This window comes from Phyllobates terribilis, unplaced genomic scaffold (genome assembly GCF_046119375.1).
Source record: "Phyllobates terribilis strain yellow unplaced genomic scaffold, ASM4611937v1 Scaffold_715__1_contigs__length_759695, whole genome shotgun sequence".
Lineage (NCBI taxonomy): Eukaryota > Metazoa > Chordata > Amphibia > Anura > Dendrobatidae > Phyllobates > Phyllobates terribilis.
Genome location: NW_027363475.1, coordinates 9046 through 81134, shown reverse-complemented (window position 1 = coordinate 81134; position 72089 = coordinate 9046). Strand labels below are relative to the sequence as shown.

General features: G+C 47.4%; 1 protein-coding gene across 2 annotated transcripts; it reads right to left on the bottom strand.

The window, feature by feature from the left end:
- Nucleotides 1-18896: 18896 nt before the first annotated feature.
- Nucleotides 18897-68755, bottom strand: LOC141236821 (uncharacterized). Of its 2 annotated transcripts, none has more exons than XM_073668285.1 (7): nucleotides 68516-68755; nucleotides 32020-32169; nucleotides 31715-31894; nucleotides 31503-31626; nucleotides 31322-31419; nucleotides 23246-23336; nucleotides 18897-21197 (listed from the first exon to the last, which is right to left on the bottom strand). In XM_073668285.1, exons 1-7 carry the CDS (start codon nucleotides 68543-68545, stop codon nucleotides 19420-19422), a joined length of 2451 nt encoding a protein of 816 aa, XP_073524386.1. In that variant the 5' UTR covers nucleotides 68546-68755; the 3' UTR covers nucleotides 18897-19419. The 2 variants fall into 2 exon arrangements, with proteins under 2 accessions (XP_073524386.1, XP_073524387.1); XM_073668286.1 differs by lacking the exon at nucleotides 68516-68755 and adding an exon at nucleotides 61958-62011.
- Nucleotides 68756-72089: the final 3334 nt, after the last annotated feature.

Here is a 72089-nt window from a genome sequence, read left to right as displayed (position 1 = left end):
CAAGAGGTCACTGAAATTGTAAGCCATGTAAACCAACGATATAAAAAGAATGCTGAATTTTTACTAAACCGACTACTGCAGAATAAAAATGTTACATTCTGGAATGATAAAAGCAAATTTATTTTCAAAGGAACTGTAATACCAGGATCTAACTTGCTGGATTTGGTACGTAGTACAACACAGAGTCATGCCCTGACCAGCAGGAATCTGCCTCGGGGTTGGGATTCATTTATGCAGGCAATGGCCGAGCTAAATATTCCATCTACAGTTGTGGCCAATCCCGCTACTAGACCGCTTTTAGATGGATTAAAAAATCTCCATCAGTGAAGGTAGCGATGTATCTACACCCCGGACGCTATCCACACCAACCCGCACAATTCAATCTTTACACTCTCCATCATTAGGTATCACACAAGGAACTTCGCTGCCTAAAAAAAGGTCTCTACCAATACTACAATCCATGTGGCTCACGATGTAAGTGATGTATTGGATAAATGATCTGACTGAATTGTAACACTCTATATTAATCTGCAAGAAATGTAATGCTGTATATTATTATTATTACATGCAATTTGGTACATGTGAATGTAACACTTTTTATATTATGTTGTAAGAATTGTAATGATGTATATTAATTGTACTTGTGATACTTTTTATATTATTCTGTAAGGATTTTTATATTATTGAAATGTCTTGGAGATGTATTTATTTTTAGAATAATAAAATCGTTTAATACTTTTACTGTGTCTTTGCTTTTACATCCGTATAAAACACACACTTTATATACTTGGGGATCGTTGTAACTTGGCCATATAGATAATATGCCCAAGCAATAAGATCCACACTATCAAATAAACAGTATGGGGATATAAAACTCATATAAAATGATAATTGTAACTTGGCCATATACATAATATGCCCAAGCAATAATAATCAGCCTATCAAATAAGAACAAACTCTTGGGGCTATAAACTCATATAAAATGAGAATCTTCATCAGTGAAATGTGATCAGTGCTTGGTGATTAGCAGTGTTGGTTTTTACAAACGTATAAAATATATGATCTAAGAATCACACTATCAAATTAGAGTAAATACTCTGATAGCAACATCAAAGTCATATAAAATTCATATGAAATACTAAACAAGATACAATACAGGGGAGGGGGAGGAGGGGTGCGGCTACACACTGATACACTTTGATAGGGGCGTGACACCTGTCAAATTGAGTTTGAAGATACATAGGACTGCTACACTACTGACCAGGAAGGGGCACATTATCCAAAGAACGGGACAAGGATGAGTTACTGTATACCAGGAAGGAGACCAGGATGGAGCACATTACACCAGGAAGGGTACCAGGATGGGGCACATTATCCAAGGGACGGAACCAGGATGGGGCACATTATCCAAAGAACGGGACAAGGATGAGTTACAGTATACCAGGAAGGAGACCAGGATGGTGCACATTACACCAGGAAGGGTACCAGGATGGGGCACATTATCCAAGGGACAGAACTAGGATGGGGTACATTATCCAAGGAACAGGACCAGGATGGGGTACATTATCCAAGGAACAGGACCAGGATGGGGTACATTATCCAAGGAACGGGAACAGGATGGAGCACATTATACCAGGAGGGGGACCAGGATGGGGCCACATTATACCAGGCAGGGGACCAGGATGGAGCACATTATACCAGGAGGGGGACCAGCATGGGGCGCATTATCCAAGGAACAGGACCAGGATGGAGCACATTACACCAGGAAGGGGACCAGGATGGTGCACATTATACCAGGAAGGGGACCAGGATGGGACGCATTATCCAAGGAACAGGACCAGGATGGGGCCACATTATACCAGGAAGGGGACCAGGATGGTGCACATTATACCAGGAAGGGGACCAGGATGGGGCGCATTATACCAGGAAGGGGACCAGGATGGTGCACATTATACCAGGAAGGGGACCAGGATGGGGCCACATTATACCAGGAAGGGGACCAGGATGGAGCACATTATACCAGGATGGGGCCACATTATACCAGGAAGGGGACCAGGATGGGGCGCATTATACCAGGAAGGGGACCAGGATGGGACGCATTATCCAAGGAACAGGACCAGGATGGAGCACATTATACCAGGAAGGGGACCAGGATGGTGCACATTATACCAGGAAGGGGACCAGAATGGGGCGCATTATACCAGGAAGGGTACGCTAGATGTGATATCGTGGAATGTCCGGTTGATGGGGAAGCCACTAAGAGATGTGCGGTTTTTACGTATTTAAAACAGTTCCATCCAGCTATACTATGTATTTCTGAAACGCATATGGTAAAAGATAGGGTCCACTTAATGCATAAGCGAGAAATTGCCTATGAATGTCTTTTCAGTGTCATGTTCCTCGTAAATACCTGAAGATGTAAAAACAGATCAAAGTCTTTGGGTTTGTTTGTGGCACAAAAAGAAAGTCCTTTTGATAATATTAATTTATCATCATTTTATAAAAGGTAGTCTGACAGATTAAAAATATTTGTGAGCATTATTGTTTGGGGCTTGGGGTAGGTTTATTTTCCCTCTTTTCTTTTTTTTGCATTCCTCTAGTAGTTTTTTTCTTTTCCCTGGTTTGGGGGAGAAGTGTTGGTTAATTGCCCTTTCTTAGGAGATACAGCCCGAGGTAAAAAAGCAACCAGACCTTTAGTACCAGTTGTGGTATTGTCCACTATGATAATATTGCTTGTTTTTTTTGTAGAGGAAACAATGTCTGATGTAGTATCATATATTGAGAGGTCCAGTAGTGGAGTAGAAATGGGATCTGAGAATTCGATTAGAGCAAGAGATTCAATTTCATTAGGTGGAATTAGACTTTAATTTATTGCCTCTAGTTGTCTCTGTGTCACCCTGGCCTGGATGCCACAAGTGTAATAAAGCTATGTCTGAGAGCAAGGGGGAGGTTCTCTAGTCAGGGGAACATTAGCATGCAGTACCTCCTGTCTCAGGCCAGTAGGGGGAGCTGGCTGCCCCTATAAAAGCTGGTGCTGGGGGCAGGGTTAGGGAGAACTGGACGACCTGTCTCAGGACTGAGACTTGTCCCAGAGCAGAGCAGGGACAGAAAGTTGTATTGCACCTAAGAGGAAGTGTGGCAGGAGGAGAGCAACAAGCCAGAGACAAGAGGCAAAGTGAGCCTGTCTTGGCAAATAAAGGACTTAATTTACCAGACTTTGGTGTCTGAGGCTGGGAGGATTCCACATCCTACAGCAGATAACCAGTCCGTAGGGACTGTATATTCCTTGGTCTAAGAAGCCTGGAGGCTCTGCCACAACAGAAGGGACCAGCAAAGTCGTACCAGGCTGGGAGCAGAAAGGAACCCACGTCGCAGGCCATACAGGCGAGAATACACGGAGAGCTCGGAAACATGGGCTGTTACCCTATAAGGAGGAGATAGCCAGAAGGAGCGCAGAAAGCACGGTAGGCCTACACCCTCACCCTGACCAGGGCCAATTTCCCATTGCTCTCAGACATCCAGGTCCCCTCCTAGCCGGGACTGTTTGTGGGCCAGTTTACCTGTTCTAGTAAAGACCCTGGACTGCAACCTGTTGTCTGTGTGCTCCTTGCTCCTCCAGCACTAACGGCACTGGGACTCTCACCACCATCACTCCCACCATCCATTATACTGCCCTGGGGCCGCACTCTGAAAGTAGTGTGTTTGAATTTTGTATAGGAGGAGCGTTTGTCAAAATTGTTCTCCTGCTCACAGTGCTTTTTGTAGATTCAACTGTTGAAATTGATAAAGGTTCAATTCTATTTGGTAGGACAATTATTTTGTTATTTGTTATCTTCGGTTCGATCTTATTATTTTCAATATTTTTTTATTTGTATCAGTACATTCATTAGCCTTGTCCTTTAATTGCATAAGTAGAGAATTTTTAGATTTTTGTTTGTTTGTTTTTGTGATTCTTTCTTTTTATATGATAATCATCCCTGTCTCGTTGCATTTTTTTCAATTTATTCATTATTGGCTCATGTTCCAATTGTAATATGGATGTGATAGTGTTAGAATTTATTTTTTTATATTTTGGATAAGATTCAAACCTTAATAGGTCCTTGTGACAAAACAGCTTTTTATCTTAATCAGCCAGAAGTCTACATTTGTTAAGGCAAGAGAAATCCAGTATTGTGTTTGTGAATGTATGTGTATTTCTGTGGCTGGTCAAGAAGGACATACGATTATTTGTATAAAGCTGAATGTTGACGTCTCTTGGTTTTTAAACAATGATGTTTGTTACTATGCTAATTGCATATTGTACTAAAGCCATCTAGATGTTGATTTACAAGAACCCCTGCTATATCAACTATATATATTGATTAAATGCTCAAACAATGAGACATGAGCCCTGTGGAATAATACCCTCCCTAATCCTTGACCTGTGGATGCGTACGTGAAAGGACAACTGTAACTATTTAAGGGACATATGCCTCTGTAGCAGTGAGAATTGAAAGAGAGAATCAAAAATCAGTCAGAGTCTTCAGGGCATCAGCTTGGTAGCATAGCTCAATCCAGAGAGACACAGATTTGGATTCTACATGATTCCGCCTAAAGATGTACGGCCCTGACTGGAAGGATATGGATCTGCTCCATTGACCATCAGAGAACCCATAGATACATTTGGGGAGACCAGGTTGGGAGGATGAAGTCACCTGGCCCCATGGATATGTTTGGGGTCGCCAGGTCGCCTGGAACCCATAGAAACTCTCGGCGAGGCCAGAGTTGGACCCTTGGGTCTTTTAGCCTTGTACCTCGATGTACTGTCAGCTTCCAAAGCTTGCTGCTACCTCCTCTCTGTGGGCATCCGCCAAAAGCGGGGGCCACTGGTTGAGTTAGTTGGCCCTGGAAGTCCCAAAGTTGCAGTTCTATCGCTGGCGGGTCAGCGGAAGGACGAGACTGTGTAATGTTGTACCATCTTGGGTATTTACTGGGACTGTTCTGTTTAATGTCCGTTTTTGGTTCAATAAAATATTGCCACACTGCTTTACCCTCACACTGTGTTGTCTGAGTAGTATTATTCCAATGGAAGACCCCAGGTCTTCACAGTCCTTAGCTAAAGATAGAACTTTTTCAGTTGTAGTTTCACACAATTGTGTTCTCTTTTTATGTAAACATGTTAACTGTAGCATCGGCGTCTCTGCCCCCTGCCAGGCAGAGACGCCCTCCCCCTTACCGCCGCGGTCCTGGTCCGGCGTCTTCTGGCCTCCCTGCTGGTGCACGCGGCTTCCCGGGCTTAGGGCGCGCTCCCTCTCTCTTAAAGGGGCCACGCGCGCCGTCCTGAAGAGTCCCTGGCCGGAGGACTTCCCATATATAAGGCACCTCCTCCAAAATGGAGGTGCCTGTGCAATGGTTGTTGTTCCGTGTGCTAATACTTGCTTCAGCCCTCAGGTCCCGCTGCCTGTCAGTCCTGCTCGCCAGCCTGCCTGTCTGCCCGTCAGTCCTGCTCGCCTGTCTGCTTGTCAGTCCTGCTCGCCAGTCTGCCCGCCAGTTACCTGTTGTGCCTGCCTGCCTACCTGGAAGCACCTGCCAGTTACCTGTCGTGCCCACCAGCCTGCTTACCTGGAATCACCTGCCTGTTACCTGTTGTGCCCGCCTGCCTGCCTACCTGGAGCAGCTGCCTGTTACCTGTCGTGCCTGCTAGGTTGTCTACCCGGACCACCCATCAGTCTTCCTGCCGTGCTCATCCGCTGTATCGGTCAGTTCCTGCCATCTGACCCGTGGGAGTCACCTGCTCTCATACAAGGTCGGTCCCAGAGTGGCACCTGGTCCCCCTGCTCAGTCCCTCCTTGGTTCACGGAGTCGATTGAGCCGCCGTGCGACCTTGGTCAGGCCGAGTAGGTTCTTAGTCATGCCCCTCTGGTCCCTCCTTGCACCGCAGCACAGAGGTTCCACCACCCGGACCTGCAACAGTTTGCACAGCCCATGGAACCCGGTAGCCCCCAGGCTCCTTTGCTCTCTGACCTGTACCAGGAGATTTCACGTCAGAGATCCCAACAGGAAACTATCCTGACCTACCTGCGGTCTGTCAACTCCGGCCTGGACACGCTGTCCACCCCATCTGTGTCTGTCTCTAGCAGAGCGGCACCCGCTCCGGCGGCGCCTCAACCTACTAGCACTATGGCATCCGGCTCTGGCCCCCGGCTCTCTGCGCCTCCACGTTTTGGTGGTGACCCAGTCTTATGTCAGGGTATTCTAAATCAGTGCTCGCTGCACTTTGAACTCCTGGCACATCAGTTCCCCTCCGACCGGGCCAAGGTGGCGTTCATCATGTCTCACCTCACCGGGGAGGCATTGGCATGGCTAAACCATCTGTGGGAAAGAGGGGATCCCCTGGTATCCGATCTTCCGGCTTTCCTCACTGCCTTCCGGAAAGTCTTCGATTAGCCCGGACGAAAAACTTCTTCTGCCTCCTCAGTTCTTCGTCTCCACCAAGGGAGTCTCACCGTGGGCCAGTATGCCATACATTTCCGTACCCTCGCATCAGAGCTTGCCTGGAACAATGAGGCCCTAGTGTCCACCTTCTGGGAGGGTCTTTCTGGACGGATCAAGGATAAGCTAGCCGGTCGTGACATCCCTTCCACCCTGGACGACCCCTTGTTATTAGCTACCCGGATTGACATCCATTTTTTGGAACTAGCTAAGGAGACTACCCAGGAGAGAAGATTTCCGTGTCTCGCTCCTGTATTCCAAAAGCCTGCCTCCCAACCAGCAATTCCCCGGGCATGCTCACCTGAACCCATGCAAATTGACCAAACCAAGATGGTCAAGTCGTGCCAGGAGACGCGCAGAGCCGAGGGGAGTTGCTTCTACTGTGGCAGTAAGGAGCATCTGATCCGTTCCTGTCCGGTGAAGCCGGGAAACTCCAGTGTCTAGGACCGCTTGGAGAGGTCGTCCTAGACAAGAGTAAATCCTCTCCGTCCTTGACTCTATCTGTTTCTGTTTCCTGTGGTGAGACCCGCTTCTTTGAGACCGCTCACCTGGATTCCGGAGCCGCTGGGAATCTCATTTCTCAGGCCCTTGTGGAGCGGTATCAAATTCCTACCATACGTCTGGCTGAACCGTTGGCGGTCGCTTCCATTGATGAGAGACTTCTTCCGGAGACCATCTTGCTCATCACAGAGCCTGTAACCCTTCAGGTGGGAATGCTGCACTCGGAGAAGATCTCCTTTCATGTGCTGTCCGGTCTCTCTCACTCCCTCTTGCTTGGTCTTCCCTGGTTTCGGAGACATGAACCCGTCCTGAATTGGAGTTCAGGTGAACTGCTCTGTTGGGGGCAGGAATGCCATGAGTCCTGCCTGGTTCCGGTTCGTCCAGTTCGACCCCCGTCTACCCCGGCTAATCTACCTGGTCTGCCGGCACCTTACTGGTCCTATGTGGACGTCTTCAACAAGAAGGAAGCAGAGACTCTACCACCTCATAGGCCATATGATTGCCCCATCGACCAGGTACCTGGTGCTTCTCCTCCCCGTTGGCGAATCTACCCCTTGTCGCTGGCTGAGACCCGGGCCATGTCTGAGTACATAGAGGAGAATCTTGCTAGGGGATTCATCCAGAAATCTACCTCCCCGGCTGGAGCAGGATTCTTCTTTGTTAAGAAGAAAGATGGCTCACTACGTCCCTGTATCGATTACAGGGGTCTTAATCAGATTACTATCAAGAAAAAGTACCCCCTGCCTCTCATCTCGGAGCTGTTCGACCACCTTAAAGGCGCGAAGATCTTCACCAAGCTCGATCTTCGTGGGGCGTACAATTTGGTCCGGATCCGCCAGGGAGACGAGTGGAAGACGGCATTCAACACCTGGGACGGTCACTATGAATACCGCGTGATGCCCTTTGGTCTCTGTAATACCCCAGCCGTCTTCCAGGAGCTGGTTAACGACATCTTCCGTGATCTCCTGTAATCTTGCGTGGGGGTTTACCTGGTCTTCTCTCCGGACCTGCCCACACACCGGAGGGATGTTTGTCAGGTTCTGCTAAGGCTCCGGCAGAATCGCCTATATGAAAAATTTGAGAAATACCTCTTCGAGCAGACCTCCTTTCTTTTCCTGGTCTATATTATCTCCGAGACTGGTTTGCGGATGGATCCCGAGAAGGTTTCTGCCGTCTTAAAGTGGCCCTTACCGGAGGGGTTGAAGGCGATTCCTGGGCTTCGCAAATTATTACCGCCTCTTCATCCCACATTTCTCCTCCCGGACCGCTCCCATCTCCACACTCACCCATAAGGGAGCAAACCCCAGGGAGTGGACTTCCGAAGCGGAGGAGGCCTTCGTCTCCCTGTTTCTGCCGGTTGTACTGTCATTTGGGTGGTCGCTGACCACTTTTCTAAAATGGCCCACTTCATCCCTCTGCCTGATCTCCCATCTGCATCTGTGCTCGCTAAGGACTTCATCCATCATATCTTTCGTCTCCACGGCCTACTCCTCCACATTGTGTCTGATCACGGGGTCCAGTTCACTTCGCACTTCTGGAGAGCTACGTGCAAGCTTCTGGATGTCTCCTTGGATTTTTCCTCTGCTTATCACCCTCAATCCAATGGTCAAGTGGAACGTATCAACCAGGTCCTTACCAGCTTTCTTCGGCACTTCGTCAACGCTCACCATAACGATTGGGTTGAGCTCCTACCCTGGGCCGAGTTCTCCTATAACAATCATGAGAGCGAGTCTACTTCCAAATCCCCGTTCTTTGTGGTCTACGGTCAACACCCCCGGATTCCGTTTCCCGTCTCTTCTTCAGTGGACAATCATGCTGCAGAGTCTCTTGTCAGTGAATTTTCTATTTGGGAGGACACTAGATCTGCACTTCTTCAGTCCTCCGAGCGGATGAAGAGACATGCTGATAACAGACGTCTGGATCCACCTCAATTCCGTCCAGGAGACAAGGTCTGGCTCTCCTCTAAATATGTTCGTATCAAAATACCATAGTATAAGTTGGGTCCGCGGTTCATCGGCCCATTCGAGGTTTTGAACCAAATCAATCCCATGGCTTACAAGCTAAAACTCCCGGCCACCCTACGGATTCCCAACTCCTTCCACGTATCTCTCCTCAAACCAGTTGTCCTTAATTCTTTCTCTGACGATCCAGGTACCACCCCAGCTCCGGTCTCCGCTGAGGACGTCTGTGAGGTAGAGAACATTTTGGCCACCAAAAGGGTAAGAGGAAAAACCTTTTTTCTGGTGGATTGGAAGGGGTTTGGCCCAGAAGAGAGGTCTTGGAAACCCAGGGAGAACATCCATGCCCCTCATCTTCTTAAAGAATTTCTTGCAGGCCTAAAGAAGAGGGGGCGTAAAGGTGGGGGGTACTGTAGCAGGGGGCAGAGACGCCGTCCTCCTTACCGCCACGGTCCTGGTCCGGCGTCTTCTGGTCCCCCTGCTGCTGCGGCACGCAGCTTCCTGGGCACGGTGCATTAGCCGGGGACTCTTTAGGATAGCGCGTGTGGCCCCTTTAAGAGGGAGTGACCCTCTTAAAGGGGCCATGTGCGCCGTCCTAAAGAGTCCCCAACCAATGGCCGGAGGACTTCCCATATATAAGGCACCTCCTCCAAAATGGAGGTGCATGTGCAATGGTTGTTGTTCTGTATGCTAACACTTGCTTCAGCCCTCAGGTCCCGCTGCCTGTTAGTCCTGCTCGCCAGCCTGCCTGTCAGTCCTGCTAGCCTGTCTGCCTATCAGTCCTGCTCGCCAGTTACCTGTTGTGCCCGCCTGCCTGCCTACCTGGAAGCACCTGCCAGTTACCTGTCGTGCCCACCAGCCTGCTTACCTGGAAGCACTTGCCTGTTACCTGTCGTGCCCGCTAGGTTGTCTACCCGGACCACCCATCAGCCTTCCTGCCGTGCTCATCCGCTGTACCGGTCAGTTCCTGCCATCTGACCCATGGGAGTCACCTGCTCTTATACAAGGTCAGTCCCAGAGTGGCACCTGGTCCCCCAGCTCGGTCCCTCCCTGGTTCACGGAGTCGATTGAGCCGCCGTGCGACCTTGAGTAGGTACTTAGTCATGCCCCTCTGGTCCCTCCTTGCACCGCAGCACAGAGGTTCCACCACCCGAACCCGCAACATTAACATAATGTGCATACAATTATTTAAATTAGAGTCCCATTCAAGTGTAAACGTATTTTCATTAGGAAATGTTTGTAGAACTGTCCATGTCCATAATGGATCCTTCTGTTTGTCTAATAGTTTGTAACATGAGCCGTTACCTTGATGATAGTCGATTGTAAAAGTATTCCATGATGTAGATATATAGATAATTCCCTCTGCAGCCGGGCTCTCCTTTGACAATTGCCAGACCGGGAGCCGATTCCAATGTACTGCTGCTGTATCCAAGATAAAACACTAGGGAGAAAGTAGTGCAAATAGGGTCTTACCCAACAAACATTTAAGAGTATTTGAATCATATTGTGCTAACCTGATCGGTATTCTTTTCTTTGGCGTTTTAAGTTTGATGTTCAGCTGCTGCAGATTCATGGGTTTGTCAAAACCGATGAATATCAGGATGTGGAGAAATTTGTGGATAATTCCCGTGCTGCTGGTTTATTGAAGACGTCAATTCAGAAACGTTTATTAAATATAATAATTGAATATGGAACGTGCAGATCTCTCAGATGTTTTTTTATATCAATTAATCTGTCTCTTTGTTTCTGCACTTCTATAGAATAATCTGGAAAGATCTAGATTTTGGACCCATTGATTGTTACATCTGGGTGATCCCTTGCCTGTCGCAGGATAATATCTCTGTCCAGGTAGCGTAAAACTTTAGCCAGCACAGGTCTTTGTGGAAGCCCAGGAGGAAGATGAGCACCCTATGAGCTCGTTCTACAGCTTATAGGAGGGTTAAGGTTTCAAGCCTGATTATTAATTTCAGCCAGTTTTCAAAGAATTCAGTAGGAAAGGAGCCTTCTATTTTTTCAGGTACACCAATAAGTGGTATATCATTGAGCCTTGACCTATTTTCAAGTTCATCTGCTTTGAGCAGGGGGTTGGACCAGATGACCCAGGAGGTCCCTTCCAACTCTACCATTCTATGATTCTATGTTTCTGCCAGCTGTGCTGATATTTGCTGTTCTGCAAGCCTGTTCTCCTTGCTTTTATTGGCTATCTGGTCCTCAATGGCGCTAACTCTGCCTTCCACTGCCCCTCCTCTATTTTCTGCAGTTTGTGTCTGTGACGGATCAACCCCGTACTCCAAGATTTTGCCACATGGGGGTTGTCGTAGCGCCTATGCATCTAATGGGACATAATGTTATAAAGTGGGGTGAATATTGTGGATCACATATTGTTGGACATTCTGTGATGTGACCGAAGCACTCCTGGCCCCCACCTTCCTGTGCTCACTTAGCAGTGGCAAACAGACAATGTGCTGATTAATGGGTTGTTGCATAACTGCTGTCTGGGAGCCTACTCTGGGTATTATTTGGTGAGAACAATGGGTGCTAAAAATAGCTTGTGTGATTCTCTATAAAACCTGCTTGTGAGAATAAAAGTTAGTCCATCTTGGAGACACTGTGCGATAGTCATCTTTTATATATCCCAATGTAAGAAAAGCCTTTCCATGTCAGGGGTCTGCAGAAGAAGATTGGACATCTGCAGATGGGGTAACTAGCTCCCGTCACACTGGTGGCAGCGGTGCGATGCGGTCCATCTTCTTCAGGAACCAAGGACTGAATGGAAGACATCTACCGGAAGCTAAAGAGGAATACGCTGAAGAACCTTGTGGAAGCTAGAGGGTTAACCGCCAGCAACAAAACAAAAGCGGATTTGATAGCAGCCATTATGGAGCTCGACAACGCAACAACCTCCAACGGGAACGTGGAAGAGACTGAATTCCAGAGGGAGGTAAAGAGCAGACTGGCACTTTATGCTCCCAACCCGGCAGTAAAGATCATAGATAAGGTGATGGCTGATACGTACTGATCTGGATGAAAAGATGGAGATGGAGAGGGCAGAGCGGATGGAGCTAGCCAGGATGGAGATGGCAGAGCGGACCAAGATAGAGCTAGCCAAGATGGAGATGGCGGAGCGGAGAGAGAAGATACAGCGAGCAGGGGGAGCCCTGGCTTCCTCCCCGGTACCAGCAGGAGTAAGCCACAAAAAGATCCAATACAATGCCTTCCGACAGTTGGGGGAGGCAGAGGAAGACATTGATGGCTTTCTGCAGGACTTTGAGCGGCAGTGTACCCTTCATAAAGTGGAGCCGGAGGATTGGGTCCAGATTCTGGCCAGAAAACTGACAGGCCGGGCAGCGGATGCCTATCGCACTGTATCGGATAAGGACTGTATGGACTATAAGCGAGTCAAAGAAGTGATCTTGGCCCGGTATGCACTAACACCACAGGCATACCGTCAAAAGTTCCGCAAAACCACAAAACGGGAAACGAATACCCACGCAGAATGGGCCTGTAAACTATGGTGGTCACTGCTACAGTGGGTACAAGGTAGCAAAGCAGACACGAAGGAGGATGTCCTACAGCTCATCGCGTTAGAACGATTCTTTACTGGGTTAACTCCCGAGACGCAAGAATGGCTTCGGGACCGACGACTCTTGAGGAGGCCGCACGGCTGACCGATGAACATTATGATGCCAGGAGGGCCCAATTGTCAGGGTCCAAAACTGTCTCAAGGGGCCCTCCCATGGGTCTGGAGGCCCCTAAACAGAAGCTTGGCGGGGGACCCACCAATACCCCGGCCTACCAGAGTCCTCCTGGGGTGTGATGCCACACCTGCCATCAGCTGGGTCACCTGCAGAGACACTGTCCCAACCGGACCCAGCGCACCCAGTGGCCAAAACCGGAAATGGCTACCTTCAACCAGGCCGCTGTACACTGCTACCAAGGCGAAGCCAACCCGGCATCGGTGGCTATGGCTAATTATGGGATGGAAGAGATAGAGGGAGTGCTGCATGAAGTGGACCCTGTGCAGGCAGCCCAGGCAGATAATCGACAACAACATCGACAGTCGGTGTGGATTAATGGGAAACGGCTGCAGGGATTAAGAGATTCTGGAGCTACTCTGACCCTTGTGAAGTCACATCTCGCCCAAGGCCAAAAGACGGGTCGGACAGTGGCGGTCCGAGTAGCTGGGGGAGCCATACATCGACTGCCCACGGCCAAGATTCACCTGAACTGGAGGGGTCGGGGATGGCCTTGTCGAGACCGGCATGAAGAAGGATTTGCCTGCAGATGTCCTGCTGGGAAATGACTTGGGGCCCATGTTGTCTTCCTTCTCGGTCGCCCCCCTGGCTGAGACATATCCTGTGACTACCCAGAGACAAGCTCGAGCTGCGGAGGCGGAATCACACTCGGAGGAGGCCCAGGTAAGACACTACAGCCCTTCGCGTATTCCCATAGCCAGACACATTTCATGGGACACCCCAGCAGAATTTAGGAGGGAGGTACTAGAGGATCCCTCATTGCAGGGTTATCGCGGGAAGGCACAGGAGGGGAGAGGGGTACTGGAAGGTGAACAGTTTATATGGCATCAGGGACTCCTCTACAGGGGTTACAGAGCAAACTCACTCAGGGACGAGCCCCACTATAAAACGACAGCTGGTAGTTCCCAAAAAGTATAGGCAGGAGTTGCTGCGAATTTCTCATGACATACCCTTGGCGGGGCACCTCGGAGTTAGCCACACCAGGCATCGTCTGACACAAAACTTCTTTTGGCCAGGGTTATCCCATGATGTTCGTCAGTACTGCCAGACCTGTGACAGTTGCCAGCGCATTGGCAAGAGGGGAGATCGCTGCAAGGCCAAATTACATCCCCTTCCCATTGTGGAGGAGCCATTTAGCCGAGTAGCGGTCGATCTGATAGGGCCGTTAGCCAAACCCAGTCCATCAGGGAAAAGGTATATATTGACAGTGATAGATTACGCCACGCGGTATCCAGAGGCGGTTGCCTTACCTAACATACTGGCAGAGACGGTGGCGGCTGCTCTGCTCCAGGTTTTCTCACGGGTTGGATTTCCCCGGGAGATTATCTCGGATGAGGGCACCCAATTTACGGCAGAGGTGACCAACCAACTGTGGAGACTGTGTGGTGTAAAGTCCATTAGAAGCGCCCCATACCATCCGCAGACCAATGGGTTGTGTGAGTGCTTTAACGGAACGTTAAAACAACTCATTGGGACGTTCACCAGGACCTACAGGGACTGGGAGAAATTCTTGCCGCACCTCCTGTTCGCCAATCGGGAGGTGCCCCAAGAATCTACGGGGTTCTCCCCAATTGAACTGTTATATGGGAGGCGGGTGAGGGGGCCTCTAGACTTAGTGCGGGAACTCTGGGAAGGGGAGGAAACCATAGCAGGAACCCCTATCGTGCCCTTCGTGCTGGAACTCCGGGACCGCCTGCAGGAGTTGACTCAGGCTGTGCGCGTGAACATGCAGGCAGCCCAATGGCGCCAGCTCGTATGGTAAGATCAGAGGGCTAGAGAACGCACCTTCGAGATAGGACAGAAGGTCCTGGTATTAGAACCGGTTAGGCAGAACAAATTCCAGGCCGCATGGCAGGGGCCTTACCGGGTAGTGGGGAAAATAGCCGACACCACTTACAATGTCGCCGATTGTGACGACCCCAGGGTTATCCGCATGTTCCACGTGAATATGCTGAAGCCCTACCGGGAGCGCCCTGAAAAGGTAGCTGCCATCTGCGCACCCGAAACAGAGGATTTAGCCGAACTCCCCTTGCCTGATGTCTTAGGTGAGAGGACTCAGTCGAAAACCTGGGACCAGGTACACTTAGGAGAAAACCTAGGGGCCCGGGAGAGCAGGCCGAGGCATTGCTGAGGCAGCGGCAGAGGATGTTCTCAGAGAGACCGGGATTCACCCGACTTGCACAACACAAGGTTGAGACACAAGATCAGACCCCCCTGAGACAACCCCCCCTTCCGCGTCCCGGAGTCTGTACGAGAAGGGATGCGACAAGAGATACAGGAGATGTTGCGTTTAGGGGTCATTGAGGAGTCAGATAGTCCCTGGGCGTCCCCTGTAGTGTTAGTGCCTAAGAAAGATGGGACTACCAGGTTTTGTGTAGACTATCGAAAGCTAAATGAGAAAACTGTGATGGATGCGTATCCCATGCCGCGTGTGGACAAGTTGTTAGACCGGCTGGCTGGGGCAAAGTATTTGACCACCATCGATCTATGCAAAGGCTATTGGCAGATCCCCCTAAGTCCTGATGCTATTCCCAAGTCTGCATTTCTCACCCCGTTTGGCTTATTCCAGTTTCGGTTTATGCCATTTGGGATGAAGAATGTCCCCGCGACCTTCCAGAGGCTGGCTGACCGGCTTCTGGTCTCCAGGACTATGCTTGTGCCTACCTGGATGACATCGCCGTCTACAGCGCGACATGGGATGAGCATCTAAATCACCTAGAGACAGTATTGGATAGGATCCACAAAGCCGGAATCACCCTGAACCCCAACAAGTGTCATGTAGGCAAAGCAGAGGTGCAGTATTTAGGACATTGGGTGGGGGGTGGAAAACAACGACCGGAACCCGCCAAGATTGAGGCCGTAGCCAAGTGGCCCACCCCACGTATTAAAACCCAAGTCATGGCCTTTCTAGGGACAGCAGGGTATTATAGGAAATATGTCCCCAATTACAGCAGCATTGCCAAGCCCCTCACTGATCTGACACTTAAGAACCTCCCCCGCCAGGTAACCTGGACCCCCGAGTGTGAGGAAGCCTTCCGCCAGCTAAAAGACGCTTTCACAAATACCCCGATATTGGCCGCACCCGATCCAACTAAACTTTACCTGTTCACACAGACGCATCTATGTTTGGGTTGGGGGCAGTACTGAGCCAAGTCGGGCCGGACGGCCAAGAACACCCAATAGCTTATCTGAGTCGGAAATTACTGCCTCGAGAAGTCAGCTATGCGGCCGTCGAAAAGGAATGCCTGGCAGTAGTATGGGCTGCCACGCAGCTCCAACCATATTTGTATGGAAGACAGTTTTCCCTCATAACGGACCATAACCCCCTGGTATGGCTTAATCGGGTCTCCAGGGACAATGTCAGACTACTACGGTGGAGTTTGGCGCTACAACCGTTAGACTTCACCATCCACAATAGACCCGGCAAGCAAAATGGTAACGCCGATGGACTAAACCGACAAACTGACCTGCTACCAACCTCATGAATCGTGGACCTCCTCCAGCTGATCCGTCGGGGAGTAGACTGGGCAGGCCGATCCTGTCCGGGAAGGGGGAGCATTGTGACGGATCAACCCCGTACTCCAAGATTTTGCCACATGGGGGTTGTCGTAGAGCCTATGCAGCTAATGGGACATAATGTTATAAAGTGGGGTGAATATTGTGGATCACATATTGTTGGACATTCTGTGATGTGACCGAAGCAATCCTGGCCCCCACCTTCCTGTGCTCTCTTAGCAGTGGCAAACAGACAATGTGCTGATTAATGGGTTGTTGCATAACTGCTGTCTGGGAGCCTACTGTGGGTATTATTTGGTGAGAACAATGGGTGCTAAAAATAGCTTGTGTGATTCTCTATAAAACACTGTGTGATAGTCATATTTTATATATCCCAGTGTAAGAAAAGCCTTTGTCAGGGGCCTGCAGAAGAAGATTGGACATCTGCAGATGGGGTAACTAGCTCCCGTCACAGTGTCGTATACCTGCTATCTCATCTTTAAGACCACCAAAATGTACATTGAAAGCAGATGGAGAGAATTTACAATGTACCACTGCAATGAAAACGTCTTTTAAAGTAGGTTCCTCAGGTACATGTATGTCCCATTGGTGCAGATTAGGCCGTCGGGCAGTGAGTATTGTACCACATGCAATTTTGTGGTCTTTTCATCCCCTTCAATGCGGCTGCCTCTCCCATCTCCTGCACACCCAACTCCTCCACTTGGAACCCATGCACAGGTGTGGGTAGCTGCTATAAGAAGGCCACTGTCACCTGATGAGACCTGCGTTTCTGTTCAAGCAAATTGCTACAGCCTGGCCACCACTTCCCTCCGCCTCGTCTCCCCTGCTCAATCTGTCTCCAGCATGACAACCGTGGTGTCATCTTTGAGCTGAGAGCCTGCTTGTCCCACAGTCTTTGTGTGGCTTTTCCTGGTCATTTTTTTTCCCTGGAGCAAAGTACCTCCACACTCAGAAAGTTAACTGGTAGATGTATGACAATTTTCAGGACGGTCGTCAGGTCTTATATAGGATAAATAGCTAGATGCTCGGCAGGAGCTCTGTGAGGAGCTGCCCACTTTCTAAAGACTATAATACTTTTCCAGCAACGGACCACCATTTTTGTTAATATTATTATTGTGTATTAGTGATTTACTTGTTATGTTTTATATAGTTCTGCTAACTTGTCTGTATGTGCACTAGATTCACTTGTAAAATGTCCAGCATTCCACTAATCTCATCTTTATCTCAGGAGTCCATTGTCTCAACAGCCAATAATCTCATTAGGGGACTGTAGATTGAGACACAGTGGAGCAGTCATCACAGGGGGTCTTACATGCAGTATCAGATGAAGGCTTCTAGACTATTTTTCATTGTTTTTAGCTAACAGTGAATGTTTAAGGGGGGAGCATGTGATCACTTCTGACCTGGGAGGGGACTGAGCCCAGTGGAAGAAAGGACAGACATGTTTGAGGGAGAGTTGTGTGGAAGGATTGAAAGGAAGAGGATGGAGACCGTGGACTTGGAAGGAGGAATGGATAAACATGTTACCATTATGGATTATGTTCTTTGGATTTACACTTTCTTACAAGGACTGCTGCTACGGGATACATGTGCTTTCATCGTTTTATCTGTCGTCTAGAGGATCATGGACTGTGGCTACAGACTATAGTGGCTGGAGATACGAAATCTGTGGGCCAACCTAAAGTTGGGAGACAGTGAGTATGGCCTTATACAAAGCCAGTGGAACTACTGAACCCAGATTGGGAATTTGAGGACTGAGAGAACGGTATTTTGGCCATTTTCTTGGAATTGCTTTGTTACCGTGGCTGTGATCAATAAAATGTTGTTGCATCGTTAACCTGCCTAGGTGATTACTTACAACCTACAACCTCAGATCTTTACAAGCTCCTACATCTGCTTGTTCACATATGTCGTCAGGGTTGTTGCATGAAAGTACTGCTGCTTTCTGTGTGAGTGGGATAGTCATGCAAGAGAATATTGCTACAAAAAAAAGGGACTGGCCTCTCTGACATTTACTTCAGAAAGGGAGTAAACTGTCCTGCATCCAGAAGTTGAGGATCCACCTAGGCAATGGTGGTAACAAAATCTTATCAAGTTGGGCCTAATGAAGAACTTTGCAAAGGCTATGGATAAAAATGTAAAAGCATTCATGCATCTGATTGATAATTTTCCAAGGTTAAGTGAAGCAAATATAAAAATAAAAGAAGGAGTCTTTATTGGACTTCAGATTTTTAAGCTTTTTCAAGATGAGGAGTTTCTTCAGTTGTTGCAGGGCAAGGAAAAGGCTGTATGGTCTAGATTTGCATTTGTGGTAACTAACGTTTTGGGAAACTCAAGGGCAGATACAGTAACTATGAAGAGTTGGTGTCATTTCTCCTCAAAACATATAAGGATCTTGGCTGTAACATGTCCTTAATGATTAATTTCTTACATTCTAGACTTTTCTTACACCAAACTGTGGAGTAGTGAGAGACGAGGGTTGTGAGAGATGTAACCAAGATATTGCAGCTATGGAGAAAAGATATCAAGGAAAAAGGAAATCCATCAACACTTGCAGATTACTGTTGCATAATTTTAATAGATGATCCGATACAGGAGTACAAGAAACAAGCAAAAAACAGTTGTCACTGAATGAGGACTAATTTTGTAGTGCAATTTCTGTAACTGTTTAAAATTCGCAATAGGGTTTAGACAGGTTTTAGTTATTTGAATTGTTCTAAGTTTTCTCTAAATAAATATCAGGAAAGTGGCATAACAAAATATTCTGCATCTGTATATTTACAAGAATAATAATGTTTCAAAGTACTGAAGCTTTTATCATTAATTATATGTAGCAGTAAAAGGAAAACTCAATTGTCCAATTTAAATTCAGGAGGTCAAACTCATTAAGAAATGGCTCAGTTCATAGCAGAACCTGACAACTTTTAAAAATATGTAAAACAGTGTTACATAATCTGAAAGGTCATTGAGCTAGGTTCTTCAGCTGCTCAGTAAGGAAGTGCAGCCTCTGTACAGGTCCCAGTACCTTCCTCTCCTCTGCACCAATCAGCTAAGTGTGGGGCTGGAGGAGAGAGCAGTTCTCTCACTGATCAGGAAGGACACTGTCTCTCATTGTTCTCGGTCAAAGGAAGCTACCTCCAGTCTATAGTATGCACTCATTTATTAGCAAGATTTTTTCTTGCTAAAAGTGTGTCTTTTCAAGTAAAACATTTTCCACATTAAGGATATAAAAAAGGCTTCTCCCCTCTATGACTTCTCTGATGTCTATCAAGATGCGCTTTCCGGTTAAAACATTTCCCACATTCTGAACAGGAAAAAGGCTTTTCCCCTGTGTGAGTTCTCTGGTGACTAAGAAGATTTGATTTCTGGTTAAAACATTTCCCACATTCTGTACATGAAAAAGGCTTCTCCCCTGTGTGAGTTCTCTGATGTGTAACAAGATCTGATTTCTGGGTAAAACATTTCCCACATTCTGAACATGAAAAAGGCATCTTTCCTGTGTGAGTTATCTGGTGTCTATCAAGATGCGTTTTCCGGTTAAAACATTTCCCACATTCTGAACATGAAAAAGGCTTCTCCCCTGTGTGAATTCTCTGATGTGTGATAAGACTTGATTTCACTGTAAAATATTTCCGACATTCTGAGCATGAAAAAGGGTTCTCTCCTGTGTGAGTTCTCTGGTGCTTAACAAGATTTGATTTCCCTGTAAAACATTTCCCACATTCTGAACAGGAAAAAGGCTTTTCCCCTGTGTGAGTTATCTGATGTCTAACAAGAGCTGATTTGTTGTTAAAACATTTTCCACATTCTGAACATAAAAAAGGCTTCTCCCCTGTGTGAGTGCTCTCATGTGTAACAAGATCTGATTTCTGGTTAAAACATTTCCCACATTCTGAACATGAAAAAGGCATCTTTCCTGTGTGAGTTCTCTTATGTCTATCAAGATGCGCTTTACGGTTAAAACATTTTCCACATTCTGAACATGAAAAAGGCTTCTTCCCTGTGTGAATTATCTGATGCTTGGTAAGACTTGATTTCTCTGTAAAATATTTCCCACATGCTAAACATGAAAAAGGCTTCTCTCCTGTGTGAGTTCTCTGGTGCCTAACAAGATTTGATTTCCCTGTAAAACATTTCTCACATTCTGAACATGAAAAAGGCTTTTCCCCTGTGTGAGTTCTCTGATGTCTAACAAGAGCTGATTTGTTGTTAAAACATTTCCCACAGTCTGAACAGGAAAAAGGCTTCTCCCCTGTGTGAGTTCTCTGATGTGTAACAAGATCTGATTTCTGGTTAAAACATTTCCCACATTCTGAACATGAAAAAGGCATCTTTCCTGTGTGAGTTCTCTGATGTATATCAAGATGCGCTTTCCGGAAAAAACATTTCCCACACTCTGAGCAGGAAAAAGGCTTCTCCCCTGTGTGAGTTCTCTGATGTCTATCAAGATGCGCTTTCCGGTTAAAACATTTCCCACATTCTGAACATGAAAAAGGCTTATCCCCTGTGTGAATTATCTGATGTTTGATAAGACTTGATTTCTCTGAAAAATATTTCCCACATTCTGAACATGGAAAAGGCTTCTCCCCTGTGTGAGTTCTCTGGTGACTAAGAAGGCTTGCTTTCCTATTAAAACATTTCATACACTTGAAACAAGGAAATCTATTCTTTGCTGTGTGAATTTTTTGATGTTTAAGAAAAAACTTTTTGAGGGGAAAACTATTTCCATATACTGACCGTGAAAATGGCTTCTTAGCTTTAGGAGCAGTTAGTTTTTTAATGCTTATTGTGTGACTTTGATTTTCCTTAGTAGTCGGTAATGAATCAGAAGATAGGACCTGTTTGAAAGGATAAGATGACAGATCTTTGCTGTGAAGGGATGATGGTAAATTTGGAGTAACAGCATTCCCTTCAATTGTATCCTGTGAGATCTCCAGCTCATCTGATTTGAAAATTGAAGATGTCAGCCGTCCCTCTGATCTCCTAGTACAGTTATCTGCTAAGTAAATAAAAATTATATTTGTATAAAATATTCTTGAAATTTATATTTTTGAACAGTTCTACTTAAACTGTTGGTACAAATGGCAAGTTATGTAAAAATATTGAATTATTCACCAAGACAGTCTGATAGAAAATCTCATAGCATGAACCAGTAGAGCTTGGTGTTCAACTGTTTGTTCATTCTGCCTCCCAAATATGAAATATGCGAAAATAATACCAATAAAAATTTCTACTCATCTCACAAAAAACAAGCCTCCACTCAGGCCCTTCATCTGTCAATGGAAAAACAGAGGTTTCCACATGATTAGTGGCTCAAAAACTCTTGAAAAGAAACATGGCTTCCATAAACCAATACAGCAAAATCCGCTCTTCCAAAGTCAAATATGATCCCTACTTAACTCAAATGGAAAGCACCACACCCTATTAAAGCTCACGCATAATGCCGGAAGCAGCCTGATACAGCCTTGTTCTCCGCTGGTTAGGTCCTCTGTGTTCAGCTCCCGTGTTGTGTATTTTCTTCTTAGTTTCTTCTTGTGATCCCAGCCCGTTTACTGACTACTGTCTTCTGATTTCGCATTTTCTCTGCCCTCCTTGTTCTCATCCGGCAACCTGACTATTCTTCTTGTCATCTCACACCACAGAACAGCAGGCAACATTAAGTCCAATCCTAGGGGTCTTTGTGTAAGTACAGATCAATGTAGAGGGGTTAAAGGGTGATGGGCAAAACTTTGACTATAGACAATAACACATCTAATGGAAAGATAAAAAAAAAAGCAACTAGTGGTGAAACCTCTCTGGGATAATTAAGAGTATGCATCTTGGTAGCTCCTGGCAATTTAAACTATAGTAAGGGCCAATATTTTCTGTCAGATGAGTATCAAGAAGAAATATACATTTAATGCAAACTTTTTATAATAGTGCAGAGCTGAGGTGTCTTAAATGTAAAACTTGGGCATTTGGAAGAGACAATGGAGACCTTTTTTGGAAGACTACCATTGAGTTACAGACTCACATAAGTGAGGCAGGCCAATCCCAACACAATCAAACTATCGTACAGAATGAACCTGTATAAAAAAAGAAGACAGAATAAAAAAAAAACACTTTACATCCCCAGCAAGAATGTATGTTTGGGAGAGGGGGACTCCAACACTAAATCAGAGTTGCACTTATTTATGGTAGACCGTTGGAGCTACTATGAGTCCTGACCAGAAGAGTAGAGAAAGTAGTAATGCTCCCCATTTCAGGATAAATTGTATGTAAATTCTTTAGGATCGATAATATAATTTATGACGTGGAGTGAATCCATGAAACCAGGGCTCGAGTCATGCCAACATATCTCCTGCAAGCATGAATACATTTTTTACAGCCATCAGCCACTCACAGCTTAGAGATATATCATGGCAAAGTTGTGACGTTTTTGTATACTTTATCTATTTGAAGTTATTTGGTTTAAAAATAAATTGAAAAGTCAGGGTAAAGGGAAACTCCGTTGTTATTATACAGAAATTCACACTTGGCCCTCACTGCACGTTTAATGTTGCCTATCATAAAAGCGAGGTTTGGTCATAAAGACTGGACCTGGTCTTGTAGGGACCATATGAGCACATTCAGCAGCACAGAAGGGAGAGAAGGAAGATTCATCTAATAAGATATCAGGGTTCTAAGAAGCCAACAGCGTCATTACCCTCTGCTTTCTCTCACAGGCCCATCATAATATTTTTCTTCAAGTGATTTTCTAACTTGTCAGCACTTTCTACATATGCTGTCATTTGCATTGGTAGTTTACAGATCTGGGCAGGTAACAGTCAGGATCTTCTAATTTCAGTTGGTAGGTGGATCTTCCAGGTTGTAAGTTCTATAGAAAAGGGATTTCAATGCCCAAAGTCATTTGAACTGTTTTTGGTGGAGGACAATGTTTTGGTCTAGAGGCAAAATGGTGATCACACGATCGTGATACAGCTGGACTACATGACCAGTAAACCAGCCACAGCCGGTGACTGAGAAGAATCTGTGACTTCTCAGCGTTTAGTGGTCACTACTCACCTGGGTAGCCATATGTAGGAATCTCCTCTTTACACCGCTCATCACCCCTCACATATGTCTTTGTAGTTTTAATATGGTTCAGATCTTCACCCTGAAACAAATATTGTACAAGTCACAGACAGATGGAAAAGTCACATATATGATCAGTAGTGATGAGCGAGTACCGTAATATCCGTAATCGCTATACTCATAATGAGTACTTTGCAATAATCGCGTATTCATTCCAAATAGCGAGTACAATGTAAGTCAATGGGAAATGCTGGACCCTACAAAGAGGTCTGGGGGCCTGAGGAAAAGGCAGGAATGGATAGGAAAGTGATGAAACAGAATGGGAAGAGCCTGGAGAATATGCCTGCATTTCTGACTCACATATGGTTTCTGGGAATAAGTTTGTCGCAGTATTACGCCACTTTACAGACACATAAGAACAACTACCAAACCTAACCTAAATTGCATTTAACAGGCCAAAAAGATTATGAAACAGTTTTTCCTGCACAATCACTTGTATATAAGGCTATATAAACTAGAGAAACCTAAAAAATATCCTTTTAGCCTTTGTTCACACATAATGTTGTGGCTTTTTTTCGCCTTTTACAATTGGGAGGGCCCTGAGTTATACATTTTGTAGGTCCCTCGGACATAAATCATTTTTCAGTTCGCTATTCCCCAGCACTTTACAAGCACAGCTAGAAAGTACTAGTAGGTATGTAGATCTTTTACTTGAGAGGCCTCAGGTGGCTCTGTAACATGCGACTTGGAGGGACAGCTGTTACTTAGACATTTGGGCGGTCCCTCCATCATTGACACTCAGATAGTGGAATACATATTCAATAGCAGTTTACAATGTGCCCATTGTAGCGTTGGGCTTGACCCTCCTCCTCCTCTTCCACCACCACCACCATGTGATACTGCGGCCCTAAATTCAAATGTTCAGAGGCCTTTTAGTAGGCAGGAAAGCTGAGTTTTGTGAGAGCCCTCGTGTGGCCCTGTAACATACATTTTGAAGTGCCCTACTCTAGAGATTTTGGAGGTCCCTCGTGTACATCTGAGAGTGCCATCACTTACTCATATTGTAGGGCCCTCACTGTATTATTTAACTCATTTAGGGGCAGAGACTACAGAGAAAATATCCAAGAGAAATGGAGTACTAGTAGGTAGCAGTGAGTGCAGCCTGCGATCTTCAGGTATGGCTGAACTTAGTGAACCGGAAAAATAAAGCTGCACTAGTTAACTGGATGACGAGCTCAAATACAGTGCCTACAAGTAGTATTCAACCCCCTGCAGATTTAGCTGGTTGACACATGCGGAATTAACTTGGCATTGTGACATTTGTACTGTAGATCAGCCTGGAAGTGGGAAATGCACTGCAGCAAATTTTTTTTTTTTTTTTTTTTTTTTTAAACGTAAAAAGTTAATTCAGAGTGTCATTTATTATTCAACCCCTCAAACCACAAGAATTCTGTTTGGTCCCCCTAAAGTATTAAGAAGTAGTTCAGGCACCAAGAATAATGAGCTTCACATGTGTGGATTAAAGATCTCTTTTGCCAGCCTTTCCTGACTATTTAAGACCCTCCCCAAACTTGTGAACAGCACTCAGACATGGTCAACATGGGTAAGACAAAGGAGCATTCCAAGGCCATCAGAGACAAGATCGTGGAGGGTCACAAGGCTGGCAAGGGGTACAAAACCCTTTCCAAGGAGTTGGGCCTACCTGTCTCCACTGTTGGGAGCATCATCCGTAAGTGGAAGGCTTATGGAACTACTGTTAGCCTTCCACGGCCAGGACAGCCTTTGAAAGTGTCCTCCCGTGCCGAGGCCAGGCTTGTCCGAAGAGTCAAGGCTAACCCAAGGACAACAAGGAAGGAGCTCCGGGAAGATCTCATGGCAGTGGGGACAGTCAATACCATAAGTAACGTACTCCACCGCAATGGTCTCCGTTCCAGACGAGCCCGTAAGGTACCTTTACTTTCAAAGCGTCATGTCAAGGCTCGTCTACAGTTTGCTCATGATCACTTGGAGGACTCTGAGACAGACTGGTTCAAGGTTCTATGGTCTGATGAGACCAAGATCGAGATCTTTGGTGCCAACCACACACGTGACGTTTGGAGACTGGATGGCACTGCATACGACCCCAAGAATACCATCCCTACAGTCAAGCATGGTGGTGGCAGCATCATGCTGTGGGGCTGTTTCTCTGCCAAGGGGCCTGGCCATCTGGTCCGCATCCATGGGAAGATGGATAGCACGGCCTACCTGGAGATTTTGGCCAAGAACCTCCGCTCCTCCATCAAGGATCTTAAGATGGGTCGTAATTTCATTTTCCAACAAGACAACGACCCAAAGCACACAGCCAAGAAAACCAAGGCCTGGTTCAATAGGGAAAAACTCAAGGTGTTGGAGTGGCCTAGTCAGTCTCCTGACCTTAACCCAATTGAAAACTTGTGGAAGGAGCTCAAGAATAAAGTCCACATGAGACACCCAAAGAACCTAGATAACTTGGAGAAGATCTGCATGGAGGAGTGGGCCAAGATAACTCCACAGACCTGTGCCGGCCTGATCAGGTCTTATAAAAGACGATTATTAGCTGTAATTGCAAACAAGGGTTATTCCACAAAATATTAAACATAGGGGTTGTATAATAATTGACCCACACTTTTATGTTTAAAATTTAATAAAATTCAACTGAGCAACATAACTTTTTGGTTTGTAAGATTTATGCTTCTGTTCATAAAACCTACTCTCGTTTGCAGTTTGAAGGCTCTAACTTATTTGCATCTTATCAAACCAGCTAAATCTGCAGGGGGTTGAATACTACTTGTAGGCACTGTATATCACTTGTGCAAGTCAATGGACAAAGGATATATGGTGCTTCCCTCGAGGATGGATTGGTGAAGCTTCTCCAAATGGCTCAGTTATTTTTGATTGTTAATATTCCCCAGATTATATAGGAGGAGAAGACTTCTTGATATTGTACTACTTGGTCCAGTGCAGAATGTGCATCGTACTTCCAAAAATTACTCCTGGGGGCTGTGTCATAAGTGCAGGGACATTCCTTGACAAGGGCATCCCTTGTCAAACATTATCTACAATGGAGTACTGTAGTAGTTATGGCCCTCAATTCAAATTTTCAGAGGGCCATCAGTCGGTCATCAACAGTCAGTGTAAATTTCTATTGAATATGTATCCTCTATCTCAGTCACAATGTGGCACAAGCCAGGCATGTTTTTTGCCAAATGGGGTGACTGACAGTACATTTCTATTGAATATGTATTCCCTATCTCAGTCACAATGCGGCACAACCTGTGACTAGGGCCTCAAACTTACAATGACAAATATTAGTTTGGTAGGACCACTGTACAATGTGCATAGGGTTTGTAAAAATTAGCCCAATGGGCTGAATCATGGTTGACGCAGGAAGCCACCATCCCAAGGGTCTCCAATCACAAATAGTAGTTAGGCTGGAGTAGGAATACTGTCCTGGTTTGTCCACTGCACAATGTGCATAGTTTGTAAAAATTAGCCCTATGGGCTGAGTCATGGTTGACAAAGGAAGGAATCTGGTTTTTATGAGAAGGGGGTGAGGTTAACAGCAGTAGCATGAATCTGCATGTTTGGTGAATTTAGGTTGGCTTGCTGTCATCTGGAGGGATTACAAACTGTGGAGATATCCAGTCCTTGTTGAATTTAATCAGAGTAAGTCTGTCTGCATTTTCCATGGAGAGGCGTGTGCGCCTATCAGTGATGATTTCCCCAGCGGAACTGAAAACACGCTCAGACACCACACTAGCAGCCGGGAAGGCCAGCACCTCCAAGGCATATAAAGAGAGGTCGGGCCAAGTGTTCAGCTTAGACACCCAATAATTAAAGGGAACTGAAGCGTCAGAAAGGACACACGTATGGTCACTTAAAAGTAATCCTTGACCATGTTCTGCAACTTATCCCTCCTTGGCATTTTTATAGGCACAGATAGCCCTTGCAGTTTTGCTGGTTTATTTAAAATTGGCCAATTTGGGCACATTTTCCCCCCACCTCCGTTGGAGCTTGGGTTCGTGTATCTCCCCATTATCCCTTGGTGTTGAAAAGAGCTGGTACCTATGCCACCATCATTATCTGAAGGTGATATTTTCAGCAACTGATCCACAAAGGCCCCCTTAAACGATTCCATTGTACAACCCCTGGCAAAAATTATGGAATCACCGGGCTCGGAGGATGTTCATTCAGTTGTTTAATGTTGAAAAAAAGCAGATCATAGACATGGCACAAAACTAAATTCATTTCAAATGGCAACTTTAGGCTTTTAAGGAACACTAAAAGAAATCAAGATTAAAAATGTGGTACTCAGTAAGGGTAATTTTTTTCAGACCAAGCAGAGGGAAAAAATTATGGAGTCACTCAATTCTGAGGAAAAAATTATGGAATCACCCTGTAAATGTTCATTTCCAAAACTAACACCTGTATCAAATTAGATCTGCTCGTTAGTCTGCATCTAAAAAGGAGTGATCACACCTTGGAGAGCTGTTGCACCAAGTGGACTGACATGAATCATGGCTCCAACACGAGAAATGTCAATTGAAACAAATGGGTGGATTGGACAACCTTTCAGGGTAGGATCTGGTGTCCGTCAGTGCTGTCCTCTTAGCCCTTTGCTTCACGCCTTTGCAATTGATCCCTTCCTCAGAAGGATCGATTGTGGATCGTTGGCAGGGGTGCGGATGGGCAGGGCGGCGCCGGAGGCTATCTTGAGGGTAGTGGCCTATGCGGACGATATCACCGTATTTGTTTCTTCGCAAGAGGAGGCAATGGTGGTGATGTCAGAAGTGGAGCGCTACTCTGAGGCATCCGGGTCCAAGGTCAACCAGGATAAGTGTGAAAGTCTCTGGCTGGGAGGCGGAGATCCCATGTTTGATCTTCTGGCCACCCTCCCCGAACCCCAAGAACACGCCAAAGTCCTGGGCACTGAATTCGGCAAGGGTGATTACCTCATGAAAAACTGGGAGGCCAGAATCAAAGATGTCGCCCAAAGAGTGGACCAATGGAAGGGTTGGTCTTTGAGCCTGAGGGAAAGGGTTGACCTGTGCAAAGCTTTCCTGCTCCCCTTGCTAATCTACCTGGGCAGCGTCTGTGTCTTGCCAAAGCCTCTCTGGACACGGGTCTACAGTCTGTTCTTCCAGATGTTATGGGGGAATAGACTGAACCTAGTCAAGCGGGAGGTCACTTACCGCACAAGGAGACTAGGGTGGTTGGATATGGTGAACCCCATGGTGTTCCTAGTGAACACCTTCTTGAAAGTTAACGTGGCAAACCTCTGGAAGGAGAGGGCTCCTCCATGGGTATTATCCTGCAAGGGATGGTTTTAGCCATCAATCTTCAGGGGGAAGATTGAAAGATCCTCGCACACTGCATGGGCATCTCCCGGCTTATGTTATCCCGGTTCTCAAAATGATCCACCGGTGGGGTCTGGGAATATGGGGAGTGAGGTCCCTCCCGAGGAAACTCCTTGATAGGAGGGTCTTGCTTTCTCATTTTCAGAGTCCATTGGTCCTCAAGAACTGCCCAAGTCGGGATCTGGAGGTTGGGTTGAGTTTGTTAAATTCTAGCAGGATCCCCAAGAAGTACTGGGACTTGACTTGGTGCTGCTTCCAAGGTAAGCTGTGTGTAAGGGGCAATTTGAAGTACAGGAGCTCCGAGGAATTGCCCCCTGTGAGGCTTGTGCTAACATGCTGGAAAGCATGGAGCACTTCCTGCTTCATTGTCGCTTTAATACAGAGGTGTACAACAGGGCAGGAGATCCATTGGTTGGTCACGGCTGGCTACTCTGTCCTATGCCGGGTGGGCCTATGGAGCGTTCGGAGACCATGGGAGAAGGTACCGAACCACTTTATTCATAATAAGTGTAGTGGTCAAGTATTTCACGTGGAAAGCACGAGTTTTAGTTTTGACGCAGAGTAAAATCCTAAGTGCAGATGAAGTTTGTAGGAACATCCTAGGTGACCTGGTGAAGGTACGTTCTCTGGAGTATGAAAGACTGGCTTCCCAGAGGGCGGCCCGTCTCTGGAGGGGCTTTTCCTTCAGGGTGCCTTAGTCCGGTAGTACTCCTATATCCAGGTGGTGGGCTGATGTCTTTTGTTTTGTATTTATGTCTCCTGAATAGGTTTGCAAGCATCGAACTTGAGCCTTGTGAGAATGTAGGTTGCCTTTGCCCTGGCCTCTGCTCAACTTGGTATGGCAGATGCTACAGCCTACAATGTTTTTCTCTGAAGGACTTTCAGAAAAAAAAATTCCACACAGCAGCTGAACACCCCCTTACCCTGACTTGGCGGACAGCGGGGGTGCTCTTGGGAACAGTTGACCCAGTTCTCACTCTGGGCAAACCATGACCCCTTGGTGCCTGTGTTGGTGCTACATATCCATCTTCCTCTGTGTTGCTGTCATGGCTACGCATGCCAATGGTCCAGGTCGGATCAGTGGACTCATCATCGACTACCTCGTCTTCCATCTCATCCTCCTTCCCAGTTGACATTGTAGGCTGACCTGATAGCAACTGTGTCTCATCATCATCAGCCTCCACCTCTGGAGACAAAAAATAATGTTCCGCCAAGTGTCTTTCTTCTGGCCATAGGTCCTCAAATACATAAGCATCAATGCACGCCACCTCCTCTTGTCCCTCTTCAATGCTGCACAGTGATAGTCCAGAGCCAACCAAAGGATACATACCAAACAGATCCTCGGAGTGGCCAAGCTTGGGGTCATATGTCTCCTGTGACTGATAATGGTTGGAGGAAGGAGAACCAGCTTCAGGATTGGATGGGCCAGTCTTCTGTGTATCCACAGTAGACTGTGTGGTCGTGGAAGATTTGTTGTTGCCTGACAAATGCTTAGAGGCCTTTTCTGCTATCTGCTCTCTTTTCAGAATCTGCTCTCACTCTTGTGGCTTCCACACACGTTTACGTTCCAAACTGGGAAATTTTTCCAGGAACATAGTGGATGCATCAAGCTGCTTCTGACCTGACACAGACTGAGTGCCTTCTCACGCACCATTGACACATCCCTTAACAACAGACTTTTTTGGCATTTTGGGTTTTGTTGACAGATTTTCAGATGTTGATGGCACAAGCCAAGCTAGCTGTCACAGCCAAAATAGTGGTTCAAATGGCCTGGTGCGTGCTTTGTTGCAGGCAGTAGGAAATGTTTGGACTACTGCTTTGTGTAGGGCACAAAACACTTTTTTTAGTGGACTAATATGGACAGAAGGCAGGCTCTGACCCCTAAAACAGCAGGGAAAACAGACTGGTGCTAAAAAAAAAAAAAAAAAAAAAGGCAGCACAAAATGCTACTTCTGTGTGTGCTGGCAAAATATTGCTTTGCCTCTGACAGGAGCTGTTTTAATATGGACACTGGTAGAACGCTACTTAATACACTCCCTACCTAATACACAATCTCTCCCTCCTTGTACTCTGACTTTGTTGTGTGTCTTCAGTTCTGAAAAGAGCTATTTTTTGGTGGTATTATGGAGCTAGTGAGCGGCTACTTTAAACACAGAACTAGCATACACTGCAGGTAGCCCTTAAAAGGGCTTTTGTTTTATCAAGAGGCCTAAACACTCTCCCTAGCAGCTCAGCAATCTCTCCGCATGCTTATAGAATGCAGGCTCCAGATGCAATGTGCACAAAATGGCGACGACAGGGCTTGAATAGACCCTATGAAGCTGGGTGGCCAGCCAATCACAGTAATGCCACAACCAAGATGTCTGAAGAATTACTGTGATTGGTTATGAAGCCCAGAATGTTTAGTGGCTGCAAAGGAGGCGCCAAAACTGCAGAGCAGGACATTCGAATATAGCGAGGCGAACACAAATGCTCGCAATATAACAAGTAACCTGAACACTGTACTATCCGTGCGTATAGCGAATACACTCACTCATCACTAATGATCAGCTCTAATCCAGCCATCTCCACCATTCTCATTATACAAGTACAAACCATACAACTCTGGTGGATAAAACAAGACCGAACACAAGACCTTCACAGCCGTATACACATCACAGGAGAGATCTCATGACACCTTCTCTCCATGTACCTGATAATCCTGAGGAATATTGGGATCTTCTTGTTTACAGTCCTGTGGAAGAAGAGGATGTGGACATCTCTCTGGTGTTGTCCTCTTACTGGATAGATCTAGAGGAAGCACATACAGGGACTGAATTCATTCTTTACATATAGACAATTAAAGGCTGTGTGTATTCAGTCCTGTCTATTACCCGGTGATGTGAGGGGCTGGGGAACCTCCATCTTGACGTCCTTGTACAGATCTTTGTGTCCTTCTAAATACTCCCACTCCTCCATGGAGAAATAGACAGCGACATCCTGACATCTTATAGGAACCTGACACATACAATGATAGTTATCCCTCCAATCCCTTCATAGCTTTACTATAAAATGTCCCAGCATTCCTCATTCCTAGCAGTGTCACCTCTCCAGTCAGCAGCTCAATCATCTTGTAGGTGAGTTCTAGGATCTTCTGGTCATTGATGTCCTCATGTATCAGGTGGTGAGGTGGAAGCTCCGTGATTGGGCTCAGGGGTCTTCTCGATCCCTCAGACACAGGGTCCTGACAGCGTTCACTAGAGGTCTTCTTCACTACTGTGTAATCCTGATTATGGAGAGACACATTCATAAATCTCACTACGAATATTTCCAGAATCCTCACCTCTCCAGTTCTGTCTGTTATTTCCATACATAAGAATGATGTAATGTGACGTCATCAGAATCTCTCACCTCTCCAGTAACCCAGAAGAGGATCTCTAGGGTGAGGTGCATTATTTTCTCAGCCATCTTGTCTGTGTCCATATTCATCTTTGATGCGTAATTCTGGAAAATTCTCTTATATAGAAGATATTCACTGAGAGGATCCGATATTGTAGAGACCTGAATGTGAAGTTGAGCAGATGTAACGGCACAAAAACCCTGTGTAATAATACAATTACTGGAGATAATAAGGGAAACATTTGAGGAGATTTATGTTTTACAGTATCTAGTTTTCTTCTTTACATCTACTAATAAAGCCTATATATTTTAGGCCACAGACAACAAGTAGTTTCTTCCTCAGAATCTGCAAGTGAATACCTTTCCCATAGACTCATCTTCCTTATTGCTAATTCTAATCTCATTTACCAACACTGGAATCGGCATTAGCAATACTGCAGGAGATATTGATTACACGTGATATGAGAAATAACTACTTTATGATTAAGACAAAATCTTCATCTTCCACTACGGCTCTAGATACATATTTGGCCAGAGTCTGTCACTGACTACATCACAACCGGCCGTCTATATGTTTCCCGTCTTCACCGGACTGTCATCTTCTATCACGTTAGATCTCAGGTCTGATTCACACTTCGAAGTTTGAGGCATTTATAAAAGCTTGTTTGTAAGACCACAAAGACAGGAGTTATTTGATACCAAAATTTCCATATACAGTGTTTTATGGGGTTTCAAAACAAAGTGTGAATATCAAATTGAAATCATTGCTGTTGAGATTTTGTGCAAATTTCAACGCCTCCTCCTGTGTGCCTCCCCATATCAGGAGGAGTTCGTCGATAAATCGACCGTACCATATGATTTTTTGGGCTGTAAATATTGCTCTCAAGGTAAATGTGTTGCTCCTCCCATTTGGACATTAATCCAATGACGGTGAAAATTTGCTGCCCATACTTACTCCCCTCCTTTGTAAGAAAAAAAAAAAAATTTGATTGTCAAAGCAGAATAATTATGATCCAGAAGAAATTTAACTGACATGTTAATGAAATCTTTTATTTCTACTGTATACGTGCTATAGGTATCAGAGTATTAGCTCAGGCTAGTTAATGCTACACTGTGTGGTATGGATGAATATAGAGCTACACATGTGGTCAAAATTGTTAGTACCCCTCGTTTAACCCCTTACTGGCCTGGGGTATATGAGTACGCCCCAGGCCATCACCCCCGGTTCAGCACGGGCTTCGGCGTTGAGCCCGCACTGAACCGGGCACATTTCAGCTGATTCTTACAGCTGACATGTGCCCGCAACAGCCTCGGGTGGAATCGCGATCCACCCGCGGCTGTTAACCAGTTAAATGCCGCTGTCAATCTCAGACAGCGGCATTTAAAAGGGCCGCGCCGGAAGTGTGTCACTTACCAAGCCCATTGGTGACCCCGTCATGTAATCGCGGGTCACTGATGGGTGGGCATGGCAACCCAGGGTCTGCAGCAGACACCAGTGGTTGTCATGAAAAGATTGCCATAAGTGCCACCTAGTGGTCGGCGCTAATAGCACAGGAGCATTTCTGCTACATAGAGGTGATCTGCTCATCGCCTCTATGTAGCAGAGACAATCAGACAGTTGCTGCTTCTAGTCTCCTATAGAGACTATAGAAGCAAGCAAGAAGTGTAAAAAAATGTTTTTAAAAATATAAAAAGTTTAAATCACCCCCCTTTTGCCCCATTCAAAATAAAATAATAAAAAATAAACCCCACACACACATATTTGGTATCGCCGCGTTCAGAATCGCCCTATCTATCAATATAAAAAAATAATTAATCCGATCGGTAAACGGCTTAACAAGAAAAAAATTCCAAAAGCCAGAATTACGCTTTTTTGGTCGCAGCAACATTGCAATAAAATGCAATTATGGGCGATCAAAACATCGGATCTACCCCAAAATGGTATCAATAAAAACGTCAGGCAAAAAATAAGCCCTCGCCCGGCCCCAGATCCCGAAAAATGGAGACGCTACGGGTCTCGGAAAATTGCACCTTTTTTTTTTGGAATTTGGAATTTCACTACTTAAATAAAAAAGAACCTATACATGTTTGGTGTCTACTAGTGTTGAGCGAACATGCTCGACACTGCTCGGTACTCGCCCAAGCATCACGCTACTCGGGATGTTCGGCGAGCACCGAGCATTTCCGGGTTACTCGGGCGGGAGCTCGGGTCTCCGCCCAGCATGTTTGGCGCTCTTTACAGAGCCAATGAACATGCAGGGATTGCCAGCCAGTCACTGTAATGCCGCAGCCATGTTGTTTGTGGGCATTACAGTGATTGGCTGGCCGCACAACGTCACCTCGAGTATTTAAAACCGGGCGCTGCCATCTTGGACACAGACGCCCGGGATTAGCTAGTGTAGGGAAAGTGCTGCTGAGCTAGGGAGAGATTTATACTGCAAAATAGTTAGTGTAGGGTCTCTAAAGGCTGCCAGATCAAACAAACAGTCCTTCTCAGGACTAATATCCATCTCAGATATCAGGCAGGCAGGCTGTATAGGAGACGGAGTGGTTATACCAGCTGCATTACAGTCCTGTGTGCTCCTGTTGCTGAAATTTCTGGACTTAGCTCCAGGTCTCGGGGGGCCAGGAAAAATCCTTTTTTCTCATCTAAATCCTCTTTTTTTTCCCTCCTTCACACTGTACAAATACCCGTCTTATTAACCTTTTGGTGTCCCCCCCAAAAAAAAAAAAGTGTGTCTGTGACAGTTCAGACACAAATATATCTGTTTAAAAGAGTCTGGTGTAGGCCAGAGAAACAGAAGTGTGGTTTTGCAGTTCCACAGTTCAAACCTCTGTATTATCCACTTTTGGGCCATTTTTACATAAAAAAAAAACCGTTTGAGTGTGTCGCACACTGTTCAGCCGCAAGTATATATATTTAAAAAAGTCTGGTATACACCAGTAAATTATAACTGTTGTTTTGCCGTTCCATGGTAAAAAATCTCTATTATCCAGCTTTTGGTATTTTTTCCGTTAAGAAAAACAGTAACGGTTCCTCCCTGATTGTTCAGATTGTTTAAAAGAGTCGGGTGTAGGCCAGAGAAATAGAACTGTGGTTTTCCTCTTCCACGGTTGTAATCTACTTTTTATTACCCTTTTTCCATTGATAGGTGAAAATGTGCCACAACCAACAGCCACATCTTCTCACTCCCAGTTCTTGACCGAATTACTAGGGAAACACAGAACAACACCAGTATTGCGACCTGATCAGTGTGAACAGGTTATTAATTGGATAGCAGATAATACTTCCAGTTACCTGGCCACCACCAGCTAAGGTCGGTCTTCCACACGGTCAAATGTTAGTCGCCGTGAGTCTCGACCGCATACTCCTCCTCACCCTGATGCTCCTTCCTCCCACCATGCCGAGTGTCGTCAGACAGCAACTGATCCCACACTGGGACACTCTGAAGAGCTGTTCACTGGTCCATTTCCAGATTTGTGCCCCTCGCCTGCTCCGCTTGAAGTTGTGGAAGGGGAGATCCCATTTAGCGATGCCCAAATATTTGAACAGCCACGGCCACAGGAAGTCGACGCTGGCAATTTGTCACAAGAGGTGGACGATGACGAGACAATTGCCAGGAAGTGAGGAGGAGGATCGTGGTGCGCAAGTGGAAGAGGAGGAGGTGGTGGATGATCTAGTAACTGACCCGTGGCAGGAGGACATGCAGAGCGAGGCCAGCAGCACACAGGGTGAGGGAGGCAGAGTACCCCAACAGGCAGGAAGAAGCAGTGTGGTGGCCGCATACAGAAGGCAAGCAACAGTTCCCCATAACACCAACATAAAGGACGTTGCCAGTACAACCTGTAGGTCTTCCAGAGTCTGGAATTTTTTTAAAGACTCTGCTGATAACCCCAAAAAAGCCATTTGTACCACCTGCCAGGCCAGCATCAGCAGGGGTGACAAAACTACCCCTCTGACCACCACCAGCATGATCAGGCACATGGCAGCAAAGCACCCGACTTTGTGGGGTGAACCCCAGGGTCCACGACCAGTGTCAGCGGGTGTCACCACTGCTTCTTCCACTGTTGTGCGTGCAATAGAACCCCCTGTTGTGTGTGCAAGGCAATCCCCTGTCCATACTGCATGCAAAGATGCCCCCTACTCTCAGTCTTCACTTGTTATGGCAGTTTCTCAAGAAACAGCATCAACGTCCACGTCCCACCGCAGCGTTCAATTGTCCATATCCCAGACCTTTGAACGTAAGCGGAAATTCGCAGCCAACGCCCCACAGGCCACAGTCCTAAATTTGCACATTTCACGACTGCTTGCGTTGGAAATGCTGCCTGTTAAGCTGGTGGAGACGGAATCCTTCCGCAACCTTATGGCGGTGGCCGTCCCTCGGTACTCGGTCCCCAGCCGACACTATATTGCCCGGTGTGCCATCCCCGCAATACACAAGCACGTGTCCCAAAACATCTGCCGTGCCCTGAACAACGCAGTTACTGGGAGAGTCCACCTGAAAACGGACACGTGGACAAATGCTTGTGGCCAGGGACGGTACATCTCCCTGATGGCATACTGGGTAAACATAGTGGAAGCCGGGACCCAGTCGGATCTTGGGACGGAACACATCCTCCCCACACCGAGGATTGCGGGCCCTATGTCAGTCAGAGTTGCCCCCACAGTGTACAGCTCCTGCGCTTCATCATCCTCCTCCTCATGTTCAGCCTCCATCTCAGATATCACCACATCAGTTACAAGCTGGAAGCACTGCAGTACTGCCTCCGCCAAGCGGCAACAGGCTGTGCTGAAACTCATAAGCTTAGGTGAGAAACCTCAAACTGCTTGTGAGTTGTGGACAGCTGTGAAAGAGCAGGCAGATCTGTGGCCGAGACCGCTGAACCTACATCCAGGCATGGTCGTGTGTGACAATGGCAGTAACCTGGTGGCGGCTCTGAGGTGAGGCGAGATCACACACGTACCATGCCTGGCTCATGTGCTTAACCTCGTGGTTCCACGGTTTCTTAAATCGTACCCAGAGTTGCCAGATCTGCTCGTCAAAGTACGCCGCCTGTCAGCTCATTTTCGCAAGTCAGCTAAAACTTCCGCCGCCCTTGCTGTATTGCAGCAGCGTTAGCAGCTTCCGGCACACCGACTGGTGTGTGATGTCCCCACACGTTGGAACTCTACCCTCCACATGTTGCAAAGGATTTGTGAGCAGAAGAGAGCAGTTGTGGAGTACCAGCTGCAACAAGGCCGTCGATATTCAGGTCAGACTCCACACATAAGACCTCAGGAGTGGACCTGGATGTCTGACATATGTATCATCCTAGAAAGAGAAATCTGACAGATTTGGGCAGTAAATATGTAATACACTTATTATATATGTTATATTCCATTGTATTGTATCACCCACCTCGGACCAAACAATGACATGCATAAAAGGGGAAGAGCGAGAACTCAAAAAATTGGTGATCCATCACAATTGTATATAAAAGGTATAAATTTTATTAGAACATCACAATTGGGGTGAATAAACACATACAAAGTCACACTGTGGATTAAAATGATGCACACAGTGGAGACAGAAATTTCATACAACTATGATTGTCATGAGATGTACAATAATCAGATTACCAATATTCATAGTGTAGTAGGTATTCCTAACATGGTAGGCATCTGTTCACATTGCCCTGCACACTAATGCTATGAAACATATATCACATTACAGTACTTAATATAAATCATGTCTATCACATATATCATATTACAATAATCAGCCTGTGGGCAGGTGGATATCACCATATACAGCAGGAATTACCTCAGAATAGACTGTCACGTGCGCACCAACCCCGACGCGCGTTTCGGCGACCAGCCTTTGTTTATTCACCCCAATTGTGATGTTCTAATAAAATTTATACCTTTATATACAATTGTGATGGATCATCAATTTTTTGAGTTCTCGCTCTTCCCCTTTTATATATGTACCATCCTGACAAACTTTGAGGAGTCCACCAAGATGGTGAGTGGCGATGACGCCATCATTAGCGTCAGCATCCCACTTGTCTGTCTTTTGCAACGCTCTCTGCAGAGAATTAAAGAGGAGGCATTGCAGCCAGAGTATGATGAGATGGATCAAGAAGCTGTAGCGGGCGATTACACACAGCCCAGCCTCATCTCATCCCAATGTGCATTGGGGGACAATGAGGGAGAGGAGGAGGAGGAAGAACAGGAGCTGGTATCATGCGCTGTAGATGGTAGTACCTGTACAACTGTCATACCGTCGGTTCAGCGTGGGTGGCCTGAGGACAGGGGGAGGAGGAGGAGGAGAGCATGGTCAGTCGTCAACTTGGTGAGGTCACGGAAGTCTTGCCCGTTACCAGTCTGGCAAGCATGGCTGACTTTATGTTACGCTGCCTTAACTGTGACCCTCGCGTTGTCAAAATGTTGGGTGACAGTCATTACTGGTTGGCGACACTTTTAGACCCCCGCTACAAGGAGAACAAGGAGAACTTTTACTCTCTTATTCCTGAGGAGGAGAGGTCTACAAAAATGGGGCAGTACCAGAAGGCCCTTGCTGCAGAACTGTTAAAAAAATTCCCATCTGAACACGCTAGCGGCAGAGGTCACAGTTCGTTGCCCAACCAAGGCGTACATGCGAGAGAGAAGCAACTCCAATCCAGCAGAGGCAGGGGAACACTGTCAACATTCTGGGACAGTTTTCTCAGACCCTCCCTTCGGACAGACCCTGAGGCGCGGGGTACTCTCACAAGGAGTGGAAAGTTTCAAAAGATGGTGAGGGAGTACCTTGCCGACCGTACCAGCGTCCTCCGTGATTCCTCTGTGCCTTTTAATTATTGGGTATCCAAGCTGGACACTTGGAATGAACTTGATCTGTACGCCTTGGAGGTCCTGGCCTGCCCTGCCGCTAGCGTGTTATCGGAGCGTGTTTTTAGTGCAGCTGGGGGAATTATAACTGATAAGCGTACTCGCCTGTCAACTAACAATACTGACAAGCTGACCCTTATCAAAATGAACAAGGGCTGGATTGGGCCAGACTTCTCATCACCACCAAATGACAGCAGAGTAACATAAAGTCAAATCCACGGTGTTATTTCGGGAGGTGTATTCTCATGCACCACTTCACACCCACACATGGGTATACGCTTCCTCATTTCAGCTGTTTTTTGCTCTTCTCCTTATCCTCAGCCTCCACCACCACTATACCACCAGGGTGACAGTGGTCCGTGTTGCCAGCATTGCGAGTTCCTCCGTCCTAATTTTTGGCAGCTTTTGTTTGGAAGGCATAAGCAAATACTATGGGAGACCCACTCCCCAATAATGGGAATAATATTTTTAAGATGCTGTACTGTATGGCTCTTGTAAGGGGCATTAAAACCGTCTTGTTAAGCTACTGCGACCTCCACCACTCTTCCATGGGGCATTAAAACAGTCTTGTTAAGCTACTGTGACCTCCACCACTCTTCCAAGGGGCATTCATATTGTGTTTATATTCCACTGCGACCTTCACCACTCTTCCAAGGGGCATTAAAACCGTCTTGTTAAGCTACTGTGACCTCCACCACTCTTCCATGGGGCATTAAAACCGTCTTTTTAAGCTACTGTGACCTCCACCACTTTTCCAAGGGGCATTAAAACCGTCTTGTTAAGCTACTGTGACCTCCACCACTCTTCCATGGGGCATTAAAACCGTCTTGTTAAGCTACTGTGACCTCCACGTCTCTTCCACGGGGCATTGATATTGTCTTTTTATTCCACTGCGACCTCCACCACTCTTCCAAGGGGCATTGATATTGTCTTTTTATTCCACTGCGACCTCCACCACTTTTCCAAGGGGCATTAAAACCGTCTTGTTAAGCTACTGTGACCTCCACGTCTCTTCCACGGGGCATTGATAGTGTTTTTATTCCACTGCGACCTCCACCACTCTTCCAAGGGGCATTGATATTGTCTTTTTATTCCACTGCGACCTCCACCACTTTTCCAAGGGGCATTAAAACCATCTTGTTAAGCTACTGTGACCTCCACGTCTCTTCAAAGGGGCATTAAAAGCGTCTTGTTAAACCACTCTGAACTCCACAGCTCTTCCAAGGGGCATTGAAATGTTGTTTTTAATTACCTCTAACCTCCACGACTCTTCCAACGTGCATTGCATTTGCTCCTAATTTTAGTCAGCTTTTGCTTTTCAATGCAAAGGCGAAAACTAAGGGAGACCCACTCCCCAATAATGGGTAGAAGGTTTTTAGCATGCTGTAATCCACGTGTTTCAAGGGGCATTGCAGTTCCTCATAATTTTTGGAAAGCCTTCCATGCACTGCTTAGGCCAACAGTGTACAGGAGACCCAGTTGCTATAAATGGCAAAAACGGTTTAGTTAAGGCCCTCTGACCTCCATGTCACTTCAAAGGGGCATTGGAGTGCCTCGAAATTTTTGGTAGGCAATGGGCATTGCACTCACTGTATGCCCTATAACTGTGTAGCCGAACAGCTCAGTTTGTTACAGAAACATATCCTACAAGACATGTGTGGTTGACTGGCCTGATATTGATGTGAATGGTCCCTGTTCGTCCTGCTCTTTCTCCTTTGCCACCACCTCATCCATCATTTATCACCTGAAGCTTTGTTTTAACGGGAGTCATAGAACTGGGATAGTAGCAGGAAAACATCCAGCAATCCTCGGAGGAGGTAAGATATGCGCCAAAACGCTGACCACCTCAGGCCTAGCCGCTGCTACATACATGCGCTTGCATTCCAAGAAAACAAAGCAGATGCTAACTTCTATCATCATCATGCTCCTCACCTTGGCACTCTCAACTCCTCTGATGGAGAAGCAAGGGCCCACAGGAGGAGTCGGGTTCTCTGGTGGGCTCGTCCAATGCGGCCCTAAAGCAGGCCAGTCTAAGAAAAGTGTGTGGGTCGGTAACAGGAGAAATAGGGGCGGCTGGGGACCGTTTATGGTCAGTGAGATGGACCATCCCTGGCCACATTCACTTGTCCACTTGTTTGTGGTTAGGCTGTCCTTCCCACTAAATGCACTGGGGAGGGCACAGGTAATGTTTTGGTATGCGCTCTTGTGTATAAGGCGCACCGGGACAAATAGGGGCGGCTGGGGACCGTGTGTGGACACCCGGCCGCGGGGCGGCTGGGGCCTGAGTGTGGACACCCGGCCGCCGGGCGGCTGGGGACTGAGTATGGATAAAAGGGCCGCTGACGCAGCCATGACATGGTGGCCGGTGTCTGTCTCCACATGCCTAAAAGGCCCAATTTCAAGTGCAAGCAAGCTAGCAGTATGGTATTGCAGCATGCGAGTGGGTGGGTGGTTGGCTGCATATTTGTGCTTGCATTGCAAGGAATGTGGGAGGTACAACTGAACACTGCCCTGGGACAAGGACTTGCACGGGGATAGTTGCAAGTCTGCATCTTCTGATGCGGCAAGGATGACTTCTGATGGGCACACTTTTAGGCAGTGACATGGGTGTCAGAGATGCTTCCAGGGGTCTTCTCCATGCTGTTCCCATGTCTTTTCAGCACTGTATGCATGTGTCACACAGCACATGGCCAGATAAGGTTGTAAAATGTTAAAATGACATTTCCCGGTGAATGCATTTGTCACGGTTGAAAGCAATGCAAAAGTGCAAAAACGCATGAAAAATGCTACTTGTGAACATAGCCCAAGGTGTGGAGGAGTATTTTTGTCTTTGGTTATTTATTTTACCTTATACACAAGTCTTTACCCTGGAAAGGAAATTCCTTAACATATTTCACAGGAAAACCGTTTGAGTTTAGTTTTTGAACGTTTTATTGTGAGCCCGTAAAAGTGGCTTAATACCTCTGACCACGTTATTGACAGCAGTGACCTGGGGGTCAGAAATGCTTCCAGGGACGATCCCCTTGCTGCCCCCCTGTCTTTTGAGCACGGTCACTATCGTTTTGGTCACTTTTTAGGCTTTCTACAGACTGCCGGGGGTGCCGCCGCAAAAAATGCTCGGGTCTCCCATAGACTAACATTGGGCTCGTTGCTCGGGTCGAGTACCTGAGTATCACGGTGAGCTCGGCCCGAGCTTCAAGCACCCGAGCATTTTAGTGCTCGCTCAACACTAGTGTCTATGAACTCATAATGACCTGGAGAATAAGAATGGCAGGTCAGTTTTAGCATTCAGTGAATGTGGAAAGAAAAAAAAGAAAAAACAACTGTGGAATTGCATTTTTTTTGCAATTTCACCTCACTTGGAATTTTTTTCCCCGTTTTCCAGTACACAATAGGGTCAAACTAGTAATGGTGTTTAAAAGTACAACTCGTTCCCAAAAAAATAAGCCCTCACATGGCCATATTGACCGGTCATGAAGGGGTTAATGAAAGAAAAACCCACAATGGTCACAGAAGTAACTTGAATCTGACAAAAGTAATAAATTAAAAATCTCTGAAAATGAAAGTCAGACATTGTTGTTCAACCCTGCTTCCACAGAATTAAAAAAAATTAAACTCATGAAATAGGCCTGGACAGAAATGATGGTACTCTTCACTTATTATTTTGTTGAACAACCTTTTGAGGCAATCACTGCAATCAAACGATTCCTGTAACTGTCAATGAGACTCCTGCACCTCTCGACAGGTATTTTGGCCACTCCTCATGAGCAAACTGCTCCAGTTGTCTCATGTTTGAAGGTTGCCTTTCCCAGACGGCATGTTTCAGCTCTTTCCAAAGATGCTCAATAGGATTTAGGTCAGGGCTCATAGAAGGCCACTTCAGAATAGTCCAATGTTTTCCTCTTAGCCATTCTTGGGTGTTTTTAGCTGTGTGTTTTGGGTCATTATCCTGTTGCAAGACACATGACCTGCGACTGAGACCAAGCTTTCTGACACTGGACAGCACATTTCTCTCTAAAATCCCTTGATAGTCTTGAGATTTCATTGTACCCTGCACAGATTCAAGACACCCTGTGCCAGATGCAGCAAAGCAGCCCCAGAACATAACAGAGCCTCCTCCATGTTTCACAGTAGGGACAGTGTTCTTTTCTTGATATGCTTCATTTTTTCGTCTGTGAATATAGAGCTGATGTGCCTTGCCAAAAAGTTCATTTTTTGTCTTATCTGTCCATAGGACATTCTCCCAGAAACTTTGTGGCCTGTCAACATGTAGGTAATAGTAGAGAAGATATCTGGCACCACCTCTGCTTTAAATACACTTTTCCTTCAATATGGTGAAACTCCTGGATATATGGTGGTGCATGTCCAAGTGAACAATCAAGTAGTGCAAATGCAGAAATAAAGGTAGCACTCACCAGTGGTTCCAAGGATGTCCTTTATTTGTACTCACAGTACATATTAACTAGCGGCATCGGACGGAGATTCCTGAGGGTGTGCGGGGGAGTGAGAGAGAGGACGATGGCCGTTTCGCTCCCTTCCGGAGCTTCAAAGGGTTCGCTAGTTAATATGTACTGTGAGTACAAATAAAGGACATCCCTGGAACCACTGGTGAGTGCTACCTTTATTTCTGCTTTTGCACTACTTGATTGTCAACATGTAGTTTGGCAAATTCCAGTCTGGTTTTTTTTATGATTTTTTTTTTTTTTAACAATGGTGTTCTCCTTGATTGTCTCCCATGAAGTCCACTTTGGATCAAACAACGACGGATGGGCCGATCTGACACTGATGTTCCTTGAGCTTGAAGTTCACCTTTAATCTATTTAGAAGTTATCCTGGGCTCTTTTGTTACCATTTGTATTATCCGTCTCTTTGATTTGTCATAAATTTTCCTATGCTTGTCAACTCTTTCCTTTGCTTCCTCTAGTCCATGTTGAATGTGGTGCACAACATGTCACCAAACAGCACAGTGAGTATCTGTAGCCCTATATACAGGCCCACTGACTGATTACAAGATTGTAGACACCAGTGATGCTAATTAGTGGACACAACTTGATTTAACATGTCCCTTTTGTCACATTATTTTCAGGGGTACCATCATTTCTGTCCAGGCCTATTTCAAGAGTTTAATTTTTTTCAAAATTCTGTGGAAGCAGGGTTGAAAAGCAATGTCTGACTTTCATTTGTTCATTTTCATAGATTTTTAATTTATTATTACTTTTGTCAAATTCAAGTTATTTCTGTGACCTTTGTGGGTTTTTCTTTCATTAAACGAGGGGTACTAACAATTTTGACCACGTGGGTATTACATCGCATGATAGCCAGTGATAATTTTCTTGCTATAGAAAAATCTTCAAATACAGTAGCCACAAATTTAGAGTCCCTAATGTAGCTGGGAATTTCGTGCACTAGTGGTTGAAGATAGAAATCTATCCACACACCCAGTCTCTAAGTCTCTAACCTAAGCCCGCTACTATTGGTCTGAGTGGCGGTGGAAATATGTTTTTGTGGATCTTAGGAAATTGATATATAGGTATGAAAGGTTGTTCCACATAGAGCTGTTCCGCAAGTTTTTTTTATCCAAGGCTCCTGTACTCAATCCTTCTTGTAGCAATATATATAATTCCATATTGAAATCATTGGTGTGGTCTCTGGTTAGTTCCAAATACACATCCGTGTTTCTTTTTTCTTAAATCAATCAAATTGAGCTTGAGCTAAATAGATTTTAATACCACTATTGTGCCCCACTCGTCTGCTTGTCGCACTGTCAAATTCATATTAGTTTTGAGTTCCTTCAGGGCAATTTTTTCTTTTCTAGTTAGATTGTTATTTTTATTTCCCTTATGAGTGATTTTATTTTTTAAGAGAAACCAAATCGTTTTCAATAAGATCCTGAAAGTGGTCTAAAACCATGGAACGTGATTGAAGTGGATTAAAGGATGGATTTCCCCTATGAAACAGACTATTCAGAGAGGTATCAGACTTCATAGATTCCCTCTCCAATGATTTCAATTATAATAACACCTTTTGTTCTGAAAAAGATTTGTTAGGAGTAATATCAGAATTAACTGTTGCAACATCAGTAATATTTTCAACATCATTATCAGAGCTATCAAAATGACATTTCACAGTAAGGGTCCGCGCCAGTCTATTAACATCCAAAATTGCTCTAAATACATCAAACTCATTGGTAGGGGCAAAACTTAGGCCTTTCACTAAAAGTCAGAATTGTTCCTCTGATAACACAAAACTGGACAAATTCCAAATTGGTAGCTTAAATAGCGGTGGTTTCTGTTCCGGGTGGTATATCTGTTTCCGCTTGTGTTTGTGGACCCCCTTCCTCCGTTTTCTGGCATGCTAGTAGATGTATTTTGTGGATGTTCAGAAAAAAATCTTCCATCTTCGCTAAATTAGCTTTCAGTTTGTCATTGTGGCTAGTCAAATCCTTGTTGTGCACAAATTTTTCCAATGAGGATTGGATACAAAAACTAAAACAGAAATAAAAAGTAAGTTCCAGCTCCTCATATTTCAGGATTAACCCATCAACTTCAATGAACAATCGCTAAGGATGCAGTTCCACTCTGCTTGAAATGTCTCATCATACAGGGTTGAGGCCATTTTTTTTAGCCTTAGTCCCCTCTGTATCATCTCCTTTTTCACATACATTTCCAATTCTTGTAATTAGAAAAAAAACATGCAAAAAGCACAAGACACATTTTGTTACTTTTTAACATGTTAAAAATTTGCCTTTTGAGCACCAGAACAGATGTACACCGCAGGGATGGCACAGGTATGGCTGCTACACCAACCCTGGCAGTTTAACCACTTGCTGCAAATGCAAACATGGCATCTAAGAATGTTTGACAGAGTTCGGCTCAATGCCCCTCCTCTCCAAGTACTCAATAGTATGGGGCTGCCTCGTTACTACGATACTTAAATGCCTAATAATGGTGTCTGGGCCTGCAATGTACGAAAGTCTAATAGGCCGGGTCAGAGGCAACGTCCAATAAGTTACTTTTTAACGCCTCCAAACACATTAGACTAAAACACACACCCCCAGGAAGAAGAAGGTGCGCATCGGGGCTTCCTCCTACCCAGTGGCTGCGACTATCCTAGATACATTTATCTATGCTCTTATAGATTTATATGGTAGTTCTTTTAACCCCTTCAGCTTTTTAGCTGGTATGTCTATTGCACGCAAGACACTTTATGCATTTATCTATATGCTGTATTATAAGCATTTACTTATTAATATATACATATTCCTTATAGATTTAATTCTGTTTTTTTGTTACTTAAACTACTCTAGTAGTGCATGATCCATTGTCCTGTTACCATTGTGGGTCTGATTAATTTTTATATATTTCATTGTACTAGGAATATGTTGTAATAGAACCACAATGTTATATACTATCCACTTGGTGGCTACACTATAATTATTTATTATTTAATCGGTCGACCATGACAGCACCACGAGAGAGGGAATCCGCCCACCAAGGACAGGAAACCTACAGGCTTAAAAGGGGGCGGCCCTCCCTCTCGCCTCAGTTTGGTTTCCTGTCCTTGATGGAGGAAGCCGGTCGCAGGCGAAAGAACGTGGATAGCGACGGCTGTCGATCCTGCGCCCCTGTCTGGGGACGGCAGCTCCAGCGTTGGCCTATGCTCGTGCGCCCCTATATGGGAGAGGCACAGCATCCTGAGCACTGGGGGTTCCTTTTGCAGTGGGGCTGCGCCCCTGTCTGGGGTGGCATCCCCTTTTCTGCCTCAAGCCAGGTGCGCCTCCAGTGGGAGTGTAGGCCCTGGCTGAGCCCCAAAAGTGCGGTGGGGTCTGCATCCCGAGTGGGGGTGACAGCCCACCATCACCCTCCGTAAGTATGGGGAGGGGGGGCGAGGGCCAAGGCGATTGTGTCCCCTCGCCCTGCCCTGGGTGAACGCAGCGCGGGGCATCGCTAAAGCGCAGCTTACCTGAGGGAGCGCTGACAGCATGCGTCCTTGCGCGAAGCTCGTGCGGCGCGTACTTCCGGGTTTCGGTAAGTCGCGGCCCGATGACGTCACCGCGACTCGGCGAACATGTGACGGTGGCAAAAGAGCGCGAAATTCAAAAAAAATAAAAATTGGAAAAAGTGTGCTGATGCGCTGCTAGAGGGGAGGAGTCAATACCTATTTAAACTATCAGGTAACATGGCTCAGTGCTTCCCAAAGCTTCACTCTTTCATTATGGAGTCTGAAGGTGTCCAGTTGCAGCAGCAGCAGGTGGAGCAGCCGCCATCTTCACCATCTCAGCGGCTGTCTGGGAAGCCCCAAAAAACGCATCGCGCACGTGGTTCTGGTAGCCGGTCCTCAGGAAAACGGAGCTCGGGGGCAAGGTCTGGTCACCATACCTCCGGTAGAACGGACGAATCTGCAGCCTCTAGGGAAGGTCCCCCGGCTGAGAAGGGTCCTTCCTCCAATCAGGTACCAGCTGTTTTTTCTTCCTGAGCCGCCTGGGTAAGTGATCTTCGAGTAGGTTCACTTAGTAATATGGTATCCCTTCTCCCCTTCTAAATTTTAACAGGGGAAGAAATGTAAAGCCAAGGCAAGGCATATACAGTGTGCGCTATGCAAGTCTCTTCTTCCTGACGGATACCCTAAAAAGCTATGTCAGTTATGCATAAACCAGACACTGGCAGAAGAGGGTCTTGCTCTAACTTCTGGTTTAAAAACCTTAGTTAAAACAGAGATTTGCAAGGTCCACTCCAAGAGAGTTAAAGAGAAAGTGAACTCAGACTGTCAGATCCCCTTAGTCTTGGATGACCCCCTATCCTCTCCCTATGAGTCGGATTCAGATAATGCAGCCTTTTCCTCAGCTTCCTCCTCGGATAGTGGTGTGGGACAAAATTGCTTCCCCCTTGGTGAAGTGGACGGATTGATTAAAATGGTTCGGTCCACTATGGGCATCACAGAGGCCAGGCAGGAGAAGTCAGTCCAGGACGTTATGTTCGGGGGGCTGGGTCAAAGGAAGATAAGGAGTTTTCCGTTGAACGAAAAGATTCAGGGCTTAATCCTTAGTGAATGGAAAAAAACGGAAAGGAAGGGCGCTCTACCTCCATTCTTCAAAAGGAAGTACCCCTTTGAGGAATCGGCCTCTTCCTACTGGGAAAAAGCCCCCAAGATAGATGTGGCCATTTCCAAAGTCTCTAAGAGTTCCTCCCTTCCGTTTGATGATATGGGAGCTCTTAAAGACCCCCTGGATAGAAAGGCTGATTCTTTCCTTAGAGGGACCTGGGAGACTTCGGCGGGAGCCCTAAAACCCGCGGTGGCAGCTACTTGTACCGCCAGGTCCCTAATGATCTGGCTGGACCAGCTTGAAGCCCATCTTAAAAACAATACCCCCAGGAAGGAAATCTTGGCGGACATGTCTCTTCTTCAGGGGGCGGCAGCCTTTCTAGCGGACGCATCGGCAGATTCTGTCAAGATTAGCAGCAAGGTCGGCCGCCATGTCTAACTCGGCCCGGAGAGCCTTGTGGCTAAAATGTTGGCCGGGGGACATTCATGCGAGGACAAGACTCTGCGCTATCCCTTGTGAAGGGGGACATCTTTTTGGGTCGGTTCTGGATGAGCTACTCGATAGAGCAAGTGACAAAAAAAGGGGCTTTCCTAACCTATCTGCCCCCACGTACAAACGTCCTTTTCAGAAAAGACGGTTTCTATGTAATAAGCGCCAGAAGGGTCAGGATAAATGGGAAGACCGTAGACCGAAAGGTAAAGGGCTCCTGTTCGGATCCTCTTCTGCTAGCCAAGGCCCCCGAAAAGCGAGCCAATGACTCGCGGCCCAGGTAGGGGGGAGGTTATTGGGCTTCTTATCTGCCTGGACAAATATTTCTTCTAATAATTGGATCCTTGGTCTGGTAGGTTCCGGCCTGAAACTCGATTTTCAGCGAGTCCCTCGTGGGAGGTTAGTCCTGACCCCAAACCGGTCCTCAACACGGGAGCAGATGGCCCTACAAGTGGAGGTCCTGAATCTGGTCCATAAGGACGTCTTAGTCGAGGTCCCGATAGCAGAAAAGGGACTGGGGTTCTACTCACCGTTATTTTTGGTCACTAAACCTGACGGATCCTTTAGGTGTATTATTAACCTTAAGGCCCTGAATAAATTTTTGTTAATTCCCACCTTTAAAATGGAGTCCATTAAGTCTACTAGAAAACTATTGTTTTCAGGCTGTCACATGGTAGTTTTGGATCTAAAGGATGCACATTACCATATACCTATACACAGAAGCTTCCAAAAATACCTTAGAGTGGCCTTGGTCATAGGGGATGAAATCAGACATTTCCAATTTGCGGCCTTGCCATTCGGTCTCGCTATAGCCCCTAGAGTATTTACGAAGGTGATAGCGGAGGTGATGGCTCATGTACGGGAACATAATGTATTAATTATCCCTTACTTAGATGATTTTTTGATCATTGGGGACTCAGCCTCTCAATGTGTCTCCCATCTTAAATTGGTCTCCTATATTCTGGAAGACCTGGGCTGGATTCTAAATCTGGAGAAATCCAGGGTAGTCCCTTCGAGAGTACAGCAGTTCCTAGGTATCATGCTAGACTCAGACCTCCAGATGTGTTTCCTTCCAGAAGCCAAAAAACAGAAGGTCAAAAGGCTGGTGGAAGGAGCTCTTGCGAACCTGGTCATGTCCCTTAGGGCTGCAATGTCCTTACTTGGTACCCTAATATCTTGTCTGCCGGGGATAATGTGGGCACAATACCACTCCAGAGTTTTACAGTGGGACGTCCTGCAGAATGAGGTCTCGTTACGTGGGCACTTGGAGAGACGGATGTTCTTATCTCCTTTGTCTATTGACTCTCAACAGTGGTGGGTGAATTTAGAAAATTTATCTCAAGGAGTTCCCTGGGTGGTCAGAATATCTGAAATAATTACAACTGACGCAAGTCTACATGGACGGGGAGCTCACTTGGGGGATATGATTGCCCAGGGGTTCTGGTCGGACGCTGAGAGAGCTCTTTCCTCTAATACCAGGGAACTACTGGCAGTTGATAGGGCTGTTAATCATTTCTTACCATTCCTTCACAATAAGAACATTAGGATCCTGTCCGATAATAATATAGCAGTAGCTTATATTAACCATCAGGGGGGTACTCGTGCTGGATCGCGAATGAGAGTGGCGGATCATCTCTTTCAGATCTCGGAACGCCATCTCCTCTCTTTGACAGCCCTCCACATCAAAGGGAAAGAAAATTCAAAGGCAGACTTCTTAAGCCGTCATTTTTTAAGGCAAGGCGAATGGGAACTAAAACAGGACATTTTTTCCCTATTAGTCCGGAAATGGGGTCTTCCGGTGGTGGATCTCTTCGCCACAAAGCAAAACCGGAAGACAAAGGTTTTTTGCTCCCTAGATCCGAGAGAAAAGCCCCTGACAGAAGACGCTCTCCAAATCCCTTGGAACTTCAGTCTGGCCTATGCCTTCCCACCGTTAAACCTTCTGCCTATGGTGCTAAGAAAGATCAGAGAGGACAAGGCAAGGGTCCTCTTGATCGCCCCCTTTTGGCCCAAAAGGCCCTGGTTCTCATGCCTGAGGATCATGTCCGTCTCGGACCCTTGGGTCATGCCCCACGTTTCGGATCTCCTCAGCCAGGGTCCAGTGCTCCATCCGCGAGCTCCGGGCCTCCACTTGATGGCGTGGAATTTGAGAGGTCCCTGCTAGAACTAAAAGGTTTTTCCCAGAGTCTAGTATCTACTTTATTACGTAGTAGAAAGCCTGTCACTACCAAAATTTATGCAAAAATTTGGAACAAGTTTTTATCCTTTTCTAAATCTTAAGTGGATAAGGGAGCGCCAATTGGGAAGATTTTAGAGTTCCTACAAAGGGGCTTCGAGCTGGGGTTAGCAACGAGCACCTTGAAGGTCCAAGTGTCGGCACTAGGTGCTCTCTATAACTGTGTCCTCGCAGAAAACTATTGGATTTCCCGCTTTATAAAAGCAGTAGGTAGGTCCAGGCCGGTTACCAAAACTAATGTCGTTCCATGGGACCTAAACCTGAGATCTATTACCCTCAAAACAGCACTTCTTGTAGCCCTAACATCTGCTAGGAGGATTGGTGATATTCAGGCTCTGTCCTCTGGCCCTCCCTTCACCCAGGTCCTGGACGACAGAATAATTCTTAGAGCAGATCCAGCATACTTGCCTAAGGTAGCTTCCCGGTTTCATAGACTTCAGGAAGTAATATTACCCTCTTTTTGCCCGAACCCTAGTAATCAGAGAGAAGCAGATTTCCATGCTTTAGATGTGAGAAGGTGTGTGGTTAGGTACATTTCTGTCACTCAGCCCTTTAGGAGAGATAGTTCCCTGTTTATCTCCTATCAGGGGGTTAGGAAGGGGCTTAAGGTCTCTAGATCCACCATAGCTAGATGGACTAGGGAGGCCATTACACTAGCCTATGTATCCAGCGGAGAGGAAGCACCGCGTGGCCTGAAAGCTCACTCTACCCGGGCGGTGGCAACCTCATGGGCAGAGAGGTCTGGCGTCTCGATGGAGGACATATGTAAGGCTGCTACCTGGTCTTCTCCATCTACCTTCTATAAGCAATATAGACTAGATCTGGGTGCTTTGTCTGACCTCACATTTGGGAGAAGGGTGCTCCAAGCAGTGGTCCCTACCTAGAATCTTCATCTCTGCAATTCTCTCGTGGTGCTGTCATGGTCGACCGATAAAGAGATTAGTTACTTACCGGTAACGGGATTTCTCGGGAGACCATGACAGCACCCTTATATTCCCTCCCTTCACCCCTTTTTGGGAGCACTTCTTATCTGTTTTCATTCTTTATTCTCACACATTGGTGTTGTAAGAAAATGTATATACTGTTTGTTTCATGATTATATTGCTATGTCTACTAACCGGGCGGTCCTCTCAATGCTCTGTAATCCAAACTGAGGCGAGAGGGAGGGCCGCCCCCTTTTAAGCCTGTAGGTTTCCTGTCCTTGGTGGGCAGATTCCCACTCTCGTGGTGCTGTCATGGTCTCCGAGAAATCCCGTTACCGGTAAGTAACTAATCTCTTTTTATATCACATGAATTTTTGTAATTGTGACATACTCAGGGGTACCATTTCTAATTTATACTGGGTGAGGTGTCACTCTGTTTTGTATCCCCTACTCTTGAATTTTAATATATTTTTGTCTTTGTAAAGTTTGATTCATAAACATTTACGTTTTACTCTATTGGGTTTATATACGCTCTGTCTTTTTGGATGTCTATGTAATTTGGCAGTACCCAATTAATATACAGTAAAGACCAAAAGTTTGGACACACCTCATTTAAAGATTTTTCTGTATTTTCTTGACTATGAAAATTGTACATTCACACTGAAGGCATCAAAACTGAATGAATTAACACATGTGGAATTATATACTTAACAAAAAAGTTTGAAACAACTGAAAATATGTCATATTCTAGGGTCTTCAAAGTAGCCACCTTTTGCTTTAATGACTGCTTCGCACACTCTTGGCATTCTCTTGATGAGCTTCAAGAGGTAGTCACCGGAAATGGTCTTCCAACAATCTTGAAGGAGTTCCCAGAGATGCTTAGCACTTGTTGGCCCTTTTACCTTCACTCTGCGGTCCAGCTCACCCCAAACCATCTCAATTGGGTTCAGGTCTGGTGACTGTGGAGGCCAGGTCATCTGGCGTAGCACCCCATCACTCTCCTTCTTGGTCAAATAGCCCTTACACAGCCTGGAGGTGTGTTTGGGGTCATTGTCTTGTTGAAAAATAAATGATGATCCAACTAAACGCAAACTGGATGGAATAGCATGCCGCTGCAAGATGCTGTGGTAGTCATGCTGGTTCAGTATGCCTTCAATTTTGAATAAATCCTCAACAGTGTCACCAGCAAAGGACCCCCACACCATCACACCTCCTCCTCCATGCTTCACGGTGGGAACCAGGCATGTAGAGTCCATCCGTTCACCTTTTCTGAGTCACACAAAGACACGGTGGTTGGAACCAAAGATCTCAAAGTTGGACTCATCAGACCAAAGAACAGATTTCCACTGGTCTAATGGCCATTCCTTGTGTTCTTTAGCCCAAACAAGTCTTTTCTGCTTGTTGCCTGTCCTTAGCAGTGGTTTCCTAGCAGCTATTTTACCATGAAGGCCTGCTGCACAAAGTCTCCTCTTAACAGTTGTTGAAGAGATGTGTCTGCTGCTAGAACTCTGTGTGGCATTGACCTGGTCTCTAATCAGAGCTGCTGTTAACCTGCGATTTCTGAGGATGGTGACTCGGATAAACTTATCCTCAGAAGCAGAGGTGACTCTTGGTCTTCCTTTCCTGGGGCGGTCCTCATGTGAGACAGTTTCTTTGTAGCGCTTGATGGTTTTTGCAACTGCACTTGGGGACACTTTCAAAGTTTGCCCAATTTTTCGCACGGACTGACCTTCATTTCTTAAAGTAATGATGGCCACTCGTTTTTCTTTACTTAGCTGCTTTTTTAATGCCATAATACAAATTCTTACAGTCTATTCAGTAGGACTATCAGCTGTGTATCCACCAGACTTCTGCACAACACAGCTGATGGTTCCAACCCCATTTATAAAGGCAAGAAATCCCACTTATTAAACCTGACAGGGCACACCTGTGTAGTGAAAACCATTTCTGGCAACTACCTCTTGAAGCTCATCAAGAGAATGCCAAGAGTATGCAAAGCAGTCATCAAAGCAAAAGGTGGCTACTTTGAAGAACCTAGAATATAAGACATATTTTCAGTTGTTTCACACTTTTTTGTTAAGTATACAATTCCACGTGTTAATTCATAATTTTGATGCCTTCAGTGTGAATGTACAATTTTCATAGTCATGAAAATACAGAAAAATCTTTAAATGAGAAGGTGTGTCCAAACTTTTGGTCTGTACTGTATGTGGTCAAATATAAGCACATTAGACTGAAGTTGCATGAAAGCACTGATTTCGGGGTTTGGTTGACTATATAATGTATTTGGGGGCCTCCTGACAGCTGATGTCAGGGCAGAGAAGGATTTGGCATCCTGAATTTCAGAGGCTAATCCGTTTGTTCTTCCTGTAAAAAATCCTCCACTAGAGGAGTCTGGAGGCGACTCTGATACAGATCACAGGAAAGCTGGAATATTTGTGTGTATGGGAGAGTCAGGAGAGATAGCCGTCTGCCAAATGACCATTCAGCCAACACTTATCTCTTGTGTATGGGGCCGGTAGTGTTACATGACAAGCAGTGATAGTACACAGCACTACAGTAGAACAGTGCATCATCTGAGAAAGCAGAGGCTTGTATGTTGTATGATCGCACTAAAGAGAGTTGTTTAACTCCTTAGTGACGGAGCCAATTTTGACCTTATTGACCAAGCCAAATTTTACAATTATGACCAGTGTCACTTTATGAGGCATTATCTCCGGAACGCTTCAACTGATCCTACTAATTCAAAGATTGTTTTTAGCGACATATTGTACTTCATGATAGTGGTAAAATTTATTCGATATGACTTACGTTTATTTGTAAAAAAAAATTGGAAATTTGAAGAAAATTTTGCAATTTTCAAACTTTGAATTCTTATGCCCCTAAATCAGAGTTATGTCACATGCTTCACAGGAACTGAAGCAACGTGGAAGTAAAAAATAAACATTTAACTTTTTTCACATAAATTTTACTTCAGACCCAATTTTTTTTTATTTTCACAAAATAATAATAGAAAATGGACCACAAAATGTGTTGTGCAATTTCTGCTGAGCATGCCGATATCCCATATGTGGAGGAAAACCACTGTTTAGGTGCACGGCAGGGTTCGGAGGGGAAGGAGCATAGTTTGACTTTTTGAAAGCAAAAATGGCTGGAAATAAGACCGGACACCATGTTGCGTTTGGAGAGCCCTTGATGTGCCTAAATAGTGGAAACCCCCCATAAGTCCCCCCATTTTGGAAAGTACACCCCTCATGGAATGTATCTAGATATGTGGTGATCACATTGAACCCCCAAGGTGCTTCACAGAAGTTTAGAGCATAGAGAAGTGAAGATAAAAAAATTAAACTTTTTCAACAAAAATATAATTGTAGCCCCAAATGTCTTTGTTTTCACAAGGGTAACAGAAGAAATTGAATCCCAAAATTTGTTGTTCAATCTCTCAAGTATGCTGATACCCCTATATAGAGGAAAACTATTGTTTGGGCGCACGGCAGGGCTCAGAAAGGAAGGAGTGACGTTTTGGAATGCAGACTTTGATGGAATTGTCTGCGGGTGTCATTTCGCGTTTGGAGAGCCCCTGATGTGCCTAAACAGTGGAAAAGCCCAACAAGTGGCCCCATTTTGGAAACTACACCCCTCAAGGATTTTATCCATGGGTATAGTGAGCATTTTGAACACACAGGTACTACACATAATTTGATAACATTAGGTCGTCATATGGAAAATTGTCATTTTTTTCACGAAAATATTGTTTTAGCCCCAAATCTGTAATTTTCACGATGGATAATAGGTGAAAATGGATCCCATAATTTGCTACATAATTTATTCCGAACGCAATGATACAACACTGAAACATGGAAATTATATTTTAGTGGTAAAAATATTATTATTGTATTTGCTTCAAATTTTCAGGTACACAAGGGTTAATAGGTGAAACTGGACCCCATAATTTATTGCACAATTTCGTCCGAACACAGTGATGCCCCATATGTCATCAGAAATACTTTAAGGCCACACGTCAGGGCTGAGAAGGCAGGAGTGCCATTTGGCTTTTGCAGCACAGATTTTGGTAGAATAGTTTACAGGCGACATTTGCAGAGACCTGAAGGTGTCAGAACAGCAGAAAAACCCCAAAAGTAACCTCAATGTAGAAACTGCACCTCTCAATGAATTCATCTACGGCTGCAGTGACTATTTTGTAAAATCCAAGTCAGGCTTTTTTTGGAGAATTGCAAATCTTCCAGTTTAATGCCCACACATTGTGCCCCCATACAGTGTAGTGCCTCCATATATTGTAGCGCCCTCATACATTGTGCCCAGCTTGTGCTTCTGGCGATACGCACCCATAAACTGTTAAGTGCTCTCCCCCCACTATGACAATGTCAAACATGTGGCCGCTTATTGTGGTTTAGGCACAGTGTGGCTCAGAAGGAGGGGCATTTGGATTTGGGAGAGCAGAATCCAATGGATTTTAATCGAGGGGGAAGGGAGCCATGTCGCTTTTCAGAGTTTGTTCTACCAGTAACGTGGGAACCCCCTATTAGTTCCAGTGACAGATAATGGACCTCAGTGGGGCTGGATTTGTGCGGGATAAATTAGGGTTTTTTATTGGTAACATTTTGGGACACATAATAGATTTTTTGATAGCTTCCAGAATAAGGCTGTAATCACAAACTTGTGCTCAACTCTGAGCACTTACCGCGGGGTTTCCGTGTAAATTCCACAAAAATGCGATTCAAACGAAACCCTTAATAGACCCACCCACCATAAAGAGGCAGATGGAGACACTTTGCGCTCTGTTTGGCATCAGCTCCGGTGGTATCCATCTTTTTAGGTGTGCACAGATCTGTGGTCGCCCACACTTGTGCGCTAAAAAGAAGCTTAAAATAATGGAAGACCACTGGTACAGAGACGAGTCCAAAGTGACTTCATCGGCCTCATAAGTGAGTGGTTCCGTCCGGGGTTTTGTCTGAATCTCAGTTTTGGGTAATTTACATGGACATCCCGACGTAAGGTCTCAGTGGAGAGCGCAGGATAAATGTGAGTTGAACATTATTCCGATTTTTGTAAGGTAGAATGAACAAACAGACAGCAGTACAAGAATAGTTCTTATTTTTATTTTTGCACCGTTTTCTGTAACATAGTTTTTTTGTTTTTTTTGTTTAAGGTTGAAGGAAGACTAGGTCCATCTAGTTCAACCCATAGCCTAACATGTTGATCCAGAAAAAAAACCTGCGAGTCTGAACTGAAATGTAAATTGATGTGCATGCAAAATGTAAATGCATGTTCACATAAGGCCACTAGACAGAGAAAAACCAAAAACAAGCAAAATACCCAAATAACTGAAAGTAAATGGATAAATCGCACAGTGCAAAAAAATAATAAATAATAAAGGGTATTTAGTTAACATAATTTTGATCAAAATAATGTAAAAGCTATCCCGCCATTTTAAGGCAACCCTTAAGGGACAGTCCTAACTAATATTAAAAACCTTACCATTTGTCAAGTGACATACATATGGATAAGGGTAGAGAGACTGAACCCCTAGTAGAAGCATAAGACTAAGTCCATCTAGTTCAACCCATAGCCTAACATGTTTATCCAGAGGAAGGCAAAAAAAAAAAACATGTGGCAAACACTAAGCTCGACATTAAAAAAAATTTCTTCCTGACTCCATACGACAATCAGACTAGTTCGCTGGATCAACGCCCTATCAAGGAATCTAGTATATATTGTTGAGGGAGGGCAATGGCCCATCACGGTTGACCAAGTGAGTGTCAAATTATTATGTTGATTGCGCAAATCAACAGGGAACCAGACGGAGACAACAGTGCTCTGTATGGGAGGATTCAAAAGAATCTCTGATCCCGTTTATTTTGCTTAGTATTTTATATTGTTTTGAGTTTATCAATAGCCAATCCCCTTCAGCCATACTACAGTACTACAGGCTGTTAGTGCAACCTGTAATATTATACTTTTCAAGAAAGGGATCCATGCCCTTCTTAAATTTTAGTAGTGAATCACTCATTACAACATCATGCGGCAGAGAGCTCCATAGTCTCACTGCTCTTACAGTAAAGAATCCGAGTCTGTGATTATGATTAAACCTTCTTTCCTCCAGACGTAGAAGATGCCCCCTTGTCTCTGTCTCAGGCCTCAGAGTAAACAGATCAGTAGAAAGTTCTTTGTATTGTCCCCTCATATACTGGAACATAGTAATAAGATCACCCCTAAGCCTTCGTTTTTCCAAACTAAATAACCCCAAGTGTAATAACCTGTCTTGGTATTGCAGACCCCCCAGTCCTCTAATAACCTTGGTCGCTCTTCTCTGCACACGCTCTAGTTCAGCTATGTCTTTCTTATACACCAGAGACCAGAACTGTACAAAGTATTCTAAGTGTGGATGCACTAGTGACTTGTATAGAGGTAAAATTATGTTCTCCTCATGAGCATCTATGCCTCTTTTAATGCATCCCATTATTTTATTTGCCTTTGCAGCAGCTGCCTGACACTGGCCACCAAACGTGAGCTTGTCGTCCACCAATACACCCAGTGTTTTACAATTAAGCATATAATTATACATTTTATTTCCTCTGCCCAAGTGCATTACCTTACATTTATCCAAATTAAAGCTCATTTGCCATTTATCAGCCCAAGCTTCAAGTTTACATAGATCCTCCTGTAATATAAAATTGTCCTCCTCTGTATTGATTACCCTGCAGAGTATAGTGTCATCTGCAAATATTGAAATATTACTCTGTATGCCCCCTACAAGGTCATTAATAAATATGTTAAAAAGAAGCGGGCCCAATACTGACCCCTGTGGTACCCCACTGTTAACTGAGACCTAGTCTGAGTGTCTTCCATTAATAACCACCCTTTGTTTCCTATCACTGAGCCAGTTCTTAAGACACATACATAAAATGAGAACAATGGGGATAGGGGAAAATATATGTATCAACTTTTGGTGTGGAACCATATCAAAAGCTTTTGAAAAGTCCATATACACAACATCCACTGCATTTCCTTGGTCCAGTCCAGAACTTGCCTCCTCATAAAAGCCGATCAGATTAGTTTGACAGGAACGGTCCCTCGTAAACCCATGTTGATATTGGGTCATAAGGTTATTCTTCTTCAGATACTCTAGTATAGCATCTCTTAGGAAACCCTCCAGGATTTTACCCACAGTAGAGGTTAAGCTTACTGGCCTATAATTTCCAAGTTCAGTTTTTGTCCCCTTTTTGAATATTGGCACCACATTTGCTATACGCCAGTCCTGTGGTACAAATTCAGATACACGTCACTCCGGAAAAAATGGTGCTCGGAAAGGATACCACTCCTGACTAAATATAAAAATTTATAATCCGGCACTCGTATAATGATATGAAAAATGAATTCTTTAATGAAATGTTCATTGTTCTTAAAGGTAATTTTTTCACAAATAGCAATCCATACAATGTGTAGATAATTTTTTCACAAATAGCAATCCATACAATGTGTAACGTTTCGGTCGTCAAACTACGACCTTCATCAGACACGAATTGCTGGTGTATTGTGTTATGCAGAGAACGCCCAGGGTAACGGTCACCCAGACCTCATGCAGTAAGAGCGCTATATATCAAAAAATTATCTACACATTGTATGGATTGCTATTTGTGAAAAAATTACCTTTAAGAACAATGAACATTTCATTAAAGAATTCATTTTTCATATCATTATACGAGTCCTGTGGTACAGACCCTGCTATTATGGAATCTTTAAAGATTAAAAATAATGGTCTATCTATGACATTACTTAATTCCTGCAGTACTCGCGGGTGTATCCCATGCGGGCCCGGGGATTTGTCAACTTTAGTGATTTTTAGACGCCGCCGTACTTCCTGCTGGGTTATCCAAGTGACATTTAATGGAGAATTTTTGTCAATACTGATCATGTTTTCTGTCATGCGATTTTCTTGTGTAAATACGGTTGAAAAAAAATAATTTAGCATATTGGCTTTTTCCTCATCCTCATCCACCATTTCACCCAGACTATTTTTAAGGGGGCCAACACTATCATTTTTTAGTTTTTTTACTATTTATGTAGTTAAAGAATATTTTGGGATTATTTTTACTTTCTCTGGCAATGAGCCTTTCTGTCTCAATCTTTGTTGCCTTGATTTGGTTTTTACAGAATTTATTTAATTTTCTGTATTTACTGCCTCATCACTACCTACTCGCTTTAGTTCTCTAAATGCTTTCTTTTTGTCACTTATTGCGCCCCTTACAGCTCTATTTAGCCATAGTGGTTTCCTCCTATTTCTAGCATGTTTATTCCCATAGGGTATATATTGTGCACAGGTCCTATTCAGGATGCTAATAAATGTCTCCCATTTGCTTTGTGTGGTTTTATGTCTCAGGATATCATCCCAGTTTATTGCACTAAGATCATCTCTCAACCATTGGAAATTTGCCTTCCCGAAGTTTAGTGTCCTTGTAACCCCTCTACTACACATCTTATTAAAGGATACATGAAAACTTATTATTTTGTGATCACTATTACCCAAGTGACCCCCAACTCGTATATTTGATATGCGGTCTGGCCTGTTGGTTAATATTAGGTCTAGCAGTGCCCTCCTTCTAGTTGGGTCCTGAACCAGTTGTGAAAAGTAATTATCTCTCATGGTTGTCAAAAACATATTATCTTTGCTTGAACTACAGGTTTCTGTCCCCCAATGTATTTCAGGGTAGTTGAAGTCCCCCATAAAAATGACTTCTCCTTAAGTCGCTGCTTCATCTATTTGCTTTATGAGGATATTCTCCGCTGCTTCCATTAATTTTGGAGACTTATAACAAACCCCTATCAGCAATTTATTAATTTTTCCCCTTCCCCTTATCTCCACCCACAGGGACTCTACATTTCCATTAGATTCACATATATCCTCCCGCAAGAAGGGTTTTAAGGATGATTTTACATACAAACACCTCCCCCCCCCCTCGCTTGTTTGTATGGTCATTTCTGAACAGACTATAGCCCTGTAAATTAACTGCCCAGTCATGGCTCTCGTCCAGCCATGTCTCAGATATCCCCATCATGTCATAATTATTTTCCAACAAAATTAATTCTAATTCCTCCATTTTGTTGGTGAGGCTTCTGGCATTAGTGTACATGCATTTTATGTATCTCTCTGTACCTCTATTCCTTCTTACTATACTGACTGTCCTAACCCCACCCCCAAATTCTTTATTTGTGCCCAGGTCACTATCTGCACTATCTTCCCCACCAATAAAATGAATCCCCCCCCCAATCCCTAATTTAAACACTCCTCCAACCATCTAGCCATTGTCTCCCCCAGCACAGCTGCACCTTCCCCATTGAGGTGCAGCCCGTCCCTAGCGTAGAACCTGTAGCCAACTGAGAAGTCGGCCCAGTTATCCATGAACCCAATGGGGGCATTACACTGTGTTGGGGCATCATACATACTGTATAAGGGGCATAATGGGGGCATTACACTGTGTGGGGCATCACACATGCTGCATAAGGGGCATAATGGGGGCATTACACTGGGGGGCATCATAAATCCTGCATAAGGGGCATAATGAGGGCATCATACATCCTGCATAAGGGGCATAATGGCAGCATTACACTGTGTGGGGGCATCATACATCCTGCATAAGGGACATAATGGGGGCATTACACTGTGTGGGGCATCATACATACTGCATAAGGGGCATAATGGGGGCATTACACTGTGGGGGCATCATAAATCCTACATACGGGGCATAATGGGGGCAATACACTGTGTGGGGGCATCATACATCCTGCATAAGGGACATAATGGGGGCATTACACTGTGTGGGGCATCATACATACTGCATAAGGGGCATAATGGGGGCATTACACTGTGGGGGGCATCATAATGCATAAGGGGCATAATGGGGGCTTTACACTGTGTGGGGGCATCATACATCCAGCATAAGGGGCATAATGGAGGCATTACACTGTGTGGGGGCATCATACATACTGCATAAGGGGCATAATGGGGGCATACACTGTGTGGTGCATCATACATACTGCATAAGGGGCATAATGGGGGCATTACACTGTGGGGGGCATCATACTGCATAAGGGGCATAATGGGGGCATTACACTGTGTGGGGGCATCATACATCCTGCATAAGGGGCATAATGGGGGCATTACACTGTGGGGCAGTAAAGGGGTCCTGTACTATGAGAACAATACGTTTCCTTCCTTCCTGTCTCCATAGTTGGGTCGTATGTATCTATTACAGGAAACAGAACAAAAACCTTATGATTCTTATAAAGGGGCAACACAAGACCCAAAAAGGGTCTTCGTGCTGAAGGGGTTAATGCCCCCTGCGCCCAGTAATGGGGTCTCCACATACCTCCACCTGCAGAGCCGCCACCACATATATGGCTGCTCTGTGCGCACAGGACCTGTGATGAGGTCACAGGAGGGGAGGAGTCACGGGTCACATGATCAGGGGCCTCAGTGGATGCAGGACTCTGCTGTGCTGGTTGTCATGGTGCTGGATGAGCTGAAGTTTATGTGTGGGGTCAGGAAGGGTTTACAGTGTGGATGTAGCAGAGCCGCGTGTGTACGAGGTGTACGGAGCAGAGCCGCGCGTGTACGAGGTGTACGGAGCAGAGCCGAGCGTGTACGAGGTGTACGGAGCGGAGCCGCGTGTGTACGAGGTGTACGGAGCGGAGCCGCGTGTGTACGAGGGGTACGGAGCGGAGCCGCGTGTGTACGAGGGGTACGGAGCGGAGCCGCGTGTGTACGAGGTGTACGGAGCGGAGCCGCGTGTGTACGAGGTGTACGGAGCGGAGCCGCGTGTGTACGAGGTGTACGGAGCGGAGCCGCGTGTGTACGAGGTGTACGGAGCGGAGCCGCGTGTGTACGAGGTGTACGGAGCGGAGCCGCGTGTGTACGAGGTGTACGGAGCGGAGCCGCGTGTGTACGAGGTGTACGGAGCGGAGCCGCGTGTGTACGAGGTGTACGGAGCGGAGCCGCGTGTGTACGAGGTGTACGGAGCGGAGCCGCGTGTGTACGAGGTGTACGGAGCGGAGCCGCGTGTGTACGAGGTGTACGGAGCGGAGCCGCGTGTGTACGAGGTGTACGGAGCGGAGCCGCGTGTGTACGAGGTGTACGGAGCGGAGCCGCGTGTGTACGAGGTGTACGGAGCGGAGCCGCGTGTGTACGAGGTGTACGGAGCGGAGCCGCGTGTGTACGAGGCGTACGGAGCGGAGCCGCGTGTGTACGAGGCGTACGGAGCGGAGCCGCGTGTGTACGAGGCGTACGGAGCGGAGCCGCGTGTGTACGAGGCGTACGGAGCGGAGCCGGGCGTGTAGGAGGCGTACGGAGCGGAGCCGTGTGTGTACGAGGCGTACGGAGCGGAGCCGCTTGTGTACGGAGCGGATCCGCGCCTGTACGGAGCGGATCCTCGCGTGTACGAGGTATACGGAGCGGAGCCGCGTGTGTACGAGGTGTACGGAGCGGAGCCGCGTGTGTACGAGGTGTACGGAGCGGAGCCGCGTGTGTACGAGGTGTACGGAGCGGAGCCGCGTGTGTACGAGGTGTACGGAGCGGAGCCGCGTGTGTACGAGGTGTACGGAGCGGAGCCGCGTGTGTACGAGGTGTACGGAGCGGAGCCGCGTGTGTACGAGGTGTACGGAGCGGAGCCGCGTGTGTACGAGGTGTACGGAGCGGAGCCGCGTGTGTACGAGGTGTACGGAGCGGAGCCGCGTGTGTACGAGGTGTACGGAGCGGAGCCGCGTGTGTACGAGGCGTACGGAGCGGAGCCGCGTGTGTACGAGGCGTACGGAGCGGAGCCGCGTGTGTACGAGGCGTACGGAGCGGAGCCGCGTGTGTACGAGGCGTACGGAGCGGAGCCGCGTGTGTACGAGGCGTACGGAGCGGAGCCGCGTGTGTACGAGGCGTACGGAGCGGAGCCGCGTGTGTACGAGGCGTACGGAGCGGAGCCGCGTGTGTACGAGGCGCACGGAGCGGAGCCGCGTGTGTACGAGGCGTACGGAGCGGAGCCGCGTGTGTACGAGGCGTACGGAGCGGAGCCGCGTGTGTACGAGGCGTACGGAGCGGAGCCGGGCGTGTAGGAGGCGTAAGGAGCGGAGCCGTGTGTGTACGAGGCGTACGGAGCGGAGCCGCGTGTGTACGGAGCGGATCCGCGCCTGTACGGAGCGGATCCTCGCGTGTACGAGGTGTACGGAGCGGAGCCGCTCCGTACGAGATGTACGGAGCGGAGCCGCGCGTGTACGAGGCGTACGGAGCGGAGCCGCGCGTGTACGAGGCGTACGGAGCGGAGCCGCGCGTGTACGAGGCGTACGGAGCGGAGCCGCGCGTGTACGAGGCGTACGGAGCGGAGCCGCGCGTGTACGAGGCGTACGGAGCGGAGCCGCGCGTGTACGAGGCGTACGGAGCGGAGCCGCGCGTGTACGAGGCGTACGGAGCGGAGCCGCGCGTGTACGAGGCGTACGGAGCGGAGCCGCGCGTGTACGAGGCGTACGGAGCGGAGCCGCGCTTGTACGAGGCGTGCGGAGCGGAGCCGCGCTTGTACGAGGCGTGCGGAGCGGAGCCGCGCGTGTACGAGGCGAGCGGAGCGGAGCCGCGCGTGTACGAGGCGAGCGGAGCCGCGCGTGTACGAGGCGAGCGGAGCGGAGCCGCGCTTGTACGAGGCGAGCGGATCGGAGCCGCGCTTGTACGAGGCGAGCGGAGCGGAGCCGCGCTTGTACGAGGCGTGCGGAGCGGAGCCGCGCGTGTACGAGGCGTACGGAGCGGAGCCGCGCGTGTACGAGGCGTACGGAGCGGAGCCGCGCGTGTACGAGGCGTACGGAGCGGAGCCGCGCGTGTACGAGGCGTACGGAGCGGAGCCGCGCGTGTACGAGGCGTACGGAGCGGAGCCGCGCGTGTACGAGGCGTACGGAGCGGAGCCGCGCGTGTACGAGGCGTACGGAGCGGAGCCGCGCGTGTACGAGGCGTACGGAGCGGAGCCGCGCGTGTACGAGGCGTACGGAGCGGAGCCGCGCGTGTACGAGGCGTACGGAGCGGAGCCGCGCGTGTACGAGGCGTACGGAGCGGAGCCGCGCTTGTACGAGGCGTACGGAGCGGAGCCGCGCGTGTACGAGGCGAGCGGAGCGGAGCCGCGCGTGTACGAGGCGAGCGGAGCGGAGCCGCGCTTGTACGAGGCGAGCGGAGCGGAGCCGCGCTTGTACGAGGCGAGCGGAGCGGAGCCGCGCTTGTACGAGGCGAGCGGAGCGGAGCCGCGCTTGTACGAGGCGAGCGGAGCGGAGCCGCGCGTGTACGAGGCGTGCGGAGCGGAGCCGCGCGTGTACGAGGCTTACGGAGCGGAGCCGCGGGTGTACGAGGCGTACGGAGCGGAGCCGCGCGTGTACGAGGCGTACGGAGCGGAGCCGCGCGTGTACGAGGCGTACGGAGCGGAGCCGCGCGTGTACGAGGCGTACGGAGCCGCGCGTGTACGAGGCGTACGGAGCCGCGCGTGTACGAGGCGTACGGAGCCGCGCGTGTACGAGGCGTACGGAGCCGCGCGTGTACGAGGCGTACGGAGCCGCGCGTGTACGAGGCGTACGGAGCCGCGCGTGTACGAGGCGTACGGAGCCGCGCGTGTACGAGGCGTACGGAGCCGCGCGTGTACGAGGCGTACGGAGCGGAGCCGCGCGTGTACGAGGCGTACGGAGCGGAGCCGCGCGTGTACGAGGCGTACGGAGCGGAGCCGCGCGTGTACGAGGCGTACGGAGCGGAGCCGCGCGTGTACGAGGCGTACGGAGCGGAGCCGCGGGTGTGCGAGGCGTACGGAGCGGAGCCGCGGGTGTGCGAGGCGTACGGAGCGGAGCCGCGGGTGTGCGAGGCGTACGGAGCGGAGCCGCGCGTGTACGAGGCGTACGGAGCCGCGCGTGTACGAGGCGTACGGAGCAGAGCCGCGCGTGTACGAGGCGTACGGAGCGGAGCCGCGCGTGTACTAGGCGTACGGAGCGGAGCCGCGCGTGTGCGAGGCGTACGGAGCGGAGCCGCGCGTGTACGAGGCGTACGGAGCGGAGCCGCGCGTGTACGAGGCGTACGGAGCGGAGCCGCGCGTGTACGAGGCGTACGGAGCGGAGCCGCGCGTGTACGAGGCGTACGGAGCGGAGCCGCGCGTGTACGAGGCGTACGGAGCGGAGCCGCGCGTGTACGAGGCGTGCGGAGCGGAGCCGCGCGTGTACGAGGCGAGCGGAGCGGAGCCGCGCGTGTACGAGGCGAACGGAGCGGAGCCGCGCGTGTACGAGGCGTACGGAGCAGAGCCGCGCGTGTACGAGGCGTACGGAGCAGAGCCGCACGTGTACGAGGCGTACGGAGCAGAGCCGCACGTGTACGAGGAGTACGGAGCAGAGCCGCACGTGTACGAGGCGTACGGAGCAGAGCCGCACGTGTACGAGGCGTACGGAGCAGAGCCGCGCGTGTACGAGGCGTACGGAGCGGAGCCGCGCGTGTACGAGGCGTACGGAGCGGAGCCGCGCGTGTACGAGGCGTACGGAGCGGAGCCGCGCGTGTACGAGGCGTACGGAGCGGAGCCGCGGGTGTGCGAGGCGTACGGAGCGGAGCCGCGGGTGTGCGAGGCGTACGGAGCGGAGCCGCGGGTGTGCGAGGCGTACGGAGCGGAGCCGCGCGTGTACGAGGCGTACGGAGCAGAGCCGCGCGTGTACGAGGCGTACGGAGCGGAGCCGCGGGTGTGCGAGGCGTAAGGAGCGGTGCCGTGTGTGTACGAGGTATACGGAGCAGAGCCGCGTGTGTACGAGGTGTACGGAGCAGAGCCGTGTGTGTACGAGGTGTACAGAGCAGAGCCGCGTGTGTACGAGGTGTACGGAGCGGAGCCGCGTGTGTACGAGGTGTACGGAGCGGAGCCGTGTGTGTACGAGGTGTACGGAGCGGAGCCGTGTGTGTACGAGGCGTACGGAGCGGAGCCGCGTCTGTACGGAGCGGAGCCGCGTGTGTATGAGGTGTACGGAGCAGAGCCGCGTGTGTACGAGGTGTACGGAGCAGAGCCGCGTGTGTACGAGGTGTACGGAGCAGAGCCGCGTGTGTACGAGGTGTACGGAGCAGAGCCGCGTGTGTACGAGGTGTACGGAGCAGAGCCGCGTGTGTACGAGGTGTACGGAGCAGAGCCGCGTGTGTACGAGGTGTACGGAGCGGAGCCGCGTGTGTACGAGGTGTACGGAGCGGAGCCACGTGTGTACGGAGCGGAGCCACGTGTGTACGAGGTGTACGGAGCGGAGCCGCGCGTGTACGAGGTGTACGGAGCGGAGTCGTGCGTGTACAAGGGGTACGGAGCGGAGTCGCGTGTGTGCGAGGTGTACGGAGCGGAGCCGCGTGTGTACGAGGTGTACGGAGCGGAGCCGCGCGTGTACGAGGTGTACGGAGCGGAGCCGCGCGTGTACGAGGTGTACGGAGCAGAGCCGTGCGTGTACAAGGCGAACGGAGCGGAGCCGCGCGTGTACGAGGCGTACGGAGCGGAACCGCGTGTACGAGGCGTGCGGAGCCGCGCGTGTACAAGGCGTACGGAGCGGAACCGCGTGTACGAGGCGTACGGAGCGGAGCTGCGTGTGTACGAGGCGTACGGAGCGGACCCGGGCGTGTAGGAGGCGTAAGGAGCGGAGCCGTGTGTGTACGAGGCGTACGGAGCGGAGCCGCGCGTGTACGAGGCGTACGGAGCGGAGCCGCGCGTGTACGAGGCGTACGGAGCAGAGCCGCGCGTGTACGAGGCGTACGGAGCAGAGCCGCGCGTGTACGAGGCGTACGGAGCGGAGCCGGGCGTGTACGAGGCGTACGGAGCGGAGCCGGGCGTGTACGAGGCGTACGGAGCGGAGAAGTGTGTGTACGAGGCATAAGGAGCGGAGCCGTGTGTGTACGAGGCGTACGGAGTGGAGCCGCATGTGTATGGAGTGGATCAGCGCGTGTACGAGGTGTACGGAGCGGATCCGCGCGTGTACGAGGTGTACGAAGCGGATCCGCGCGTGTACGAGGTGTACGGAGCGGAGCCGCGCGTGTACGAGGCGTACGGAGCGGAGCCGCGCGTGTACGAGGCGTACGGAGCGCAGCCGCGAGTGTACGAGGCGTACGGAGCGGAGCTGCGCGTGTACGAGGCGTACGGAGCGGAGCCGTGTGTACGAGGCGTAAGAAGCGGAGCCACGTGTGTACGAGGAGTACGGAGCGGAGCCACGTGTGTACGAGGAGTACGGAGCGGAGCCGTGTGTGTACGAGGCGTACGGAGCGGAGCCGCGTCTGTACGGAGCGGAGCCGTGTGTACGAGGCGTAAGAAGCGGAGCCACGTGTGTACGAGGAGTACGGAGCGGAGCCACGTGTGTACGAGGAGTACGGAGCGGAGCCGTGTGTGTACGAGGCGTACGGAGCGGAGCTGGGCGTGTACGAGGCGTGCGGAGCGGAGCTGGGCGTGTACGAGGTGTACGGAGCGGAGCCGCGTGTGTACGAGGCGTGCGGAGCGGAGCTGGGCGTGTACGAGGCGTGCGGAGCGGAGCTGGGCGTGTACGAGGTGTACGGAGCGGAGCCGCGTGTGTACGAGGAGTACAGAGCGGAGCCGGGCGTGTACGAGGCGTGCGGAGCGGAGCCGGGCGTGTATGAGGCGTGCGGAGCGGAGCCGGGCATGTACGAGGCGTGCGGATCGGAGCCGGGAGTGTACGAGGCGTGCGGAGCGGATGCTGCCCCTCTCCAGGAGCGATCACAGCAGCATGCTCGGCATGAGACATTCTTGTACTACACTGACTGTCCTGACAGAACACAGCTCGTCAGGACATAGCCCCGACCTCCAGCGACAGCCGGACAGTCCCATTGGATCTGGGACGGTTGGGAGGTTTCTGTATATAAGTTGTGTGTGATAATTGTAGAATTATTAATGTCTTAGCATAAAAGGATGTACCTGAGTGTTTGTGCCGGGGTCCACATGCATGGAGGGGGTTGAGGCGGTGCTGGCTGTATTATGCAGACGGCATCTGCCTGTAACAGTAGTAACCAGAAACTACTAGAAACTCTGCACCAAAATGAAGCAAATCCTTATTCTGGGACCTTCGCCTTGTACGTAACACCCCCGGATCCGGTACAAGCCGGGCAGATGTTCTCATTCATGTCACTTTCTGCTTAAGGTTCTGTGGTTTTCTGGCCAACTATAAAAAAGAAAAAGCGTAAAACAATATTTGTTTCTGCTGCATTGACATAAGTACAATCTTTCATTATATATAAATCTATTACACGTCGGGTCAATGCTGTAAAGGACATTAAAGTGCCATGGTTGTGTTTTTTGGGTCACTCTACTACCCTCCCAAAAATGCAATCAGAAACTTGTAACTACTGATCTCTCCACAAGAGAAAGCCGACAACTCCATCAATGGGATCATTTTATAAAATTAGGTCTTCGCAAGATGAAAATGGTCTCACAAACCACATTTTTTTAAATGTTCATAAAAAAAACCCCAAAGAAACAAAAATAATAATAACCTTACTTTGATTTTTTTCCCCATTTTTCAATACTTTATGTGGTAAATTGAATGTTGTCATTCCAGACAACAACTAGTCCCACAAAACACAAGCCCTCAGTCTGTTAATGAAAAAAACAAAGTTATATTTTTTGGGAAAAAGGGGAGGAAAAAACAAAAAATTGGTCTTGTCAGAATAATATAATTGCTATATATATTTTTTTAAAATTGAATAATTTTACCCAAAAATTGTGATCTGTTATAATATTATCATTCTTCATGCGAGATTAATCATTAGTCTGTAGATAAATCCAAACATCTGGAAGATGTAGAACAATATATCTCTGATTCTCTTCTGCCAGGATAAGCGCCTCCTTTCTGTCCTTTCTGTGATGGAGAAAACGCTTGAAAGATTCAGAAAGTCCGATGAGTTTTTGGAGCTTATTGTAAAGGGCCTTAATGACGACATGGGAAAGAAACCACCAGAAACAAAGGATCCAACCAGGTAAGTTCTAATGATCCCATCTGATAAAATGATCAGCTTTATTTCCATGGGATTGTTCTGTAGAAGAGATGGGACCTGCAGCATTTTGATCCTGAACTTCACTATGTATAGATGTAGCAAAGCTTAATGTGACAATTCACACAGCGCATTGATAAATTGTCTCAGATTAGCTCTCATAAGAGAATTAACATCACTTATAGTGGAACTAAACTTACAATTTTTTTTCAGAATTGTGAAAATTATGGCACTTTGCAAAGCACTTCATTAGTTTCTTTGGCGTCATATCCATAAAATGATCATATTAAAGTGGCCTCCAGACCCTGCTTTTCCCCAGTGCAGGAGCGTTGCTGGGGTCCTAAGAGATCAGGGACCCCAGCCCCAAAGTACATGTTTCCCCATATAACCTCCCTGCCACTTAAAAGAGGATTTATCTTATTAAAGGATACATGAAAACTTATTATTTTGTGATCACTATTACCCAAGTGACCCCCAACTCGTATATTTGATATGCGGTCTGGCCTGTTGGTTAATATTAGGTCTAGCAGTGCCCTCCTTCTAGTTGGGTCCTGAACCAGTTGTGAAAAGTAATTATCTCTCATGGTTGTCAAAAACATATTATCTTTGCTTGAACTACAGGTTTCTGTCCCCCAATGTATTTCAGGGTAGTTGAAGTCCCCCATAAAAATGACTTCTCCTTAAGTCGCTGCTTCATCTATTTGCTTTATGAGGATATTCTCCGCTGCTTCCATTAATTTTGGAGACTTATAACAAACCCCTATCAGCAATTTATTAATTTTTCCCCTTCCCCTTATCTCCACCCACAGGGACTCTACATTTCCATTAGATTCACATATATCCTCCCGCAAGAAGGGTTTTAAGGATGATTTAACATACAAACACCTCCCCCCCCCTCGCTTGTTTGTATGGTCATTTCTGAACAGACTATAGCCCTGTAAATTAACTGCCCAGTCATGGCTCTCGTCCAGCCATGTCTCAGATATCCCCATCATGTCATAATTATTTTCCAACAAAATTAATTCTAATTCCTCCATTTTGTTGGTGAGGCTTCTGGCATTAGTGTACATGCATTTTATGTATCTCTCTGTACCTCTATTCCTTCTTACTATACTGACTGTCCTAACCCCACCCCCAAATTCTTTATTTGTGCCCAGGTCACTATCTGCACTATCTTCCCCACCAATAAAATGAATCCCCCCCCCAATCCCTAATTTAAACACTCCTCCAACCATCTAGCCATTGTCTCCCCCAGCACAGCTGCACCTTCCCCATTGAGGTGCAGCCCGTCCCTAGCGTAGAACCTGTAGCCAACTGAGAAGTCGGCCCAGTTATCCATGAACCCAATGGGGGCATTACACTGTGTTGGGGCATCATACATACTGTATAAGGGGCATAATGGGGGCATTACACTGTGTGGGGCATCACACATGCTGCATAAGGGGCATAATGGGGGCATTACACTGGGGGGGCATCATAAATCCTGCATAAGGGGCATAATGAGGGCATCATACATCCTGCATAAGTGGCATAATGGAGGCATTACACTGTGTGGGGGCATCATACATACTGCATAAGGGGCATAATGGGGGCATTACACTGTGTGGTGCATCATACATACTGCATAAGGGGCATAATGGGGGCATTACACTGTGGGGGGCATCATACTGCATAAGGGGCATAATGGGGGCATTACACTGTGTGGGGGCATCATACATCCTGCATAAGGGGCATAATGGGGGCATTACACTGTGGGGGGCATCATACATACTGCATAAGGGGCATAATGGGGGCATTACACTGTGTGGTGCATCATACATACTGCATAAGGGGCATAATGGGGGATTACACTGTGGGGGACATCATACTGCATAAGGGGCATAATGGGGGCATTACACTGTGTGGGGGCATCATACATCCTGCATAAGGGGCATAATGGGGGCATTACACTGTGGGGGGCATCATACATACTGCATAAGGGGCATAATGGGGGCATTACACTGTGGGGCAGTAAAGGGGTCCTGTACTATGAGAACAATACGTTTCCTCCCTTCCTGTCTCCATAGTTGGGTCGTATGTATCTATTACAGGAAACAGAACAAAAACCTTATGATTCTTATAAAGGGGCAACACAAGACCCCAAAAGAGTCTCCGTGCTGAAGGGGTTAATGCCCCCTGCGCCCAGTAATGGGGTCTCCACATACCTCCACCTGCAGAGCCGCCACCACATATATGGCTGCTCTGTGCGCACAGGAGCTGTGATGAGGTCACAGGAGGGGAGGAGTCAGATGTCACATGATCAGGGGCCTCAGTGGATGCAGGACTCTTCTGTGCTGGTTGTCATGGTGCTGGATGAGCTGAAGTTTATGTGTGGGGTCAGGAGGGGTTTACAGTGTGGATGTAGCAGAGCCACGTGTGTACGAGGTGTATGGAGCAGAGCCGTGTGTGTACGAGGTGTACGGAGCAGAGCCGTGTGTGTACGAGGTGTACGGAGCGGAGCC

Excerpts from the sequence above, each read along its gene's own strand:
- LOC141236821 (XM_073668285.1), bottom strand. The coding sequence starts at position 68,545 with ATGCATGTGGACCCCGGCACAAACACTCAG. Across the intron at positions 31,895-32,019 it reads TCTTCTGGGTTACTGGAGAG|GATTACACAGTAGTGAAGAA; the intron begins GTGAGAGATTCT and ends CTCCATAATCAG. Across the intron at positions 23,337-31,321 it reads ATATTCCTCAGGATTATCAG|GGTGAAGATCTGAACCATAT; the intron begins GTACATGGAGAG and ends TATTTGTTTCAG.